The sequence below is a fragment of the Papaver somniferum genome, chromosome 6 (genome assembly GCF_003573695.1).
Source record: "Papaver somniferum cultivar HN1 chromosome 6, ASM357369v1, whole genome shotgun sequence".
Taxonomy (NCBI): Eukaryota; Viridiplantae; Streptophyta; class Magnoliopsida; order Ranunculales; family Papaveraceae; genus Papaver; species Papaver somniferum.
The window spans coordinates 33,558,031-33,630,119 of NC_039363.1; the positions used below are offsets into that span (position 1 = coordinate 33,558,031).

A 72,089-nucleotide genomic window follows, 5' to 3' on the forward strand; every position below is an offset into this window, starting at 1 on the left:
TTGAAACTCGAAAAGATTACTGCTTCAACAAAGAATTCGGAGTATATTGTAAGAAAAACATTACCTTTTATTCGAGAGATCGCAACAATGAAACCCTAATTCTTGAATGATATAGCAAAACGACTCTTCGTTACTTTCAACTTTGACTCTCTCTCTCTCTCTTTCTCTCTCTCTCTGCGAAGAAACGCTTTCTATCCACCTTCCTTCAGCGCATTAACAATTTTCAAATAATTCTACTATTAAATATTCGATTAATTGTAATCACATCCCTTGTATTTCCAAATAGCCCAGGGAAGTCCACACTCTACACCATTTAGGTGCTTCAAAGAAAAATCAGCAGAAACCTTGAAAATGAAGGCTATTATTGGGCTTCACATTTCATTAAACGGGCGTCACCTAATAGGACAAAAACGGGTCACCCATAAGTAATGTAAAAAATTCCTTATCTAAAATAATTTTGTAACGACTAAACAACCCTTATTTAGTTAATTTTAATTTAATTAGATAAAAATTAAATTAATGAATTTTGTTGTATACTTGGTGAATTTTGGGACAAAGTTTTTGTGGGAAGAAAAACTGGCCGTAAAATAAACTTCTACGATTGAAAATAATCCAAACATGGATGTAAAATCACTTCTACGGTTGGAAATAATCCAAATATGAACGTAAAATCACTTCTACGGTTGGAATTAAAAGAAAACTAGACATAAAATCAGATTCTACGGTTGGAATTAAAAAGAACCTGGACGTAAAATGAGCATCTACGGTTGGAACTAATTCAAACCTGGACGTAAAACTACATGCAAATAAACTTCTATGGTTGGGATTAATCCAAATTTGGACGTAAAATCACTTTTACAGTTAGAATTAAAAGAAAACTGGACGTAAAATCGGATTCTACGTTGGAATTAAAAGAAACCTGGACGTAAAATGAGCTTCTACGGTTGGAACTAATCCAAGCCTGGACGTAAAACCACATGCAAATAAAATTCTACAGTTGGAATTAATCCAAACCTGGACGTAAAATCACTTCTACGGTTTTTAAATTTTTATTTTAGTTAAAGAATAATCTAGACATTTTGTATATGTGTTGGGGTATCCATAACCATTTTTTCGGACATTAAGAATTCAAGTGAAGCCCCTTTATTGGAATGTGACGCCCCAATAATAGCGTTCTTAAAAATAGAAGGATTTGGAGTGCTTATAACTAAATAAAAAAAATGTTAAAGCGGTGGTATGGGCCGTGAGGGGTCTTAGTCAGTAAGTAGGTCAACCTAATATCTAGAATAAGTATCCTTGCCAAATGCTTTGCACTAAAGACAAAGATAAGAATTTCCCTCGTTTGGGGAACTCCAACTACAATTTTTTTTTTTTTCTTTGAATGTAATCAATTTTATTTATTTATTTTAAGATTAGGAATTGGTTACATTGTGGGGAGTGGGGGTGGGTGGGGGAAGTAGCTCCTATTCTATCAAGGAATACAATCTGCTGTAGAAAGTTGGGGCAAGTGTATTCTCAGTTTGTTGTCGTTGTTGGTGTTGTGTACCGTAGTAGGTCTTTCACTGCCCGGTTTGCCAAAGCATCCGCTGCTTGGTTCGGCTCTCTGTAGGTGTGTGTGATCTTGTATTCCGGAACTGTTGCTAGTAATTGTTGTATTTCTATTAGGAGCCCTATTAGATGCCATGGTTATGAGTGATGCATGTTGAGTAGCTCTACCAGGGCTTGTGAATCCACTTCAAACCATATTTTTCCCATTGATGTTGAGTTTTCATTCGTATTGCTATCAGTAACCATATCTCCGTCATCATTGAAGTGGTGATCCCTAATGGTGCCATGATCGCCTTCATTACATTTCCATTGTTGTCTCTACATATAATTCCTGCTCCTGCTGATCTCGGATTTTCTTTTGATGCTCCATCTGTATTTATTTTTATCCAGTTCGATGTAGGTGCTTGCCATCATATGTAGATAGTCGCTGATATAGTAGTTGCTTGCCGCTGTCGAGCTGATGTTGGTCCATTAAACATGATAGGTGTCGAATGTCGTTGAGCCCATTGGTATTCCTCATGCATTTCCAAAATGATCTGGAATGTCTGCCATAGTGTGTGTTGTTGTTGCTTGTAGACCTTTGAGTTCCTTGTTAGCTACATATGCCATAAGGTGAATCCATATATGGCTCGTATTTCCAGTGTGTTTGTAGAGCCAATCACTTCTTGAATGTTGTTGGGCCTTGTGATGTGATTTGTAGATAGTGGTAAAAGTGGTTCGATTCTCAGACTTGTGAAGGATATTAATTAGACTTAAATTCTAATATTAAAATAGAAAACTCACTAAAAATTATAGCAAACTCAATCAAAGTTGATATCAATATTAAAAGAACACTAAGGCTAAGATTCCACTATTTTCCAAATTCAAAGTGATTTAATCCAATATTTATACGCATGCAATTTTTTAGTTCAATTTGATTCTAAACTATTGCAACAAGTAGATTCTCAAAATAACAAGTGTAGATCCGAAGCATAGAACATCAAAAACCTAGGTCCAAGCATGCTCTATCAAAAGAAATAACAATTGCTTAACAAGAATCATTCAAACAATTTTCACTCAAGGCAAAACAATCATAAAAATAATTGCGATAAATAAATAAATAAGAATATACCACTTTTTGTTTGAAAAAATAGTTTCCTCTATCGCCTCATCAATGGGGTTTAGCTCCTCATATTAATCACTTTCTCAAAATACATGTTTGTTTCTCAAAAGTTGATTAAAAGAGTGAAAGGTGTAAAGCAGCTGATTTGCAACAGCATAAAAGTGTTACAGATCTCTGGTACAAAGAGGAACAATGATTACTGTTGTATATAAACGTTACTTATCTTCTGCTGTTGAACAACGACAGTTTTCTGCGACAGTTGCTTGTGCGTCAATGTTCTTCGTGTTCTTCCTTTTTTGCGACAGTTTTCCAAAAATGTTTATTGGCCAAAAATACCTACAAATAAATAAAACACCATAATAAGTACAAAAATGAGCCCTAATAATATATAGAATCGAGATAAATCGGACACAAAAATGTGTCTATCAAATACCCCCAAACCTATTATTTGCTAGTCCTCGAGCAAAAATAAAATAGAAATAAAATCATAACTCACTGTCGCAGGCATCGTCGATTGCATTTAGCGTATGCAATAAGCCTTTAAACCCCTAGGTGTCCCTAGTGGCGGAGTGTTGTCTCCGGAGGGCTTACCAGAGGTATACCCACAAAACCTTTATACTTCATACCCTAGCTATCTACACAGAACCTTGGAAGGCACTAAAGAATCTCCTTGGTTGGCATACTTATTGACTACAGGAGGAAGTACCCTGATGCGAAATTCCAATTGATGTACACGAGTTCGCACTCAAGCATACTAAAATTCATATGAAGTGACAGATCTCTACTCAGATAGTCGCACTATGGACATCAATATCCGGAGTCAAAACTAATCACATGGATAGATCAAGAAGATGGATATAGAAAAACATAGATGGTTTTGATGTAAACTAGGTGAACGGTGTTTCTCATATCTGTCTGAAGGCCTCCGCCAAAATGAACCTATCCTAATGGACTGAGATACTAGTCTGACTAATATCAACACACTGGCATATACAAGGGTACCAGTGGTCGATAATCCTAACTCTAGGTCAACACAACTGGCATATACAAGGGTTCCATTGGTCGACTTTATTGAATTTATTCCAGTTGGTCTGGTCTCAGTTTCTTTCTTCTTTTTTTTTTTTTTGTATCTCAATCACTCTAATTCACCCTAGCATTGGTAACAACTTGAATCGTGATCCCCACCTAATCACTTAGAGAAACATAGTTTAAAAACAAAACAAAATAAAAACATAAGTGAAAAGGACTCAACGAGATATGGTGAAACTATCATGTTATTTCTAACACCTGAGCTCTGTGCTTTTATGAATAGACTCTTTAGATGTTGCCATCTAGTCAGATTGGTTCCTCAACTCCTACAACCAAAATGCTTCCATCCACTTAGATTGGTTAGTGCCATCCTTAATAGGCATATATTTCTAGGCTTTAGAGTTTATTTATTGCAACGAAAAGGTAACAAAAAGTTCTACCCCACCCCCAAACTTAAATCTAACATCGTCCTCAATGTTTCTAATTAAAGAACAGTACCAAAAATATAAGTAACATGAGGAAATAGTAAAGAGAGAAGTCGGAAAGATAGTACCTGGGTGAAGTGTAACCAAAAACCTACAAAAATATTATACAACATACAAAATCGCCTCGATGGTCAATCAAGGTAAACAGGGTCCTCAAAAGGGACCTCCTCAACATCACCTGTAGGAAAAGTCTCTAAAAAGGGCTTCAATCGCTGACCGTTAACCTTCGAAGAACTACTACCATCAGGTGTCTCAATCTCAACAGCGCCATGAGGAAAAACAGTACGGACCACAAAAGGACCGGTCCACCGAGAGCGCAACTTCCGGGGAATAGATGCAAACGAGTGTCATACAGAAGAACTTTTTGACCTGGAGAAAATGACTTTCGTAAAATATTCCTATCATGCACAAGTTTCATTTTGTTCTTATACTCCTTAGCACTATCGTATGCATCTCTACGAATCTCGTCCAACTAATTGAGTTGGAGCTTTCTTTGAGCTCCTGCCTTGTCAAGTGAAAAGTTTAAGTTCTTAATAGCCCAATAGGCTCGATGCTCTAACTCAACAGGCAGGTGACATGCCTTGCCAAATACTAAACGATAAGGTGACATTCCAATGGGTGTCTTAAACGCAGTACGGTAAGCCCATAAGGCATCAGTAAGCCTCGATGACCAGTCTTTCCTATTAGGATTAATTGTTTTCTCTAAAATACGCTTAATTTCCCTATTGGAGACCTCTACCTGACCACTAGTTTCTGGGTGATATGGGGTTGCTACTTTATGGGTAATACCGTATTGTTTCATTAAAAGAGCAAACGGTCTATTACATAAGTGTGAACCTCCATCACTAATTATAGCTCGCGGCGTACCAAAACGTGTAAGTATATTCTCTTTCAAAAACTGGACTACGACCCTGTGGTCATTCGTTTTACACGGAACCGCCTCAACCCACTTAGACACATAGTCTACAGCGACAAGTATGTAAAGATAACCAAACGAAATAGGAAATGGACCCATAAAATCAATGCCCCACACATCAAAGACCTCAATCACTAAAATAGGGTTCAAAGGCATCATATTTCTACGGGAAATGGTTCCTAACTTCTGGAAACGCTCACAAGAAACACAATGACTATGGGAATCTGTAAACAACGAAGGCCAGTAAAATCCACACTGCAAAATCTTAGCAGCAGTCTTCTTAGCACTAAAATGACCCCCGCATGCATGTTCATGACAAAAGGAAATAATACTAGACTGGTCACTTTCAGATACACATCTCCTAATAATCTGGTCCGGACAATACTTAAACAGATAAGGATCGCCCCAAAAGAAATGCTTAACCTCGGCTAAAAACCTAGAACAATCTTGTTTATCCCAATGTTGAGGCATTCGACCAGTAACAAAATAATTCACTATATTTGCATACCAAGGTGATTGGGAAACAGAGTACAATTGTTCATCAGGAAAACTGTCCCTTATAGGAAGGGAATTATTAGGGGAACTAACAACTAGCCTAGACAAGTGGTCTGCTATTACATTCTCTGCACCCCTTTTGTCTCTAATGTATGGACAAAATTCTTGTAACAAAAGGATCCATCTAATAAATCTAGGTTTGGTATCCTTCTTAGACAAAAGGTATTTCAAAGCAGCATGATCAGTATAGATTACGATCTTAGAACCTAATAAATAGGATCTAAACTTATCCAAGGCAAACACGATGGCTAGAAATTCCTTCTCGGTAGTTGTATAGTTCATTTGGGCATCATTCAGAGTTTTGCTAGCATAGTAAATCACATGGAGTAATTTGTTTTCTCGCTGACCTAGCACAACGCCTATAGCATAATCTGAAGCATCACACATAATTTCAAAGGGTAGGTTCCAGTTAGGTGCCTGAACTATCGGGGCAGTAGTGAGTAAAGTTTTAAGCTTCTCAAAAGCCTTTAAACAAGCATCATCAAAGACAAACTTAACATCTTTTGAAAGCAAATTGCAATGAGGTCTAGAAATCAAGCTAAAATCCTTAATGAATCGACGGTAAAAACCTGCATGCCCTAGGAATGACCTAATATCTTTTACGATTTTTGGTACTTGTAAAGTCTTAATAAGGTCACTTTTGGCTTTGTCTACCTCTATACCCTTTGAAGAGACGATGTGCCCTAACACAATTCCTGATTTAACCATGAAATGACATTTTTCCCAATTAAGCACTAAATTTTTTTCCTTACACCTAGTCAACACTAATGTAAAATGATGCAAGCACTCATCGAAAGATGAACCAAACACTGAAAAATCATCCATAAAGACCTCTAAGAACCGTTCTACCATATCAGAAAATATGCTCATTATACAACGCTGAAAAGTTGCAGGGGCATTACATAACCCGAAAGGCATGCGTCTATACGCAAAGGGACAGGTAAAAGTGGTTTTCTCTTGGTCTTCTAGGGCAATAACGATCTGATTATAACCGGAGTATCCATCTAAGAAGCAATAGTGACTATGTCCAGCTAATCGCTCTAGCATTTGGTCGATAAAAGGAAGGGGAAGTGATCCTTCCTTGTGACCTTGTTCAATTTCCTATAGTCAATACACACACGCCATCCCGTGGTTACTCGGGTTGGGATTAATTCATTATTATCATTCTGGACTACAGTGATACCTGATTTCTTTGGGACAACCTGAACAGGGCTGACCCACTTACTGTCTGAAATTGGGTAAATAATACCCGCATCTAACAACTTAAGCACCTCTTTTCGAACTACCTCTTTCATGTTAGGGTTCAGTCGACGTTGCATCTCCCTAGAAGGTTTGGAGTCCTCCTCTAAATGAATCTGATGCATACACACATTAGGACTTATACCCTTAATGTCTGCTATAGTCCACCCTAAAGCTTCCTTATTGTCTCCGGCAGCGGCGCCAAAAATTGATGTGATTTGTAGATAGTGGTAAAAGTGGTTCGATTCTCAGACTTGTGAAGGATATTAATTAGACTTAAATTCTAATATTAAAATAGAAAACTCAATAAAAATTATATCAAACTCAGACAAAGTTGATATCAATATTAAAAGAACACTAAGGATAAGATTCCACTATTTTCCAAATTCAAAGTGATTTAATCCAATATTTATATTCATGCAATTTTTTCGTTCAATTTGATTCTAAACTATTGCAACAAGTAGATTCTCAAAATAACAAGTGTAAATCCGAAGCATAGAACATCAAAAACCTAGGTCCAACCATGCTCTTTCAAAAGAAACAACAATTGCTTAACAAGAATCATTCAAACAATTTTCACTCAAGGCAAAACAATCATAAAAATAATTTCGATAAATAAATAAATAAGAATATACCACTTTTTGTTTGAAAAATAGCTTCCTCTATCGCCTCAGCAATGGGGTTTAGCTCCTCATATTAATCACTTGCTCAAAATACATGTTTGTTGCTCAAAAGTTGATTAAAAGAGTGGAAGGTGTAAAGCAGCTGATTTGCAACAGCGTAAAAGTGTTACAGATCTCTGGTACAAAGAGGAACAATGATTACTGTTGTATATAAACGTTACTTATCTTCTGTTGTTGAACAACGACAGTTTTCTGCGACAGTTGCTTGTGCGTCAATGTTCTTCGTGTTCTTCCTCTTCAGCAGCAGCAGCAGCAGAAACAGTGTTTGATAAAACTCTGATTTCTTCTTCTCTGGCTCTCCTCAGGTCCCCAAACTCTCGACACCCCTTCTATATGACCCAAACAATCTATTTATATCAACAATACCTATTAAATCTCTCCCAAATCTTCCAAAATCTCTTCTCCTCTCTTCACGGCAAAGTTGCGGCAATTTCTTGTTTTAGAATTTCTACGTGTTTCTGAGCTTTCCTTTCTATTCTAAACTCTTCCTTAGATAGATACAAATCTTTGGGAAGGTTTACAGCACTTTAATCTCTCTAAAATTCCATAAAACAGGTCACACACGTAGGGCTGAACATGGTTACGGTTAACCGTTGGAAACCGAGCGAACCAGACCAATAAGCAAGAAACCGAACCAAACCATTTAAATTTGGATTGGTTTGGTAAAAAAAGTTGAAAAACCGACATTACTGGTTTGGTTTTGGTTTGACCTGAAAACCGACCCAAAAACCATTGGGGAACCGATTAATTTTTAAACTTAGTTTCTACCGTCGATTTAAAAGTATTAGATTCTACCCATTGATTTAGAGGATAAATAGAAACCCTAAATCTAATATTTCATAATGATACTCTCCCTCTTTCTCTTTCTCCTTCTCTCAGCCGCCTCCCTTCTCCACCCCCAACAACAGCTGCTGCTATTCGACTTTTTTCTTCCCGTCTTCCTTCTTTTTTATTTGTCAATAACTAAATTAAGATATATTATATATCTTCTTTTGATCTCTAGAATTAGAGTAAGCTTTAACTATTCTTGATTTTTTTTTTGTCTGTATATTTGTGTAAACCAATACTATCGGCAACTACGATTTTTTTATCTGTAAATTTGTGTATTTTTTTTTTGGTTTGACATAATTATTGGTTAACCAAAAACCACTGGGACAAACCGAAACCAACTGGAGCCATTTGGAAACCGAACCAATGGTTAATGGATTGGTTTGGTTTAGATTTTTAGAAACCAATAATATTGGTTTCGGTTTTGGTTTGGCTAGAAACCGAACCAAAACCGACCATGAACAGCCCTACACACATGTGATTTTCCATATTTCCTGTTGTGATAAAAATCCGTCGATTGAGCCTAGTCTAATCGATTTCAACACCCATATCAGATTCCTAGACCCATAAGGAGTCTATCCTATGAAAATCAGAGGTTTAATCGACCTCAAACTCCTCCAAATCAGGAACCCTAAATCTGCCAGAAACTGCCAAGATATTTCCCGCCAAAAATTGATTTTTGAAATGTTGAAGAGGGTTACCCCTTATCCAGGGTAAGGGTGCAATTAGCAGCTGCCTGGAAATGGGATGCCCCTTAGTAATTAGGTTACCCCTTATCCAAAGTGAGAGTCCGAATAGCAAATGTCCTCCGGGTGCTTTCCGACAACTTTTCGAGCCAATTTTTTCCAAAAATGTTTATTGGCCAAAAATACCTACAAATAAATAAAACACCATAATAAGTACAAAAATGAGCCCTAACAATATATAGAATCGAGACAAATCGTGCACAAAAATGTGTCTATCACCTTGTCGTCTGATTCGTCGAATGTTGTTGTTGTCTGCCATGCTGATCTTGTGTTCCGTTGTTGTTGCCTTGTTGATTTGGGCTTCTCGCCAGATGAGTGATGATTAGCTGCCAAATTGTTCGAGAATTGGTGCAGTTGAAAAACAAGTATTGCTCATCTTCTTCGTTGAGGTTGCATATATGACATGTGCTTACTGTTGTGATCTGAAGCCGGTGAAGTTTTTTGAAGGTTGGTAGACCTTTGTTAGTGACTTTCCAGAAGAAAAGTCTGATTTTTGGTGGACATTGAATCTTCCAAATTGATTTGTAGTCCACAAGATTTTGGTTTTGGTTTTATTGGGTTTGGTTTGGTTGGGTGGTAGTTGTTTGGGTGTTGAATTGGGTATAGCCCGATCTGGTTGTGTAGTTACCATCTTTGGAAAAAGGCCAAATTGTTTTGTCAGATCGAGGATTTCTGGGTAGATAGATGCTGGTGATGAGTTGAGCCAACTGGATAGGAAAGGTATTGAAGATTAGGTTATGGTTCCAGGTGTTGGTGTTTTGGTCGATGAAGTGGGAAACTTTGGTGAGCGGAGGAAGTTGGTGTATGATGTTTTGGTTGGGTGTTTGAGAGAGGTGTGGAATACAGTTTTGGGTGATCAAGGTATCATTCCCATCTTCAGTTTGTGAGAAAACTTTTTCCTGCAAAATAATAGACAAGTTAGCTAAATTTTTCCAAAGGGGACTGGCTGATGATTGAGGCTTTGGGACGCAAATTGAGGGATTAGGTGTTTCCATGTATTTAGGATTGCATATTGAAGTCCAAACCCAGTTTGGATTTTGTTGCAGTTGGCATACTCTTTTAGCTAGTAGAGCTTCATTGTTAACTCTACTTTTTCGGATTCCCAACCCTCTTGCTGAGATTGGTGTAGTGACTTTGTCCCATCCAATGGGGTGGAGTTTCCTTATTTGTCCATCATGGCCCCAAAAGAAGTTCCTTGTAATTCTGTCAATCTCATCGTGGATTTTGACTGGAAATTGTTGCACCTGCATGACATGTTTTGCTGTCGGGTAGGGACGTTTTGATGAGCACTAGTCTGCCAGCTTGGTTGACACATTGGCTATCCACCCCGCTGATTTTCTCCCAATTCTGTTTAGCAGTTCCCTATATAAGTGAGCCGAGATGCGTCAACTTTTAAACTGAATGTCGAGGTATGTTGGAGGTTCAGAGGTGGTATTGATGTTGAACGTTGCTTTGAGTCTTTGAATCTCTCCCGGATTTAGTTTAAGGTGATGTATCAGAGTTGACTTTTCATTGTTGATGGATTGTCCAGCTGATGTTGAGTACGAGTTGAGTAGTAGTTGTAGGTTCATGCATGAGGTGTTATCGGCAATGCATGTGACTAGCAAATCATCTGCGTACATAAGGTGCAAAATAGGCGGTGCCTTGTGTGATATTTTAAGACCTTGTATCGCTCCTTGTTGTTCGAGTACTCCTAAATTCATCGACAGAACTTCTGCATATAAAATGAAGATATATGGGGATAGTGGGTTGCCTTGGCGTAGCCCTCTAGTTGGATTTATGCATCCCTGTGCCGACCCATTAATGTTGATAGAGTATGACACCGATGATCTGCAGTTCATGATGTAATCGATGAAAAGGTTGGGAAAACCCATTTTTTCAAAAGTTAGTCTTATGAAGGCCCAATCAAGGTTGTTGTAGGCCTTCCTAACATCCAACTTAAGAGCTATTTTTGGTTTTTTTGATGGTGTATTTACCCTAATATGATGGAATAACTCTGTGGCTATGGCAATGTTATCATGGATAACACGGTTTGGGACAAAAGCACTTTCGAAAGGGATAATCATGAATTGGAGTAAAGGACGCAATTTAGTCACGAGAATTTTGGCAATGATCTTATATGTCACTCCACAGAGTCCGATGGGTCTAAAATCACTTAGTTTAGTCGGGTTTTGGTTTTTGGGGATCAAGGTGATGTTTGTATGGTTAAAGGGGTGCTCTATGGTAGCATGGGTGAAAAAATGAATGATCATGGATATAACTTGGGTTTTGATTGAAGACCAAAACGTGTTGAAAAACTCACTTGTAAACCCATCCGGTCCTGGTGCCTTTTCAGTACCAATTGATTTGACTGCGAGTTCAATTTCCAATAAGGTGACAGGTTGAATTAATTGTCGGCATTGTGTTGGAGATAACCTGTTAGAAATGCAATAAAACATAGTTAGATCAATTGTAGTTGGTGGCGCCACATATTGTTTGGTGAAGGAATTTAAGAGTATACTCCTAATTCTCCCTGGTTCGGTTTGCCACACTCCTTGCTCATCTTGAAGTTGCGAGATATGATTGATTCGTATATGAATTATCGCCTTAGTGTGGAAGAAAGTGGTGTTTAGATCTCCTTCCTGCATCCATTGAATTCTTGATCGCTGTTTCCAATAACTTTCATAACATTTAGAGAGCATCAAATGTGTGTGCCGCAGATCATGTTCATGATGTAAGCAGAAGTGTTGGGTCGGGCCAGATAAGGCAGCACATTGCGACTGGGCCTGTTGGATTTCATGTTCAGCTTGTTTGATAAGCGATGGGAGATGCCCGAAGGTTTCTTTGCTCCATCCTAGCAAAGCAGTAGCCGTGTTATCCATCCTTTGAAGTAGATCAGTCGATGGTGATGCCGAGAAGGATTGATTCCATGCATGAGTAACCACTTATGGCATCTGAGGATGAAGGAAGCATAGATGTTCGATTTGAAACTGTTTAACTCTTGTTTGTTGGATGTGTTTTTCACGCAACAGAAGACGTGTATGGTGGTGGACCCGGAAAAGTGTGAAAATTAAGCGAAATGAAAACGGGCCTACAGTAATACCGCAAGTGCACGGTCGTCAGTTGTAGCTCGTGCAACTACGGGTCGATCCACAGAGATTGGGAGTGTTTGGAGTTTCTAGCTATTTGGGCTCTAAATTTGCTATTGGGCTTCTAATTGGGCTTAATGGGTTTGTTGTAATGATGAAGTGCTTTAGGCCTTGGGCCTTTGAATGATTTTGGAATGAACTGTGAACTAGGCTTTGTACTTAAACTTAGGCTTGGGCTCAGTGTAGTGAACTGAGCTTGGGATTAAACCTGGGCTTTTGGTATGATTTGGGCCTTAGCTGGAGCTAGGCTTTTTAGCTATGAACCTGGGCTTGGTAACAGTGAACTGGGCTCAATGTAACAGTGAGCTTTGGAGCAGCAGCAGACAAGGCTGGGCTGGAGAAGAATCAGCAGCAGCAGTGGTGGCTTCAGCAGCAGCAGAAGCAGTGCACAGCAGCAGCACAACAACAGCAAGTAGTAGCAGCAGCAGAACAAGGCAGTGAATGCAGTAATAAGAACAGGAGAAACACAAGAGAAGAAAGAGCAAATAGTGGCAGTGAAACTGTGATATTTACAAAGCAATGAAGATGGTAGTGAAATAATGAGGCAATGGATGATAAAACAATAAACACAAGGTAACAGTGAAGTAAATGTGACAGTACAATGAAACTACAAGCAGAGAACAATGAAACCAAGGCCTAAGCCAAGGCAGTGGAGATGGTGAAGGTTAACAGTGGCAAAGTGCCAACGAAGCAAAGTAAGTTACAAAAGAAAGTGGTAAAAGAAAGGTGGCAGTGAAGATGATGTGAAGCAATGGTATTGAAGTAAACTAAGGTTATGAGCCAAGGGCAGAGAGGAGGTTGCAGTTGTGGCTAAGCTAAGGCTTAGAATCCACCTTGTGTCCTAGCTAAACAATGCAAAAACTTAAGCATCCAACTAGAATGGGAAGAGAATAAGCTTGCTCACTGATTTGCCCCTAGCATTGACTGTCTTTTAAAAGCACAGTCAATCACAGGCATATCAGAGCACCAACTTCTTCCCATTACTCAAGCAAAACAGGCCTTCCTAGCAATTCATCATTCATTAGTGCACTAAGGTTTCATCTGAGCCTCAACAGTGAACTCAGAACATAATTAACACTACAATGGAACTAAACATGATTAACAGGAACAACACACATTTAAACAACACACATTTAACAGGAACAACACATTTAACAGGAACACATTTAGAATGGCAAAAAAGTAACACACATGTAAACAACACACATTAACAGGAACAACACACATTTAACATGAACAACACAACATTTAAACTACTAAACAGTGAATGAAAATTGCAAAACAAGAACCCTAAAAATTAACAGTGAAATTAAATTAACCCAATTAGGGGGTATCTCGGCTAACCAAGAACACCCTTTAACATCCTACATCAGTTCCTACTTATAGTTTACAACAAAATCCCTAATTTTTGAGAAACCCTAAAATTTGAAAACCCTAAATTGATTTGGGGAAAATCAAATTCTCTCACCCATGTGTGAATTCTGCTCGACCCATGCCCTGTTGATGTTCCCTCTGCTCCTCCTCAGCTCGAACTGCTCCCAATTGCGTCTACTGATGCCCTAGCTTTTCTCTTTCTTATCTGTAGCACCTAGGGTTGATGCTAAGAACAAGAAAGGGAAATACTAGGGAGCTGGATGATGGTGATGGCTCTGATTTGGTCCAAGAATGGAGATGGTGAAGCTCGAGGTGGTGATGGAAGAGATGGTGGAGGTGATGGAGTTGCAGAGCAGCTCTCTGTTGTTTGGGAAGAAGAGAGGAAGAACCCGATGGAGAAGAAGGGTCCGTTTGGTTGGGTAATAGGGTTCGGTGACTAGGGTGTGAAGCAGGGATAAAGAACTTTGATGAACAGCAAGTAAAGAGCGTTGGATGATCCCATATAGATTGAATCGAACGTCTACGATGGAGAGGTATGTGGCGACCGTTGGATTATGAGATACAACAAAATTGACGACACCAGATGGAGTTAGGTGTTGTAGTGTTAAGCGGAAATATCGAGGTTTGATGCGCAGGCAAAGAAGCTACCGTAGGATCTAAATGTGATCTAATCTGAAGGCTTGGAATTTAGGTACTATGGTGTTTTGCAGGGACTTCAGATTTTGATGAACAATGAAGAAGCGACCATTGGATGATGAGATGGATCCGATCTAACGGCTGAGAATGGAGGCGGGTATGGATATAGAAAATGGGTTTGGGTAAGGGTTTTGGGCCTTGGGTATGCCCAGCCCATATCTTCTTTAAGAACAATTCTTCCTTCTTGAGCCCATTCCTAGCTTTTTGGACGTGCGCTCCATTCTTTGCGTCTTCCTTGTGTAATTCCTCCCGGCTTTTCACTACTTTTCTGCTTTTTTCCGCTCTGCTATTCATCCAAACTTTATTTATTACCTAAAAATGCAAAATTAAGTAAGAAAAATATTTATTCTTGAAAACAATGAAAATACAGAATATGGGATAAAATGTAGAATTAATGCACAAAAGATGAGTTAAATGCCAAGAAAAATATATAGAAATATGCACTTTTTAGCACTCATCATATGGTCGGAAGCTAATCTTGGGAGATGTTGAATTGTCATTTGAGGGTACATGTCTAGCCATTGTTGGTTGCTTAGACCGCGGCCCAGTCTTTCCATGATGTTTTGAGAGTCCAATTGGTTATTAGACCATGTAAAAAGATCCCCGTGAAACCCTAAATCAATAAGCCCATTTATATCAATGACTTCTTTGAAAAAAATTGCTTGATTGTTTCCTACAGGTCTTCCTCCTTTTTTTTTTTCTTGTTGGTTCCGTACTTCATTGAAATCACCCAACAGTAGCCATGGTAGTTGATGTTATGGAATGATTGAGTTAAAATATTTCCAAAAATCCCATCTAGCTTGTGGTTGTGGTGGTCCGTAAATACCGGTGAACATCCAGGGATGAGTCGAGCTTGTGGGAATAATATAACCGTGAATTAAAATTTGATTAGCGACTCAGATAGTTACAGTCAGGTTGGATTTCCAGAGCACACAATCCACCTTTGCCGCCATTACAAGAAACTGTGAAACTCATATCAAACCCTAACAAGTTTTCCAAAAAACTAATATGTGACGCAGATGATAAAGTTTCTGACATAAATATGAGACTTGGGTTAAACTTGCGGACAAACTCCCGTAATTTATGGCACCTCGATAATTCCAAGCTAGGTAATTCATGCTGAAGGCGAGTGTTGGTCCTGGCCAACAACTCGCAGAGGTGTAACTTGAGCCATGGTATCAGTCTCATCATCGAGAGATAGGTGCCATGATGGTACTGTTGATGAAAGTGGTGTTGGTGGGGGTGAAGTTTCCTTGTGTTGATCATCTTGAGGCTCATTAGGTATGGTTCCTTGATGTAAATCTCTTCCCACGTACAAGGTAGATCTTGGTTTCCTGATCCTTTGTGTTGGTATCTCAAATTGTGGTGTTGGTGGCATGTGAGATTCATTCCTTAGTTCTGATGAGGCCTTGATTTTTTGGACTTTCGGTGGAGGCGGTTGAGCGGCAAAATCTGGAGTGGGAGCAATTTGCATATGAGTAGGTGTGTTCAATCTTTCCTTCGGTGCCTTCCTTCTATATGTCTTTAGCTGTGTAATGGTCTCAGGTTCCACATCAGGTCTCGGAATGTGTGCATCAGATGGTTGATCTTGTGTAGTCACTGGTTTATTTGCTGGTTGTGCTGGTTGTGCAGGTTGTGCATTTGGTTGTTCATCAATTGTAGTGGTCACTTTCACACGCGGTGTTCCATTCACTTTAGTAACCCTGATGTCGATTTCGGCCCCATCTGCCTGCAAGAAACTGGTCACCAAACGAGCGTAGTTATCATTAAAAAAGCAGGTGAGAGGTAAAGGTTGAATTCGTGTCGGCCCAGTTGACGGTTGAACAGTTTGTTGGTCCAAGTTGCTGACACCGGGATTCGGGTTGTGGGTGTGGTAAGGACTCTGACCCATATTCGCAGGGATCCGACCTATAGTTGCCATTGTTTTTTTTTTTTTTGATCGGTAAAGAAAGGATTTTATTGATCAAAAAAGAAGAGGGTATAAAAGGTTTATACCACCCTACAAATCCAAAGAAAAGATAGCTGGTAACAGACTACCAAGCTAACAAGAAAAAGAAAGAAAGAAAGTTGACAACTAAACTAACAACTAGCTAGAGATCAAAGTAAATTTTGCTCCAGTGCTTCATTACCTCAGCTGAATTAACATCTTCAAACTCTTTTACAGATAAATCCCAATTGAAAAGAACATAAATTGTTTTGTTGATAACAGCTCTGACAGTGCAGCTCTTGTCAGAAAAGATCCTAGCATTCCTTTCCTTCCATAAACTCCACATTATTGCAGCAGGAATGAGATTCCAAATAGCTGTAATTGCTTTGTTACTGTGAGCCAAACTCCAGGCATGGCGTAAATGATCAATATTATCTGGCATAGTAAAGAACCAATTCATCTGACACATAAAATCTTCCCACACCTTCCTAGCAAAACTGCAATGTAATAAGAGATGAGAAGAAGTCTCAACTTCATTGCAAAAGAGACAGTTTGCAGGAACCTTCAATCTTCTCCTTCTTAGAAAGTCTCTAGTTGGAAGTCTGTTATAAGCAAACAACCAAAGGAAAAACCCAATCTTGGGAGGACATTTCAATCTCCAGATTAAAGAGAAAATGGGAACTGACAAAAGAGAAGTATCCTCAAGATTCAATTTTTCATACACTGACCTGACTGAGAATTGATGATCTTTAGTAAGGGACCATTGAAGCTCATCTTCCTCATTGAGATTGAAATTGAAAGAATTAAGATCAACATTTAGTAGTGCAAGCTCAGTTCTTAAAGCATAATTGTGTCTTCTTGGAAGTTTAAGATCCCAAACAACAGCATTGCCATAAACCTTTCTAACTTCAGCAACAAATAAGCTTTTTGTTTTGGAGGCAACATAAAGATTTGGAAAGCATAATTTGATTGGAGACTCATAAATCCAGTTGTCTTCCCAGAATCTGCAAAGATTTCCATTGTTAACCTTGAATCTGACATACTTTAAGAATGTAAAATGGTATTTCATGATTGCTCTCCAGACTGATCTTCCATATGTACAAGTTGGAATTTTTGAAACCCAAAGAGTGTCACCAACACCATATTTTTCATCCACAATAGCTCTCCAAAAAGCTTTATCTTCAACAACATATCTTCAGGACCACTTAGTAAGAAGGGCATGATTCACTTGCTTGTGCTTGAGATTTTTGATACCTAAGCCACCTGACAATTTTTTTCTGCATAAAGCAGCCCACTTGACCAAGTGAATTTTCCTCCTACCTTTATTGTCATGCCACAGAAAATCTTTCATTATTTTTCTGCATAGTCGCCATTGTTGCACTGTCAGAAATGGGTACTCCAAACTTACCCGGTCCACCAAAATGGATTTGGGTTGGCGGGTTTTGGTTTGTTTGTCCTCTCTGGGCTCTGGTGATGAGAATGTCAGTAGGGACATTCTTTTGGTATGCAGGTTGTCCCCAGTGGGATGCAGGGATAGATGGTTATTGGCACTGTGTGTCTACCACTTTTCCTTTCTCAGAGCTTCTCCAAGAGAATGGCGTCGGAGTTGTGGGTTTTTTTTGCCGCCGGGTTTTGAGGGACTGGGGTCCATCTGAGCCCTTCATGAGTCATCTCCTCAGCTAATCGGTTTGGACTCGGTGTTACACTTGGTTCGGCCGTCGAGCTTGGTTGTGGTGGTTGCTAGTGGTGGTGAGGTTGATTAAGGTGAAGTGAGGTGTTGATAGTTCTCGGAGGTGTTGGTTGAATGCGTTTTTGGTGGTATAGTGGTGATTCTCTAAGGTTGGTGGAGAAGGATCGTTGTGTTGATGGGGATGCTTTGGGTTGAGGAGATGATGGGGATGTGGTGGTACTGGTGTATTTAGGTTTTGTGCTCGCTCTCATTTTGTTGTTTAGATGATGATACGGAAATCCAGGAAACTCATCGTCTTGGAGAGCATGATCTGTGCTCGAGAACTTTGGACATTCTTTAGCTATGTGACCAACAAAACCACATCTGAAGCAAATCATAAGGAGGAACTCATAGGCATATTGTACCCAAGTTGGATCTTTAAGGTCAAGTAGCATTCCAGGTAAAAAAGATTTCTTTAGGTCCATCTTTAGTTTAGCTCGAGGAAGAGTGGATTTAATATCAACATCGAGAACAGTACCAACGTTACTCAGTAGTTGTTCCACCGTGAGTTTATCCACAAGAAAGGAAGGGAAATGAATAACCTGTAACCAAAACACTGTTGTTCGAAAACAGCCACTAGGGTTAACAAGAAAGTTATTGTAATCTTCAAATAGAACTACATGCTCAACAATAATCCATGGCTCATGAGCAAGGATTGTTTTTTTGTCCTGTTCATGTGTCATGGAGACTTTAAACACTTCTAAGTTGTCAGGCGAATCAACTTGGTCCACAGTGATTGGGCTCCATTGATCTTTGTGTGCATGGAATAGTCCTGATTCGCTAAACTTTCCAGAGATAACAAAATCTGACAGGCAACGACTGTGATGATTTTGCATGAGATCATTCATCTTGGAGGTGAGTTGAAAAATTACAGTATCTTTACCTGTTGTGGACGCTGTAAAGTAGATGATAAAGTTGGATGGGTTTGAGGATGAAGTTGTGATGCGGGTTGTACTCCTTTTTGGAGATTCTGTTCTAGAAGATCCTAATGATTGTAGATTTTCTCTAAAGGAGGGGGGGAGGGGTGATAGACACATTTTTGTGTCTGATTTGGTCTCAATTCTATGTATTTTTAATGCTCAATTTTGTATTTATTATGGTTTTTTATGTCTTTGTAGGTGTTTTTGAAGGAATAAGCATTTGCGGTGAAATTGGCTCGAAAAGTGGTATTTGCGCTCGTGGGAGAAAATCACTAAAGGCACCACTCATTTGGATAAGGGGCACTTACTTACTAAGGGGAAACCACTTGCTATTTACACCCAGGACACCCCAAGTCTTAAAGGCACCCTGGATTTGGATATGGGCACTTCATTTTTTCCCATTTGAAATTTGGCGGGAAAATATAACTTCACCTGCATAAACCATACAGTCATTGTGTGTTACTTTGGAAGGATTTTGGGTCGATATTTTCTTGGATTTGGACCCGGATATGGACTGGTATTAACACTAGACCTCAAAGCATGTTTGGTAACTCTCTTGGATTCGGAAAAACAGGGATACGTTCACCGATTTGATAAAACAGGGAAGAAACGAAGTTGACGGGATTTTATTTGTATTTTTGGAAGTTACATGAAAAGACATGAAAGATTACTCTATGTTTATTTAGTTTTATCCTTGAGAGATTCAGGACGTCAGATTGGACTAAAAGACTCGTAAAGAAAACTTGGAGAGGATTATTCGCAACTTGGAAGCGAAGAAAAGAAGAAACAAAATATTTCCGGGAGGTTTTATTGGTCTTGAGGTGTATATAAGAGCGTCTGGAAGTTCAGAGAAAGGGTCGAGTAGTTTGGGGCCTTTACGTAGTTTAGGGGAAGCTCTGGTACGAAGAAATCACGCTGCAGAGAAAGTTGCAGCAGCAGGAGGAAGAAGACTAAGCTGAAGAACATTAGACGACCCAAGTCAGTCGCAGAAAAGTGTGGTTTATCCACGACACACATAGTATCGTTCCCAGCAGTCTTACATCTTCTGTATCGTTAGTAACGGTCGATCTGCCACGCATATAAACGTTGCAATTGATCTGTTTTATCTTTTTCTTGTATTTTCACTCTCTTCAAACACTTTGGAGCCATGAATAAATATTTTGAGCATGTTTTTGATATGAGGAGCTAAACCCCAACACTGGGACGACGGAGGAAGCCCTTTTTCATCATTGTGGTAATTCTATTAATTCTTTATATGACTTTTTTGCACTAAAATTGAATTGATTTATGATTTCTCTTGAATGGTTGTGATTTCAATTGACGGGTCATGTTTAGCTTAAGTGTTTTGATGTCCCATTCTTTAGATTTACAGTCATTACTTTCGGAATCTACTTTGGCAAAAAATAAGAGTCAATAATCTTTATCATATGAGCTACAATTGTGTAGAATTGATTTTTGAACCACATGAATATGAAAATTGGTGAAATCCCGAGTCTCAGTACCTCTCCTTATTGTGACAACTTTTTCTTTATTCTTATTGTTTTCTATTATTAAGTCTGAAATCGAGTCTACACAAGTCCGAGTTGAACGAACTTTATTTACCACTATCTACAAATCACACCAATTTTTGGCGCCGCTGCCGGGGATTTGTATTTAGATTTGTTTTAGGTTTATTTTTATTTTTATTATATTGTTTTGTTCCTTTTTACGTGTTTTGGTATTTTTTTTTATTCTTTTCAGATTTGGAGCGAAGCTACAAGGAAAGAAAAATTGCTATAAAAGGAAAGTATCGCCAAAGAAGGAAAGAAAAGAGGAATCCGAAAGGAGTAAAGAAGAAGATTTTGTATATAGTTATTTTGTTTACTTTTAGAAACTGTAAATAGGATTTTATTTTTGTAATTTTTCTTTTCCTTTTTGGACATTTTTATTTTTGGACTTTATTATTATTTTGAAACCCTAAGGAAGGGTTAAAAATTAAATATAAACTATTGCAGGGAAGGACGACAGTTACGATACTGTCTCGGCCCCTCGGGTTCGTACACTGACATTGGAGTCGGTGGCCTGAGTCGACTTTAACGGTTCATCGCCCGTCTGGTACGGGAGGTAAGACTCTATCCACCCACGAATCCCTTGTCAGTGGATTTTATTTTGTGTGACAACGCACACCCCTGCAGTAGAATGTCGAACTGGTATTACAATAGCCAATACAACGAATATCCGACTGAGTTTCAAAATGGACGTTACTACTTTGACCATAGTGTGAATAGTGGTTGGGAACATCAGCCTTTTCAATATTATGGTCCATACCATGGTGATCCCAATTACTATCCACATACGCACCGGTCATATGAGCAAAATTCTTATATTTCTCCTTTAGAAGAATCTCTCAAGAAATTAGAAGAGTCGACATGTAGGATAGCTGAGATGAATAACTTAGTTTATGACGAAAGAAAACTTTCTATTGAGGAATCCCTCAAGCTGATAGCTGAGACGAACGAAAGAATTGCTCGAAATAATCTTAATTTTCAATACAGTGTCTCCAATAATACCCTTGAAAATGAGGATAGTTATTTGCATAAACAGGATGACGAGGATAAAATTGGTAACACTACTTGTTGTTTAGATGAGGTTCAACCATTTTCATGTTATTATAATGATTATGATGAGGATAGTGTTGATGAAGAATTTGAAATAAATAGGCATAGTGATCAGGAATTTGCTACTCCAACCGAGCTTAATAATAATATTATTTCTAGTTCAAATCCAAATAAATTTAATAATTATTCACCTATTCAAAAGTACGAGGATTTGACTAGAGATACCCCCGTTTTAGACGATGTAGTATTTCCTTTTGATTACGAAGCTAATAATGGTTTAGAGGAACGAGAATATTTTGAGTCTAGCGATTTAGAAACAATAGACTTAGAAAAAGAAAATGAACTCATCGAGATGAGTGATGATGTACCTGACTTATAAGAATCAATTGACCATTTTCATGCATTAGATGACCTTGAAATTAGGGAAGTTGTGACTAATCTTTCTAGAGACACTGAAAACTCCAAGTTTGGGGGTGATTATCATTCTCCATGTGATTTAACTCTTAGAAAGGTCCCTCACTTGGGACTTGACATATGTGCTTCAACCATTTTACAAGATTATCTTCATACACGTTTTCCTGAACCTAGTGATGTCCACAAGAAATTTCAGTTAATAGAAACCCATCCTCTGGTTGATGTGGTTTACCCGATACCCAGATTGACTTTATTTTCCCACCAAATATATTTCTTCCAAATGTGGGAATGTTTGATTTTCAAATGTGTCGAATATTAAGTTTTGAGACTAAACCTAATTACTTTAGGAGATTAGGGTCGACATACTTGCTTAAGGAAGATCACCACTCTCATTGTGGTCAGCTGTGTAAGTCAAATATGATTGACGTAGAGGATCCTCAATTATTCAGGTTATTATTATGTGCTTCTAAGTTTTTATTTGAGTTTTTCCAGACTCTAGAATCTGAACATTTGGATCTAATCTATGAGGAAATGCAACCCATGAAAATATTTTATTTGGACCCAGTTATAGAACCTGAACCTGAACCACAGCTAGACGTAGTTATCTTAAACAGGAAACTAGACAAGGGTTTGCTTTATTTGTTTATTTTCTTGACAGGTTGCAGATTCCTTTTACTTGTGATAGCTATATTTAGTTTTAATGACCCACAGATATTTCCGCTATTACTTTATGATTTTATAAGGTAACTAATCCTTTCTTAGTATGGCTGAAGACATTAAACTTAGCACTTCTTGGGAGGTAACCCAATATTCATGTGACACGGTAATATCTTTCCTTATCTCTTTTGCTTCAAATGGTAACAGTTTCTCCTTGTTCATGCTTTTAATTTCACCTTTGGAACATTGAGGACAATGTTAGATTTAAGTTTGGGGGTATAGGAGAAACTTTTTAGTTGCATAATTAAACTCCAGAGCCTAGAAATTTATGCCTATTAAGGATGGCACTAACCAATCTAAGTGGATGGAAGCATTTTGGTTGTAGCAGTTGAGGAACCAATCTGACTAGATGGAAACATCTAAAGATTCTATTCATAAAAGCACAGAGCTCAGGTGTTAGAAATAAAATGATAGTTTCACCATATCTCGTTGAGTCCTTTTCACTTCTGTTTTTATTTTGTTTTGTTTTTGAACTATGTTTCTCTAAGTGATTAGGTGGGGCTCACGATTCAAGTTGTTACCAATGCTAGGGTGAATTGCAGTGATTGAGATACAAAAAAAAAAAAAAAATTGAGACCAGACCATCAGACCAACTGGAATAAATTCAATAAAGTCGACCACTGGAACCCTTGTATATGCCAGTTGTGTTGACCTAGAGTCAGGATTATCGACCACTGGTACCCTTGTATATGCCAGTGTGTTGATATTAGTCAGACTAGTATCTCAGTCCATTAGGATAGGTTCATTTTGGCGGAGGCCTTCAAACAGATATGAGAAACACCGTTCACCTAGTAAACATCAAAACCATCTATGTTTTTCTCTATATCTATCTTCTTGATCTATCCATGTGATTAGTTTCGACTCCGGATATTGATGTCCATAGTGCGACTATCTGAGTAGAGCTCTGTCACTTATATATGAATTTTAGTATGCTTGAGTGGAAACTCGTGTACAACAATTGGAATTTCGCATCAGGGTACTTCCTCTTGTAGTCAATAAGTATGCCAACCAAGGAGATTCTTTAGTGCCTTCCAAGGTTCTGTGTAGATATCTAGGGTCTGGAGTAAAGATTTTGTGGGTATATCTCTGGTAAGCCCTCCGGAGACAACACTCCGCCACTAGAGACACCTAGGGGTTTAAAGGCTTATTGCATACGCTAAATGCAATCGACGATGCCTGCGACAGTGAGTTAGGATTTTATTTTTGATTTACTCGAGGACGAGAAAATAATAAGTTTGGGGGTATTTGATAGACACATTTTCGTGTCTGATATGATCTCAATTCCATGTATTTTTAATGCTCAATTTTGTATTTATTATGGTTTTTTATGTCTTTGTAGGTGTTTTTGAAGGAATAAGCATTTGCGGTGAAATTGGCTCGAAAAGTGGTATTTCCGCTCGTGGGAGAAAATCACTAAAGGCATCCCTCATTTGGATAAGGGGAACTTACTTACTAAGGGGAAACCACTTGCTATTTACACCATGGAATGGACCATAACCTTCAAAAGGATGATGTTCCCAAACAGTATTCACACTATGGTCAAAGTAGTAACGTCCATTTTGAAACTCAGTCGGATATTCGTTGTTTTGGGTATTGTAATACCAGTTCGGCATTCTATTGCAGGGGTGTGAGTTGTCACACAAAATAAAACCCACTGACAGGGGATTCATGGGTGGATAGAGTCTTACCTCCTGTACCAGACGGGCGATGAACCGTTGAAGTCGACTCAGGCCACCGACTCCAATATCAGTGTACGAACCCGAGGGGCCGAGACAGTATCGTAACTGTCGTCCTTCCCTGCAAACAGTTTATATTTAACTTAACCCTTCCTTAGGGTTTAAAAATAAAAATGTCCAAGTCCAAAAAGGAAAAAAAAATTACAAAAATAAAACCCTAGTTACAGTTTCTAAAAATAAAACAAAATAACTATATACAAAATCTTCTTATTCACTCCTTTCAGATTCCTCTTTTCTTTCCTTTTCTGGCGATGCTTTCCTTTTATAGCACCTTTTCTTTCCTTGTAGCTTCACTCCAAATCTGAAAAGAATCGAAAAATACCAAAACGCGTAAAAAAGAACAAAAATAATAAAAAGAAAAAGAAACCTAAAACAAAATACAAGTCCCCGGCAGCGGTGCCAAAAATTGATGTAGTTTTTCAAGTGGTAAATAAAAGTTCGTTTCTCAGACTTGTAGAGATTTGGTTTAAGACTTAAAAATAGAAAAGAATAAAAATAGAGAAATGTGTACACAAAAATAGTCACAATATCGAGAGGTTACTGAGACTCCGGATTTCACCACTAATCACATTCAATTGGTTCATATAATGATTTATAACAATTCTAGCTATTTTGTTGACTCTTTTCTTTTCCAAAAGTAGATTTTATAAAGCGTTATGTAAATCACAAGCATGACACATCAAAAGTACTTAGACCCAGCATACATCATCAAACAAAATCACAACTAATCAAGAAAAGTCATAAATCAATTAAAGCAGTTGCAAAAGTCATAAAGAATCAATTATAGTTACCAAACGATTGTGAAATAGGGTTTCCTCCATCGTCCCAGCGTTGGGGTTTAGCTCATGTTGTCAAACATTCGCTCAAAATAATAATCCATGGCTCAATAGGTGTTTTATTAAAGAAAATATAATAGACTGAAATTCGTAACGTTGTATTACTGTTACATACGTCACTGTTACAATTTATAAGACTGTGGAAAAACGATAGTTTATTGGTGTAGCAGAATGCGACTGTCTTTGTTGGTCCAATGTTCTTCGTCTTCTTCTTCTTCAGCAGCAACAAGGTACTTTCCTGTAACCCTGATTTTCGCCTCTGCAGCCTCCGTATCGACCCCCAACTCCTCGATCCCTCCTCCTGGAACTCATACAACTCATATATATACACATAAACCACGATATTTCGAGTAATATTTCAATTATCTTTCCGTATTCTTCTCTGCAAGTCACAACCTCTTCTCCCTTCCTTTTTTTATCTTTACGCAGCTTCTGTTTTGTTGAAACTTCCTAAAGTAGATAAGAGTCGAAACATAGGGTAATATTTCTTCTCCATCTTCCGACGTAACTGCCAAATATAAGCCACCATATCCCGAGAAACTTTCATCCTATGTTTTATGGATAACTGATGAGAACCTTCCTTTCTTCTCGATTGTAAGAACCCTACCAATCCTGCTTTCCGTTAACAGGTCCAATAATCCCAAATATGAGACAAAAATCCAGGGAAAACTCGTCTAAATTCAACCCTGTTTCAAACATGAAACCAGAGAACACTATCCAATTTCATGTCTCTTCCCAATTGATGATATAACCCAATTTGATTGATTAAACCACTTATACCAGGCATGGTTTGCTCTTATGAGTCCATGCAAACTATTTCCAGCGATTGAGTCTCTTTAGAAATCCCCCAAAAATCAAGTCCAAAACTGAACTTAGCTGCAACAAGTTTCCTGCCAAAAAGCAAAAATTCAAATGTAGAAGATGACGCCCCTTATCCTGCTGCTGGGTTCCTTTAACACTTAGGGTGTCCTGGGGTGTAAATAGCAAGTGGGTGCCCTTAGTAATTTAGGTGCCCCTTATCCAAATGAGGGGTGTCTTTAGTGATTTTCTCCCAGGAGCGCAATACCACTTTTTGAGCCAATTTTGCCGCAAAAGTTTATTTCTCCAAAAACACCTACAAAAACATAAAATAATCAAATAAGTACAAAATCGAGCACTAACAATACACATAATTGAGAACAAAGTAGACACATAAAAGCGTCTATCATAGGCCATACCATGGATACTGTAACTCTACCAGTAACAAGCATTACTCCAAGATATTTATCAGGAAATTTAGCTACATCCATTTTGAGTCTTCCACTAATGATCTGCTTTTGTTCATTGCTTACACCATCAATGAAACACTTACTTTTTACTCTATTGATACATTTCCCTGAACTAGATTGGTATTGGTCAAGTAACTCCATTAGATTTTGTAGACTTTTTTTAGCTCAATTACAAGATATAAATACATCATCAGCAAAGAACAAGTGAGTTGGATGAATACCTTTTTTGACCACCATAGGAATGATTTTTTCTTCATGAACCAATTATGAGATGTTTATGCTCAGCACATCTTCCATTAGAATGTATAATAAAGGTGAAAGTGGATCACCTTGCCTTAAGCCCCTTCCAACTGGAAAATCCACAAGGTCCACCATTGACCATTACAGAAATTCTTGCAGAATTAAGAATAATTAGTAGTCGTTGGCACCAAGAAGAAGAAAAACCATATTTAAGTAAAACTTTTGTGAGAAATTCCCAGCTGACTGCATCATATGCCTGTGAAATATCTAGCTTTAAGCCTACATTTTCTCCTCTCCACTTTTTCTTCATTGCATTCACCATCTCATATGCTAACAAAACTTGTTCTTGTATGTTTCTCCCTTTAATGTAGGCAGTTTGTTGAGGAGATACAAGCTTCCCAATTAAAGTACTCATTCTTGAAGTAATTAGCTTGGTGATAATCTTGAAGATGACATTGCTTAAACCAATGGGCCTGAATTGAGCAGCAGTTTTTGCACCTTGACACTTTAGCAGAAGAACTAAAAAGCCGGAATTTAAACCTTTAGGTATAAATTTTCTGTTCCAGCAAAATTGAATTGCAGCTACAAGATCTTTATGAATGATGTCCTAACAAGTTTTGTAAAAGATTCCAGAATAGCCATCTGGACCAGGAGAGCTATCTGAATCTATTGAAAAACTGTTTCTTTTATTTCTTCAATTGTTGGAGTAGAGTCAAGCATATGTTGATCTTCAGAAGTGATTAACCGAGGAATAACATCAAGTATTTTCTCCACTATGTTCACTTCCTTGAATTGGAATCTTTTCTCAAAAAAGCTTACAAGTTCGGATGAGATTTTTTCTTGATCAACAATGATATTGCCATTTATATCTTCTAATTCACTTATTTGATTGATGGATTATCTTATCTTCATGTTTGTGTGAAAAAAATTGTATTGACTGATCATTCTTTAACCCATTTAATTCTTGATTTTTTCTTCAGTATTGTATTGTGTTGAACTTCCCTACTTGATAATTCATTCTGATCTTCCACCAATGACTTTAGAGCATCTTCATTAAAAGGATCATCATCTGATTTTTGTATTGCAACTTTGACTTTAACTTCAACTTCTTTTATTTTAACAGTAACATTACCAAAAACATTCCAATTCCGGTCATTCAAAACTTGTTTAAGATTTTTCAATTTTATCATGAATACAAAAGCAGGATCACCCTTAACTTCAGTAAACCAACTATCATTAATTACTTGTAGAAAATTTGGATGTTGTATCTGCATTTTTTGAAACTTTTTAGGTGCATTTTTTGGCTTTGGAACACTAGCACAAACTCCAAATAAAGGTGCATGATCTGAAACCATTCTTAACCCTACTTTGTATCCCCAATCACCATAAATCTGTAGCCATGTTGACATGATCTGAAACCATTACTCTATCTATATTGCACAATATTTTCTTTTTTCCATGTTGACAATTAGACCGAGAATGTTCTAAACCTGTCTTAGGAGCTTGAATAAGTTCACAATTATTCAGACAATTTTTAAAATCCAACATAGCATTTTTATTTGGAGCCATGCCACCAACTTTCTCTGTTATAGCAGTTATAGCATTAAAATCACCAAGAACAATCCATGGCTTCTGCAGATCACTAATCATTTCCATCTCAGACCAAAGAAATTTCCTTTGTGTAACTCCAACATGTGCATGAACTCCAGAAACCAGAACATCCTCCACACGTACTGTGATCATTTGACTTGAAATTGAGATAACTTGAGGAGTTGAAATATTTTTTTTTCCAAAATAACCATATGTTTCCTTTTGAATTTGAAGAAGTAGAATTATGAATCACCATACTCTGCATACCTGGTAGATTTAACTTTTTGCAAAATGAAGCATTACAAAAAACTTTTGTACAACTATCCATACTAGTGCAGGACTAAATTGTTTTACAAAAGACCATAACTTATCTTTGGCCCTTGGTCTTCTAAGGCCCCTTATGTTCCAATATATGATTTTCATTGATTGGATTGGGGGTTTTTTGTAACCCCTTTTCCTGGATTTTTCCTAAAATTGTATTTAACAGGGACAATTTTTCTAACCTTTTGTTGCTCAGGAGTTTTGACAGTAGAAGTACTTGATATATTATTCTTCCCTGGTGCATTAGTAACTACCATTTCTTTCTCCACTATGTTGGCCCAAGATATAACTGGAATAATTTCTTCTGTCACCTTCTCATTGCTTGCATTAACAAATTTGACAGTACTATTTTACACAGAATTCTATTCTGCCACTTCCATAATAACTGATTCTTCCATAATAACTGATTCTTCTTCTAAATGGTCATTTACTAGAGAATCAAACCTGCCAGAAGTAGGAGGAGTAACTTCCATAATAACTGATTCTTGGTACTATTTTTGGTACTTCCTTAATAACTGATTCTCCTTCTAAATGGTCATTTACTAGAGAATCAAACCTGCCAGAAGTAGGAGGAGTAACTTCCACAGAATAATTAATAAGTGTTGTTGTATCAATTGAATTTACTACTGAATCCTCCTCCCTGGCAGAAGGATCACAAATATCAAAAGGAGCATTATCTGGTTTAGTATGTTGTGACACTGCTCTGTAAGCATTGACATTAGGAGTAGGAGTCTTGTTCTTGTTTCTTTCCACATAACATTCAGTAACTAAATGTCCAACTATTTTGCAAGTGGGACAAAACTTTGGAAACTCATGAACCAATACATCCTGAAAGAAACCTCCAAATTTTGTGTTAATCCAAATTTTGCTAGGTATTGACTGAGCAAAATCCACCTCAACCAACACATTAGCATAATACCCAATTTCACATTTTGTAGTAGCTACATCAATTTTAATTATAGTACCTATTTCCTTACAAATTTCAAATGAAATTTTTTATTTCCAGAACTCAAGACCTATACCTGGAAATCGGATCCATACTTGAGCTTTAGAACTTCTTACATTTGCAGGACGAAAATTCGATACCCAATTTCTAACTCTGAGTACTTGATAATTGACTTCCCATTGACCAGATTTGATATATTTTTGATCAACCTCATTATCCAATTTTATGGTGAAGAACCCGTTTCCCAACGGAATAAGTTTACAATCTACAAAAAGTTTCCACTACTGCTTGAGATTTGTAGAAACATCAATAAACTTTGTATTTTGTAAATTTAATCTTCCAATGAATGAGAATTTCCACAGATTTAAAGCTTCTTCAAATAAATCATCAGGTAATTCAATGGATAGAACATTTTTTTTTCAACTGAGAAGCCTAATTTTTCACCATGATATTCATTAATTGGAGTGGTTTTATGACCAAAAACCATTGGAAAACCACCTTATTAAATGCTACTAATCATGGAGAATCAGAAACCAAGAAAGATAACGAAATCAACACCTGAATTAATGAGCTCTGAAGAACGGAAAAAAAAATTCTCCGAGTTGCTCTCCCGATCCTTAGACAGTCTCTCTCCTCAACTCACTCTGAGTTATGAAAAATCAGTTGCGATATACATTACTAAATCAAATAAGTATGGTCGCCCATTTAAGATTACAGTTAATAGACCCGATGGACCCAGTGGTAAGGTATACAATCTCTATAAAGTGATGAATGGTTGTCATAATCATGATGATCCGGAATCTCTTATTGGACATGCGTCCGTTTGTGGGTTGAAACCACATCAATTGGAAACGGTAAGGTCGATGAAAGCGTGTAAACCAAGTGACATCCTTAGGAAGATTAAGGAGGATGATAAGAATAACTTGTCCACTCTGAGGCAAATTTACACGACAAGAGAAGCCTTTAGGAAGAGGGAATGGGATGGTAGAGCGGTTATGAAACAATCTCAGTGGTTAGCCGATCAACACGGATACACAATGAGGAAGCACGTATTGGAAGGAAAAGTGAATCGTATTTTCTTGGCGCATCCGTAGATGATCAAGTTGGCCCAATGCTTCTATAACATTTTGTTAATAGATTGTACGTACAAGACCAACAAGTACCACATGTCGTTGTTAAATATTGCTTTCCATACTTCCGACAAGCAAACTTTCACGGTAGCATGAGGGTTTATGGATCGGGAGAATGATGTGAGTTTTACTTGGATGCTAGAGACCTTGAAGGAGATATACTGTGGCGATCAAACTCCTAGGATCATAGTAACGGATAAGGACCAAGCACCAATAAATGTCATAGGAGTGGTTTTTCCGGACGCTAAGCATTTTCTTTGCACATGGCACATACAATGCAATATTAGAAGTAATTGTAGGGGTCATATCCAAAAGCCAAAGCCACAAAAAGGTACCGCTCGTGAAAAGGCCGAAGATGAGCGTCTTCAAAAACTAACTCCGGAACAACGACAGAAGGACAAGAAGAAAATCAAACCAGAGTATGAAGCGAATGGGTTACTATGGAAGGATTTTCAACATCATTGGGATTTAATGGTACACACAATGTATGTGGTCGAGTTCGAATCCTATTTGGAGAGTTTTATTGGGCTATGGAAGAAGGATTACGAGAAATGTGTGGTTTATTGCTTAAAGGAATTGTTGGATCCGTACAAGGAAAAATTTGTATATGCTTACACCTACCAACACATGCATTACAAGAATGAGGCGACAAGTATCGCGGAAGGATCTCATGGACGTTTGAAGAGCTTGCTCCGAGGGAGCCAAAACAATGTGGTTACGATACAACAAGCCATCCACGAATACACCAAGTCTGATATCGTCAAGATAACAACTCAAATGGAAGAGAGTAGGATGAAAATCATCACAAGCTACAAGGATTACCATTGGTTGATTAGACGTTTAAGATATAGAGTGTCTCACTGGGAAATCATTTATATGATGAAGGATTACAAATATTATGTGGAAAACGAGATGGGGAGAAGGAGAATTGTATGTTCATGTATGACGATGATAGCCTTGGGATTTCCTTGTCGTCACATGATTGCGAGGTACCAACAAGAAATTCCTTTTGAAATTATTGATCCGTTTTGGAAGCAATTAACTTTCAAACCACCCCCAACCGAAGAACCACTCGAATCCTTTGTGGACACGAATATTGGATGAGAAATCATTGAGAAATTCTCAAAGAATGATGGTTTGGGACGAAAAGTTTTGATGTACGAATTAAAAATAGCCGCTAACCCCCATATGTTACCGCTCGGAGAACCAACGGTTCTACCACCGACGGGTAGACCACCTACCAATATGGATAGGAAGGAAGAAAGGAAAGAGTTTAAGTTTGCAATGAGTACCGGAAAAAACCCTTTATTGAGTCATAAAATAAACTTTTCTCAACATGAGTATGAAGACGCTAAATATGAAGAGGCACGGGTTCCAAATAAAAGGGGTCGACCAAAGAAGTGGGAAAGCGGGACAAGTAGCGCACAGGTCAAGACAAATGTTCCAAACGTTCCTTCACAAATTGAGCATGAAGAGGCACTGTCTAAGAGGAAAAGGGGTCGACCAAAGAAGGGAGAAAGCGGGACAAGTAGCGGACATATGGTCCTTTCAAATGATCCAATCGTTCCTTCGCAACATGAGGATCCAATAGATCCTTCTCAAGAAAGTCAAGCGCCAACAATAAACGATGAGCCAAACGATCTAAACGTTCCTTCTCAAGAGAGCCAAGCGAGTACAACACGAGTATCAAGGGTACATGCATGGAAGGGACAAGCAAGACAAATGGGTTATATGATGACTCTAAGGACCGCTCTTGGTGATGGAAGCACGCCTAGGGATGAACGACGTAGATCCCATCGAACGTGCTACACCATATTCGAGGAGTATTATTCGAAAGACCTATGTGTTAATCCCTATGTGTTATCTACCGACGATGTGGATGCATATGGGAATTGTGGTTACCACGTTGCATCGGAACAAATAGGTCATATAAGTTTGGCTGACGATGAGACCCAATGTCAATATTTTAGAAAGACGATGGCCTTACGCCTACAAGAAGACAAGGATTTTTACATTTCGATGATGAAGGAAGAATCAAGAAAGGATAAAGAAGTGATATTTGATGAAATGGTTGCTAGTGTTCAAGGGACAAAGGGGAATGGACCAATTACCCCAGAGTATTGGATGAGCATGCCTCTTTGTGGTCATCTTCTGGCGGAAACGTGGAGTTGCGTTGTTCATTTATTTGGTCAGGGAACATATTATACATACGCCCCCAAGTACACCATTTGGGATGAATCGCTTAAGGATCAGAGAATTTTTTTATTCAACCCTAACAACATACATTATATCGGTATCAGGCTACGTGAAGATTTCTATTACCACCGCTGTGTAGGTTTCATTATGACTCAGAGCTCACCAAGAAATTGCTAAAAAAATACGAGCCCAACATGAGGCGTTGAGAAGAGTTAATCGAGCCGGATCAAGTGAAGGGTCTCCAAGTGCTGGAATGATTATTTTCCTTTTGTTAAGAACTTGAACTATCGAATGCTTATATTTTGTCGCTTTCATATATTGTATGTTGCAAATCGAACCAAGCTTAATGAATGAAAGTGATTTGTCTTTTTTGGGCACGTTGGACTCATGAAGTTTGTAACATAATTGGTCTTCTAATACGTTTTTAAAGTCCGATTTTAGAGGTAGTTTGCTGCAGCTTTTTCAGAATCGGTTTATACTACAACTGTTATAAACCGATTCTGAATTCAAACAAGAATCGGTTTACGAAAGAACTACCGATTCTGAACAAAACTTGTCTGGGATTCTTTCAGAATCGGTCTTTATGGACGATAATGTAATTCGATTTTGGAGAGAAAAAGTTACAGAAGAACAGACAATTTTTAACTCAATAATCGGATTACATATGGTCCAACATGATCCGATTGTGGATCATTTCAAGAATCTCATTGTACTTGAGGCATAATTTCCTAACGTGATTCGTCCTTGAACAAATGTGTGATGGTTCATAATTATAGCGTGGTTTCTTGCTTGTTTGTTTAACGAAAGGACCCCAACCAACTTTAATCCAAAATATACTCTCATGTTATTGTTCTTTGGGAAGATCCTTGACAATGTAAATTTTTTTAACCCATTCAGTCTCTTCCTCAACATCCTTCATTCTTTCCCTTAGTTGGAATTGCTCTTGACCTCGTTTCTTTGCCTTGAGTTTCTCTTCATATTTTGTCGCAGCCGATGACGATGATATGGTTTTTTTTGTAGTTATTTGTTTGCTTAACACTTCATCCTTTACATTAATATATTTGTTAGGTGGTGAAGACTAAGTCGCGTTTGTAGTTGTTTGTTCGTTTCTTTTGCGTATCTCTTCTTTCATTGCCGCAAATGATTTAGTTGTTCGCTTGCATCTTCTAAGTATGTGTTCGATTGAATTGTAGTTGATGATGATGGACTTGATATCTTCAAATGAAAGAAAATTAACAATGGAGAAAGATTTCTTTGGATTAGGTAGTGTATGATAGAGAATAGGTATCCTCTTTATATACACAAAGTACCAACGGCTATAATTTCAAAAAAATAAATAGTCGTTAACAGTCACAATCGGATTATATAGATGCACTAATAATCCGATTCTTGATTTCTCTACAAATCCGAACTTGAACCCAAAATCGGTTGATATGTGCATTATATTAAACCGACTGTGGATGATGTTCATCACATCAACCCAGCTCGGGTTATGTAGGTGCACAATAAAAACCGATTGCTTGTAACATCAACCACAATCGGACTAATACGGTGCACACATAAACCGACTCTGGGCAGATTTTCAGAAAATTTGATGAGTGAATTTCAAAGATTTAGAGGTAAATCATTGTAGAGTACCTCTTAGAAGGAATGTATTAAAGGGATTTAACTCAATCACTTGAATTGTTTGTTTTTGGTTTTTTTTTTCAAAACCCAAAAAGAAATTAGATTTCAATTCTTGTTTGTGATTGATTAAGTTTTAGTTTTGATTTTGATGGAAATTGAAAATAAAATTGAGTTTTGATTAATGATTTTTGTATTTGTTCATTAAGTGATTATGATTTTGTATTTGTATTAGAATAACTAAGGTTTCTTTCAAGGTTAATTTAGTATTTTTACCATCATTTAGACACCCCATATCATTCTCTTTAGGCTGGTTGAAGTAATTCATAGACCCCAATTTAGCCAGGTAGATTTATCTTGTTTTATTGTAGCTGTTGAAAATGGGGCACCAAAATGACTTTATGGAAATTATTGAGACAAACGGGTACATGCCAGTAGGAATGGAACTAGTGCTACGGTTGTACTCTCGGTTATGGATTCAAATGAGTCAATACAAGAGTAGCCCTCAAACAAATGCCAAGAATGCACAAATTGTATTTCTCAGTGCATATGTATGTTCTAACGCATATCCGTGTTTTTAGCTTTTCAACGGATGCACAACTGCCAACCCCTTGTCATTATTCTGCTAGTGGAAAAAGTTTTTGGATCCGGATCCTGTCTGTTGTGATTACCAATACATTTTTCCGGTACAATAAGAACTAACAAGGAGTTACTTGCGGGAGAGTTTAAATGTTTTTATTGTATTTCAGGAGTCTCGGTAAATCAAGCATTAGACGTGACAGTTTGTGAAGATCCTTAAAATTTTCTGTGAAAGGGAGGACGATTAATCATGATAAACCTCTTTATCGGATGGGAGCTTTTCTTATTCCCAAATATATGTGTAGGAAAATTGACTCCCATCTTTGTAAGTTTTGGTGGGAGGAAACTTTAGACCCAGAGGATAGAAAATTGCATATGCTAGGTTGGGATATCCTCTGCTCCCCCAAGTCTGAGGGAGGCTTAGGGTTTAGGAAATCTGAGATGGATAACTTAGCTATGCTTGCTAGAAATGCCTGGTAAATTATTGAAAATCATGACTGCCTTTTAGCTCCTCAAAGCTAAGTATTTCCCTAATACTGATTTCCTGAATGCTAAGTGTCCCCCCACTTTTTCTTGGACCTGGAAATGCTTACATGCTATTAAATAAATTATTAAACCTTTTATTTCCTGGATTGTTGGAAATGGTAAATTTATAGACCCTTGGTGTGACAAATGGATCTCATCGTTAGGATCTACCACACCCAACCCTCTTATCCCTCCTGACCTTAGCATTAAAGATTCTTATTTTATTAATCATACCTCTAGGTTTTGGGATATTAGTAGACTCAATACCCATTTTGATGATGCTTCTGTTGAGAATATTATCACTATTCCCTTAAGCCAGCTTTGCACTCCTGACAGAAGGGCTTGAGATCTTTCAAAGAATGGCAAAATTTCCTCTAAATATGCTTACTTAGGAATCAGAGGATTTAGGTCCCCCCCTTGTAAAAAACTTTAGAAGAACATTAGGAAACTTAGAGTTCGTCATAGAATTCAGATTTTTGTTTGGAAAGCTGCTAAGAATGATATACCAACTAGGATTGTTCTTAATATTAGATGCCTATGAATGTTGTTGATTGTACTAGATGTTGTCACCCTAATGAATCTGTTATGTATGCTTTGGTCTTATGTCCCTTTGCTGGTTATGTTTGGTTTCTCTCCTCTCTGTGTGTTAACGCTCATGCTTTTAGTAACAAGACTTTTATTGATTGGTTAATGTTCTGGTTAATTGATCCTAGTTCTAAGTTGCCTGGTGAATATCAATGTTTGTTTGTAATTATCCGTTGGTCTATATGGAGTAGCAGAAACAACTTAGTCTTTCAAAACACTAAAGAATCCCGCTTAGCTGTCCTAAATAGAGCCAAAGCCATACTTCTTACTAGAAAACCAAAATTTAACATTAACACCTTTGTTCCTATTGGTTTGTTGGTTAAATGGATGCCTCCTCCTCTTGGTTGGATAAAATGCAATATTGATGGTTCTTTTGGTGAAACTTATTTGCACAATGATGCAGGCTATGTGATGAGAAACTTTACAAGGAAAGCTTCTTTTTGTGTTGTTGTGGTTTTTGAAGTCCAATCTGCTGTTGAAACTAAATCCAAATCTATTTGGGTTGTGTTAAAGAAAGCAGTGGGGAAGAAACTTACTCACATCATTATAGAAAGTGATGCTCAAGACCTCATCAATCTTTTCTCCTTTGGGCAGTTTGATGGTGATACTAGGACATATGCTATTTTTTAAGACATTCAGTTATTTTTTTCAAAGTTAGAAGCTTGTATTTTTTTTCTTTTCAACCTAGATTATATAATTTTTTGGCTCGTAAGCTAGCTCAATGGGCAAAAAAACATAAGTCTACCATGTACTGGTTTGTGCCTCCGATCTGGCTCTTGCCAGTTGTTGGGGGGGATCATTAGCTTGTTGAAGGCCTTCGTCTAAAAAAAATATGATGATAAATAATGTACTCTCAAGTCTTCCAATATATTTCTTGACAATGTTTCAAATGTCAATGTTTGTGGTAAAGGAGTTGGATAATATAATGAGATATTTCTTTTGGGGGTCAACAAATACTGAAAAGAAGAATAGTTGGGTCAGTTGGGCTAGAGCGAATGTTCCTAAATGCAGGGGTGGAACTGGGATTAGGAAGCTGAAGTTGGTTAACAAGGCCTTGCACGCCAAGTGTATCTGGAGATATGGCAGTGAGAAAAAGGCTTTATGGAGGAAGAAATTCTAGTGCTCTTTTCCCAAATAATAGTATAATAATAATTGGCTCTAGTTTGTGAGGTGGTACCCTTAACTCCAAAGAGGTATTGACTAACACTACTTCTTTTCAAGTTAAAGATGGTGCAGGGGCTTATTTCTGGCTCGACACATGGATTGGTGAAAATTCTCTTAAGCTTGCTTTTCCTTTTTTGTTTAAGTTGTATAAAAACAAGAATACAGTTATAAAAGATATGATTTCTACTGATTCAACATGGGAGTTCAGTTTTAGTAGGAATTTGAATGAGATGGAGCTCGGGGAGGTAGTAAGACTACAACAACTGTTGGAGATCCTTCTATGGTAATGGAAGGAGAATATTTTAGGATTTAGAAATCATGTAAGAATTTTTCTGTAGCCAATGTTCATGAATTCTTACATACTAATGGCTATTTGAGGTTCCCTCATAAAGATATTTGAAACCAAAAAATACCTCTAAAAGTCTCGTTTCTAGTCTGGACCTTATGCTTTCAAGATGCTCCAACTTTGGATTACCTTTACAAAATTGGTAAAATTCAAGACACTGGGTGTTTGCAATGCCAGTCTGAGAGTGAATCTAATGAACACCTTTTACTTCATTGCACTTAGACAAAGAAAGTACGGGATTACTTTCTAGATACTTTTGGTGTTAGGTGGCTGCATCCGAATAGTGTAAATGTCATATAGAAATTGGGTCCAAAGAAGTATAGTAAAAGAGATAGAAGATTATGGAGTATGGTGTCATTTGCAATCTGGTTGATTGTGTGGAAGGGGAGGAATGATAGGGTTTTTAACAACAGAGCTAGGTCTGCAATAGGGCTGCACATGGGACGGGACGGTACGGGTTTTTTCCTAGCTCAATACCTGTACCTCCCTATGGCCGATACCTGTACCCGTGTAGTACGGGATGGGACGGGACTTGTACCTGTTTAACTTGGTACGGGACAGGACGGGACCGGTTCTTTACCTGTACCATATGTTAAAAAAAATCCACTTTTTCCTAATAAGCTAGAAATTGAACGCATTGCAAGAATTTGAATTCACATTTTACCTCAAAAACATTGGAAAGCTTGCGAAGAAATAAATTGCGTAAGACAAGCATCCCACTTTGTACATTGACGCCCGGTTGACAAACTCATAGTACGGGAACTGCACATATTTTGAAAAAGAAACACTAAAATTAGTTAGCTGGAGACAACGAAGGCATTGCAAAGCTACATTAACAAAATACTAATATTCACAAGAAACAAAGTAACAACGGTAAAAGGATACTTAAGCAACCACGTACACTGGCGATGGCTATAGTCTCGTGATATGCTATGAAATAAGAAAGAGCTAGAATCCAAACAAGCTCAGTAACCCGTCGAATTGGGTCTGGTAGGTCAGCAATAGAATGTCGTAGTCAACGAAGCGTCATAATTGACACCACATAGTAAAACAAGAAGCAAACGTGAGTGAGGAGGAAAGTTGTGTGCGTTACCTGAGACATGATCTTGAATATCAATCAGTATAAGAAAATTTTAATTAACCAGAAGACATGCATATATACTACACCAAAGTTCATGCAGAAGGATCATAATTTGTAGCCTGCGTTGTTCATCTTCCATGAAGGAAAGGTATATGAAGCTCCCAAAACAGTCCAAAAGTAGTGTTGCACCTAAAAGAAGTATGAATAAAAATCCTCGGTACTACGGGACGGGAATATCCTAGAACCGTTACTTGTACCTACTTTAGGCACGGTACCAGTTTTTGGTACTTGTACCTGTCCCATCTGACCGCGGTTCCGGGATGGTACCGTTACGGTTCCCGTGGTTCCGATACGGTTCCATGGGACGGGACGGTTCCTGTGCATCCCTAGTCTGCAAAGCAAATCATAATTGCAGTGAAGTGTTTTCTCCTCAATATTTCGCTTTAAACTATCATTTGTAACTGGGATGTTGTCTTATGCAGTTAACCCATTGTTTTCTTTCGTTCTTTTCTTGTATGTTTTTGTCACTATTTTAGTAACTCATTGATCTATTAATAAATTTTTCCTTTGTTTGTCAAAAAAAAAATAGTGAAGTATCTTTTTTCCGTTCGTTTTTTTAATAGAAAAGAAAATTTCATTCTACTAATGATTGTTTCAATTGGACCTGCAAGTTGTGATGGCCAATTATTACACCGTGCTTTAGCTACTGATAAAGTTTTGGGTAAGATGTGCAGCATTGTTTCCTAATCTGGGAATATAAGAACATTTTCAGCTATCTAACGAACTAAGAAAATAAACTGTAATCGTTATGTTCAGGCAACCAAGTCAAACCCACCGTTGATGTGGTGCTGACTTGACTTTGACTTTTAATTTTTTTGGTATTCTATAAGTTTTTCCTATTTCCCACCTCCACTTTCTCTATTTTCTATCCCTTCAGAATTTCTAAAATTAATCTACTTTTTAATTTAGTTTTTCCTATTTACCACCTACAAAAGTCAAATCAAGCATGATCATGAGTTTTGTTTGTCTTTTCTTCCTTACTAATAAAAAAACCATTAAAAGTCCAACAAGTTAGAAACTCGACTTCAGATTTTGTTCAATTTTATAGTACATCTATATAAATTAATCGGTGATTAATCGGTTAATCATCACAAGGAAGATTTCCATTATTGAAAATCTAGTTTTGATGCAAATACTTTTTTTTTTGTTTCCTTCGGTATGAAAAGACTTTTCCTCTCAAAAAAGAAGAATGCTACAATTGGTGAATGTATCTCAAATAATGGTGCCTGGAATTTAAAATTTTCAAGAAATTTGAATGCTGAAGAACTGGGAGATGTTGTTCTCATGCTGCAAGACTTGGGTGATCCAGCCTCTCTTATTGATGTTTCTAGAGGAGAGGACCAAAGAAAGTGGAATGCCGAAGGAGGTGAATTCTGTGTGAGTAATTGTTACAAATCTTTAGATATAATTGGTTTTTTGAGGTTCCCTCACAAACAACTTTGGAATTCAAAGATCCCTATAAAGGTCTCTTTTTTTCTATGGACTTTATGCTATGGTGGAGCTCCTACTCTTGACTACCTTTATAGAGCTGGTAAAGTTGGTCATGACACTTGCCTTTTCTGCAACTCTGCTCAAGAAACAAACAATCACCTGTTTATGCAATGTTCAGAAACTTTGAAGTTGTGGAATTACTTTCTTAACTGTTTTGGCATTGATTGGGTCTTCTCTGATTCAGTTAAAGATACTTTATGGGAATGGCCTTCAAAAAAAAGGTAACTCAATGCATAGGATGTTATGGGGACTAATTCAGTTTGCTATTTGATGGACTATTTGGACAGAAAGGAATAATAGATCCTATGGTGGCACGAAGAGAAATAACAGCCAGCTTGTCATTGCTGTGAAGTGTACCATTTATAATTGGTCCAGAAACACAAAGATTTTTGAGAATTTTCCACTTAGTACTCTTATTTGTAACTGGAATGTTGTATTGGCATGAGCTATCTATAGCCATGTTTCCTTTGTACTAGTTGCAGTCATGCTCTTATGACTGTCTCTTTTTTTCAATTAATTTGCCATTTCGTCAAAAAAAAAAAAAGCCTTTGCACAGCATAGCAACATGTATGGTCAGTTACTTGCGTCCCCCATATAAGATTCTTCTTTGATCAGATGGTGTATGTCAAGCATAACCCTGATCCATTTATACAGCTCTTTAGGTGTATTGCACCAAAAAGATCATAATACGAACACTTGAAAAAACAAAATTCTTAGGGCATGCCGAGGTATCCAACTAGCCTGTATTTAGGCTTAGCAGAAAGAAAAATAAAGGCATAATTAAAGTTCATAAGTTGTGAAAGAGGAGTTGGCGTATGTGTATAGAACGTTTAAATGCTTTATGCATTTACTTGGTCACGAGGGTGTAAATACGTTGCATAGATTTTCGAACCTAGAATTGATACTTGATATTGCATCATTTATATGCATCTTAATTGTGATAACATTAAGCGCCGTAAAATACTTGAATTATCAATTCAATAGTCTAAGGAAAAGTGGTGTGTATGTATCTAGGTCAAAGAACGGTTGAGATCGTCTTGAATTCTGGACGGTAGAGATTATATTGTGGTCCGAACAAAACTAACCCTAACCAAGCTAACCTTGGCTTGGTCCAGCTAACCAAAATTGCCTGGGTTTATGCCGCGGCTTAAGCTGCTCTTGGGTTTATGCCGTCCCTAGCTAACATTGTGTCTGCTTATATCCTAGCTCATACCGATTGGTCACTTTGTTCATTTCTTCTTCATCATTTCTTCTAAACCGGGTGACCGTGGCCATTAACGCTACCAATGGAAAAGCGAAATCAGGATGCGTACTTTCCACGTTTATCCAACTCTACATTAAACTGCATTCTCAAAAACATCAATGTATTATTGCGTTTTTCTGTTCTTCTTTCAAGGTCTATTTGGTTTTTGTTTTTCGGAATGTTATTCATGCTGTGATCTATAATTAGAGAAACAAGATAAAAATGTTAACTTTATCTTCATGGTGTCTAGATCTTATTCTCAACTTGCCCTAACTTTCTCTCTAAGAAACTACTGATGAGGTAGGATGGAAACGATATCAATAGCCCGTCATCAAAATTCCAATATAACTTGGAATTTGTTCAACAACCCCTGTATTATCCCATCATTTTCATGATAAAGGTTTCATTAGCTCTCCCTTTGTGTATTTGTAGCTTCACAGAAAGCCTACGTTATCTTCATAACCGGTAGCAAATAAAAAAATTGTAGTAGTAGTTGCGGACGTCATGCAACAGTAGCTACGGACCTACGGTCGTCATGCAAAGACGAAAAATAAACAGGGAAAATAGGTTCACTGACACCATTGCTTCCATTTTTAAAATTAAGGGAGGCAATCATCATGTATCACCCCCGTACATGATGACACGTACACGATGACCCCAAGCAAGTCGTAATGCGTATCGGTATAATTGATGCCCCTTCAAAAATATTACGGACGTCCAGGATCAATCGGGTTTGCTAAGAGCATCCACAGTGGGCGAGTATAACCAAAAATTTGGGATGAGATTGTGACGCAGTGGGACGGAGTAAAGATCAAATCCCAGCCAAAGATCAAATTCCAGACCATATTTGGTCGTGACCAAATACCAAATCCTAATATAGTCGGGCGTAAATTTAAAGTACGCTTGTTGCTGGGCGTAAATTTAAAGTACGCGCGTTAACGGCGGAGATTTAAATTACGCCCGATGAAAATTCAAATTAAAAAAAAAAAAAATTGAGGCGTAAACTTAAAGTACGCCTGTTGACAGGCGTAAATTTAAAGTACGCCTGGTGATTGATTGGGCGGACATTTGAGATACGCCCGATGAAATTTTTTTGGGGCGGAGATTTAAATTACGCGCGACCAAATTTTAATCGGGACCGTTACGTGACAACACGGACTAAACCCAAAATTTGATCTTTTTTTTTATCTTTGATCTTTGGTTTTGATCGCACCACTGCAGTTGCTCTAAACACTTATTATTCACGGTTCAATTCCGTGGTGTGAACCTTAGCATAGTTTTTCTTGCTATAAGATAACCACGTAGACTTGATAGGACCCTGTTTACACATGTAACCAGGTGAGAATATTATCATCTGTGTGACGCTACGCTTTGGTTTCTCTTGCACAACAATTTTTATATATCACATGTCAAGTCTCATATCTTTTTCTATAAATGCAAAAATACCCGTAAATGATACGGAAAGAACGAGACAGATTTGTAAGAATGGAAGTAGAAATCGCCGATTCTAGCATACGAACAGAGGCAAGAATGAAGGCCACATATGAAAAAACTGCAAAGAATTTATTGAAACAATGGAAGAAACTAAACTTCAAATCATCGTATAATAACAAACTGAATTAACAAATCATATACTGAACGGGAAATATACAGTTTAGTCCAAAATCCCATCTAAATATACTAGCTAGTCCACATCCATTTGACTAGGTTCAAGTTAGTCATTTATTTATTTAAAATATGGAAAGTACATTATTAACTCTTAATATTTATAATTTAGTCCAAATATTTTTAGTTTAGTCCAAAGTGATTTCTGATGTCGTCACCAATTTTAAATAATATAAAAATAATTTTAAAACCATTTATCTTTCGTCTAAAATTCACAAACTTTATATATTCAGAAAGCTCTTTTCGATAGCTACAAAAAGAATACCCATATGACTATATAATTTTCACTTTTTAAAATTTTTAATTTTCACTTCATTATTTGACGTGTGCACTTGATTTTTTTCAAGTATGCACCACTTTGTACACATCTACAAAACATGCATGAAATTGGTCATTCATATCCATACCTATATTATCATCGAAATTATAGCGGTCCACCAATATGACACCCCTGCAAAACATGCATGAAACAATTTATTCATAATCACACAATTTCTTTTTTTGTTATGGAAACTACACCAGTGCAGCCCTGCAAACACATGCATAAAATCAATTATTCACAAGCACACCCTAACCTCCCTTTTCATGGGAATTACATGGGTCTACCAATATGTAAACTCCTCCAAACATGCATAAAATTGATCATTCATAACTCCACACAAATCTACTTTTTCATGGGAACTATACAGATGTACCTATACACCCCTATCTATATAAAATCAACCATTTATACCCACACACAAATCAATACTTCATGGGAAATACATTGGGGCATATAAATGTACATCCCATACAAAACATGGAACAAATCAACCATATTCGCCTACAAACAAATCTATTTCATTGGATTTACACAGGTGCACAAGTATGTACACACCTACCTATATTATATAAACATAAAATGAAAATTCATATGGATTTGAACCATCAACCTCCACAAACCTTGCAATAGGCTTAGGCGCTCTACCATTTTGAGCTTGTGAGTCCCAAATTAGATGCATAAAGCGAAAAAATTGATGTCAAAGGTGCATCAGGGTATGATATAATCAGCATGTGTATCATCATACCTTAACAATCAACAGGTGTACAACTATGTACACATGAACAATCAACAGGTGTATAACTATGTGCACACTAAAAATCAACATGTGTATAGGTATATATACATTAAGAATAAACATGTGTATAACTATGTGACCTAGGTTACTCTCACCAACAAGGCAACAACAAAATAATATGAGCGAGAACACTATAAGGAATCTCCATAACCAACTTTGTCATGTTTTCACACGTGCACTACTTCGTACACCCTAGTTACGATAACAAATAAGAAGAAGATAAACTCACCTAAGTCGATGATTTTCCATGTCATTCGCCGCACATCTTGAGTAATGCATGCAGCTTTTTCTTTACCAATCCCTAGCTGCAATCATGCACCCAGATTAAAAACTTCAGCATCACACTTGGAAACAAAATCATGTAAGCATTATTCAAACTCTTACAAAAGTAGAAAGAACATCGATTGTTACAGCGTATGGTTTGAGTTCTAAATTATTATGTAAATAAATTGGGCTTAAAACAAGATAAAAAAAAGTGAAGCATAAGAACACAATGCAACTTCTCGAATTGTTGCTCAAGTGCGAGCGAGTAGGGCAGTTCCAGGTCCACCCGCCCGAAAGCCCATCAACTCACAGTTACTAGATTCCGAATACTGAGGCAAATTGATATCAAAGTCTTCTTTTCCTGTTGGATTCTAAGTCAAATCCTATTCACTGCTCATACACCCCTTTACACAGCAATCAAACCATGGCTAATAGCCGCACAAGACATTAATTTCGGTACCACTAATAATCAGCATGTGTAAAACTACGTACACATTAATAATCATCATGTGTACAAATCAAAAATAAACTCAAAACAAGTAATTACAGAACATATTGGTGTACAAATATGTACACCTCTCTATAAACCTAACAAATTCTAGCATACACGCCCACAAGACTCATTAAGTATTACCAATCAACATGTGTACAATTTTGTACATATTGACGACCAACGAGTGTACACCTATGTGCACATTAACGATTGGTGTATAGTTATGTACACATCAAGAATGAAAGGTGTACAACTATGTATACATTAAAAACTCGAGAACAAAAGGTGATTCTTGAAATTCAACTGCTATATAATTTTAGAAAATGAAAAAACAGAGAAAAGGGAAACAATTATGCAGGATTTAGTTCCAAAGCTTTGTCGCACTCCTTAATAGTCTCCACATATCTACCATGAGAAGATCAAATAATATAACAAATTATGACCAGATGAAACATCCACTCCGATGCATGAAAAGAAAATAACGGTCGGAATGACACACATATTTCAAAACAGATAGTGTAACATGACTTCAAAGTAGTCAAAAGAGACATATTTGGTTATTTGGTCATTTGGCACATTGCTTAATTTGAATCATAAACATCATGTTATGTACTCGTACCAAGTTAGAGAAGTTAGCAGCTCTATTTGCATGACATATAGAGCGGATCTCAATGTATATAAGTTCTCATACTTTTCTTAATTAACATCACAAACCTATTAAATCAAGAAAAAAAAAAAGAACAAAAGAAACAAAAATTCAAAGAGAAAAATATGATTATTCTTAATACCACAAGACTGTTGTATGTATACCGCAAAACTAGCATTTGTTAGTAGTGAAGTGTTCAAATTCTCGATATTAGAAACATGCCATTGAGGGAGCCGGCTCGTCAATTTCTTTTCCCTTAAACGAAAAATCAGAACTAAAAATAACATCATCCAAAAAAAAAAGTTATGATAATGAAAACAAACTACAGAACGGTGATGCTTAATTAAAGAAAGACTTACATATCTTGAATATCCCTGGGAATTCCTAGATGTCTACGCCAGGGTAGATTAATTGAGTTTAATGCTTACTAGATGCAGGGCATGCGCACCAGTTCACCAACGAAAATTACATTTCAAACATCACGAAATTCATTATCCAATTAGCACACAACGCGCTACTATTGTATAATTAAGAGTGAATTAACTATTATATATTCAGTGATTAACTACAACATCAAAAATCCTATTTGAAAACCTCATAATCATAATAAACCAAGATCTAAAAATACTAGCATTTCAATACCATAATACTAATAGTTTCACAATACTAGCCGAAACCTAACTCCATTCATTAATGCAAATAACATTTCAAAATCACATCTAATAGGCACACTATAATCACTGGTGTATTACTTATCGAAACCTAAATCAATTCGTCAATGCAATTAACACAAACCACAACCACCGCTCAAGTATAAATTGGGCATAGAAGGGATCTGTATCTATCTGTCCTGCTATAAATTTGGCTCTCACTTGAGAGAATTCCATTAATATATGCTAGTAGTATAAACATGTTGAATTGTTATCTATTTAGGATGCACAAACCCTATTTAGTATTTCAATTATGAACAAGCAGGTACAAAAGTTTTAATTAATACTTGAAACATTCTAATACCTACTCAATAACTACTCAATTTTGTAACAACAGTAACTATATGAAACTTCAAAATGGAAACCGTTTTATAATCAACCATTGTATACCTCAACATCTCCAATTTTGGTTGTAGCTTTAAAACTTCCTGAAGAAAAAAATCCATATCACCCAATTCAATTTCCTAAAATTTCAAATACTCAATCATAACTTTACCAGAAAATTCATCCAACACATATAAAAAATAAAAAATAAACGATTCGTATTTGCCGATCAAGAACAGGCATTAAGAACGAAAATATATTGTATGATTTGAGAAAGAAAAAAAAACCTTCTAATACTTCTTCTCAATCTCCTTCACCTCTATGTTTTGTTTAATTTCTCCTTCAATTAATCGAAAGGCCACTCCAACAGTTCATTGTCGCGAAATCTCCAATGAAATTGCTGAACTGAAAAAATAAGAAGGCGAAATATATTTGGCTACACTATCTTTGGCGATTGGATCATATTTTAATTGAAGCAGATGAAAGGAAGGAGGTAGAAGAAGAAGAAGAAACCTAGAACTATTTTCTCTGCAACTAATTTGTTTCCTCTCTCTACAAAACCATTAAAAGGTTATTTAGGATAATAAATTTTTCTGGATGGTAATATTTTGGACTAACTCGTATAGAAATGGATTAAAATGTCGCCGTATTTAGAAATTTGGATTAACGAGTATTAGACCTGAGAGATAGGACTAAACCATCCAAAGCCCAACATTTATGGGACTAATCGTTAATTTCTACGTACTGAATTAACCACAGGAAGGATGGTCAACAGAGATTATGTCATGTCATGTCCCGACCAAACTAAATATTATCCAAAATACGCAGTAACGGGGACCATAAATCTCAGCCAAACTACACATTACATAGCTGCACTGGCCCAAGCTATCTCTCTCGCCTAAGCAAACCCTCCTTCTGGAAGTGTAGTTATGGGTCGTCTGGGTTTTAAAGGATTAAACGACCAAGATTATTTGATTGGTTTTCAACCAAGTGCGGAGCCAAATAAATTTGGACAAAAGTCATTCTTCTCCAAATTTTACCCCAAATAGTTTCTAACGACTATCCTAGGGTTCTTCAGCTCTATTATGGATGTATTTAATGGAGGAGTAGTTCTGTTATGGATGAACGTAAAAGTTTTGGACCCTCAGTTGTTTAAAATATATAAATATAATATTCATGGAGTCTACGTTGATTTTGGGAACAAATCATCTATAAATTTGTAGGTACCATAGTTTTCTTGAGATAGCTAATGGGGTCGTTTGATGCAAACAATGATGGTGAAGTTAAGCTCAAAAATATTAGTTTTGGTCCTTCTGGAGGTGACTGTTGGGAATATTGATGTTGGTATGAATTTGGCCAAGCAAAGCAAAGACGTGATGGAAGAGGAGGTCATGGTGCTGCATGGTTTTTGTTCCTTTAAGCTGGCCGTACATTCGTATACTTTGATTTGATTTTATAAGATGACATACTGTAGTCATTATGAAATCATTAGTGAGCCTACTAAAGTGCATAAACTTCGAGTTAATATCATTTCGCATTAACACGAAAAATATATAGAAACTACCTAAAACAAGACATATGTATCCTCCTTAATATACAATGTGTCCATCAATATTTATAAGTTATGAGTAAGAAGTTAAGTGTTTTCGCTACTTAAAATGTAAGAAAGAGTTTAGTTTGATTGGGATTTTTAATTTCGTTTCACTGACAAGTGAGATAAGTGCAGCCGCCCATACTTGGCTAGAGTTAAGTAAAAGTTAGTAGATTTCTATTGCATTGTATGTGTGTGCTTTAAGCCTAATCATTTCACAAGTGAAGTATATGGTTGAGCCCGGCCGTAGGCCGGGTGATACCTAGTGATATTATATATTGTGTTGGTATCTCCACTGTTGTCTTGCGCCTATGATGGTTGTCGTGGGTTGTCGTGGGCACAATCAAATTAGTAATCTTATTTTCACTCAATTAAAAATAATATAATGAAAGTAATGTTCGTTCCCACAAAGAACATGGAGATTTGAGTTGTGAGCAATAGAGAGAGATGATCGAGGAGTCCTTCTTCGTAACTAAATATTCATCAAAGTATTATATTAATCCCTTCGCCATTAATGATAGATTATCACCAACCGTAAGATAACAGGTACGCTTAGCTATCTTCAAAATTCCTTAAGTCACTAGACAACAAGTACGCTTAGTCGCCAGATTATATTCGTCTGAACCACCTTGAGTTACGGTTACAAGATGTAATTCACTCGAATGCTTTATGGATTGTGAATTTAGGTTTAATCCTAGTAGTTAGACTCAATACGCTCGGTCTACTTGCTAGTGTTATGTTTACACGCGATTGCTTTACAAAATCCTTCTGCAAGGTCTCATGTTCTCTACTTGTGCAAGAAATTATTCAACAATTACAGATATCCTAACCCTTACTAGCATTAGATTAAATCAACAAATATACTTCGTTGGCCACCTAAACGATCTATCAATCAATCATAATCTCTCTTAATAGTAAACACAAACGATATTCATATAAAGAAATCAAAACAGAGTCATATACTAAATCAAATCATATATAGTACTAGAATTCATCCTCAATCCATATGTGTTTAGATACTCATGGATGTTGTAGCATCTATGTTATATAATTGGTAAACTAGAGAAGAAATCGTTACGATTGATGAAACTGCTTCGAAACCCTAGCTTTTGCTCCGTTATGATGCTCCTCCTCTCCAAGACTTGCAAAGTTATGTAAAAGATGCCTTCTTAATGTTTAGGAGGTCTTCTTATATTGTTCTCATGACATTAGGTCTTCAAAATCATTCTGGGCCCGTTTTTTCTTCGATTTATAGTCTCACACACGTGCCAAATACCTTAGTTACGGTTTGGTTTGTTAACATCAATCCAACCATAAGTATGACCATCAAAAATTCGCCAAAAATACCCATCGTTACGGTTGGGTTCAACCCAACCGGAACTCTGACCAGAAAATTATGTTGAACATCCCAGAATTACGGTTGGGTCCGAGTCTCTTGGACCTGGCCGTAATTATTCGTGTACAATGTTTGTTCTTCGCCACTTAGGTCATAACTTTCTCATACGATGTCCGATTGACCTCGCTCTTTTTAGGTTGCATTTGTATCGTCGTCCTCTACAATATAGCAATCACCAAATATTCATATCATTTAATTTTATTTTACGGTTGGGTTGGACCTAGCCGTAACTCCTTTTAAAAATTATGTTGGAAATTCATCTCTTTTACGGTTAGGTTTTGAGAAGCTTTTCCCAATCGTAAATTCTTCTGTAACTTGTATCCAAGAGTTGTGTTTGCACCTTACAACTTCTTATTTTGATGCCAGTATGAACTCCTTTCTTCTTATCAACTCTTTTTAACACAATTTCCATTGATTTTCGGATGATTCACCTAAAGAAACAAAACATGAGTAAATACAACATAGGATGCAAGAATTATAGCTAAAACAAGTATGAAATGGAAGCTAAAATCATGTAAATTAATCACTTATCAAATTCCCCTAAACTTGCCTTTTGTAAGTCCTCGAGCAAACTAACCTAAATAAATATTAAAGACAACAACTCCCTTTCATTGAGGATACGGTTGCACTTAGAAAATTCAACAAGACTTTAAACCCCTAGGTTCCCTAGTGGAAAGTTATAGTCTCATGAGTGATTACAAGAGGTATACCCACAAAACCTGCTCCAACTTCAAAGCCTTCCAGCGTCCCAAGCATCCAAAGAGCTAGGAAGACATAAGGGTTCTCAACCTATTGTCAATAAGTCAGAAGTACAAGAGAAAATTAACATGTAAAATGTGATTAATCGAAGAAAGTGTGACCAGTCAACCTATGCCCTTATGAAAGAATTCAGGTTCGAGAGCGGCCAATAAGCATTTCTCCTTGACTTCTGCCTCACTAAAAAGGGTTTTATGATAATTACAATCAACAAGACGACTTTTTTATGGGTCTCACATGTGTGCAGGTAGGGATGAAGAGAGAAATTCTACACATATTGAATGGTGGGAAGGAAACCTTCCGAAATAATTTCTGGAGACCCCACAAGATCGTGGAAAATAAAAATATTTTTTCTGATGATCTCCAAGAAAGGAAATCAACCATTGTTTCAAGGATGAGGTACTCACTCACCTTCACATCGGATTGGAAGTAATGATAGCACCACTCTCACAGGATCCAATAGAAATGTCTTCAACTCGTCTTCTTCATCTTCGGTATTCAACGGTTGATGTTAAACTCTTGAACTCGTAGATACTTGTCAATTTGTAACTCTTTTTATTCTATTTCCTTGTTGCTTGAAACTTCTTTATATATTTTTCTTCCTCATAGCCTTATTGATGAAATAACAACCTAAATGCAATTTTTTTTACTTTTTTTCTTTCTTTTTTTTGAAGAAAAAGATTGCAACTACAAAAATAATGAAATTAATTACATGGCCATAAGAGAAGGACTTTACCACTTTGATATTCACAACTTGTGTTGTCTGCGTATCATAAACTTCAATAACTCTCATCTTTTTATTTTCTTTGCTCTTGTAAATAAGTCTTCATACTTGGATATAGAAATATGCTCATTGTATTGTAAGTCTTCAGCATATATGTAAAAATTTGCTCGTTGTATGTTGCTTTACTTGGATATGAAATTTGATCTTTCTTGTATTGTTACTGTAAACCTTAAACGTCTTCAACTTTCCTTGTATATTTTGATCTCGCTCCACTTTTGATGATGATGGTATGTTTCTATGGACCTGTTGTTGGCGAGAGAGACAATGGTGCTAACTGCAAATTAAACTACAAGAAGGTGGTTCTCATCTATAGACGTCACCCTCATGATTGATAAAACTAACACTCAAGAGATCAAAAATAGTGCTGAAATTGGTACGAAGTTGGGTAGATCACCATTCTTCCATGAATTAACGTATGGTGACACACACTCTAAAAAGCTTTATTAGTCAACTACAAAGAATTGAAGGTTTGGTGCTTCTGTTGCTATAAAAATAGGTAGTCTCCACTAAATCAACAACTCTAATACTAAATATCTTTCTGCACCTAATTTGCGACTGGCATGGTTAAGTTGAGCCACAAACAGTAAATGACTTCTCTCAAAGATTAATAACACCTAATGTGTAGTATTCTCTAACAATTCTAAGTTTCAATATTTCGATGAGAATTTCGTATGTAAACATAGATAGAAGTATACTAGTGACACCAAAATCTCTACAAGTTTGAGGTTTTTATGCAAATATTTACAAAAATTTTGAAAAATTCGACTAAAAAAGGCTAAAAACCTCTATATGCAAAATATCCAAACACTCCCCCATACTTGAACTTTACATTGTCCTCAATGTAATTGACTTATCCAAGTAAAATCAAGGTGGGAAATTACAATATGATATGCAAAACTAAGAAAAACAAAAGATGTAGATAGAAATACAAAACCGATGAGTTGCCTTCTCATATCGTGCTTAGTTTAACATCCTCAGCCCGACTTGGCATTCTCCAAACTACTTCTCTAGTCTCTAGAGGGAGTAAATCCAGAAGTCCAATCACATGTACATTCTCCGTAGAGAAGTTTTCGTAATAAGGCTTCAATATATGTCCGTTGACTTTCGAAACTATTCCATTTTTCATAATAGTAATCCCAACTGTACCATAAGGAAAAACATTAGTAACAACATATGGTCCAATCCATCTAAACCTTAGCTTATCAGGAAATAATCGAAGACGAGTATTAAATAAAAGAACTTTTTGTCCCACAACAAAACTTGTAATACCCGTCCTAATTTTAAGGGTAATTTTTTAATATTCATAAGAAATGCAGCTAGGTAACTTACTATTTTGTTTCCAAAATTATCATACTCTTGAGACTATCAATAATTTTCCTTTTGGATCAATTTATTAAGTAGCAGTAATACTTGGTGCATTGATTGTTAGTGACATTTGCATGTAATTAAAATTCGATATTTTTCTTAATGTTAGGAAAAAGATTAATTATTTTTAGTTAGCTCATGTATTTTAAATACATAAATAAATCAAAAATGGAAGGTTAAACTATTTTGGCAAATTAATGATTTGGCTCTTATGAAAATATGAGTGCATATCTCTCACATTAATTAGCAGGTATATATATATATATATTTGTATTTTTAAGTTTATAAATATGAATTAGAAAATTTATTGATTAATACTAATTGCATGTATATGATATTGCAAAATTAGAGGAATTTTTCTTATTGGCGCGTCTAATCAATGATAGCAAAAGAGATACAAATTCCCTTAATATATATTGTAAGCCACGTATATCATGTTTGTATTGGTTATTTCATTAAGTGATAAATAAAGTTTAAGTTTGGTGCACTAATGATAGATTTACAGCTGCTTTTAAGGCTTGTAGGTATAAGAATGCCTCTATCTCTGAAATGATTTGCAACTGAAGACTGCAATGCAATACTAGAAGGACTATTAGTGGGGTGGAGCAACTATAATGGAATCTTATTTGCAATGAGCTTGGTCCATTACCAGAGTTTGTGGAAAAGGAGGATGTAATTTCCTTTCAAGGAGATTTTAGTATGAAGAAAATGTATGAAGCACAATTGGAGGATGACAGTCTTTGTGATTTTCAGAAGCATGTATGGAAGCAACAGATCCCTCCTAAGGTTAGTTTTTTTTACTTTGGGCTACTTTTCAAAACTCTCTTCCAACTCTATCTATGCTTAGACACAGGAGAGTTAATGTGGCTTCAAAATCGTGTTATTTATGTCAACAAGAGGTTGAAACGACCGATCATTTTTCTTTTTTCTACATTATAAGTTTTTTTATGATGTTTGAATTGATTTCAAGAAATCTTTAAGAGTGGATTGGGTTATGCCGGCTACCCTTCTTGGATTATTTGAGTTTTGGTATCACTGTAAGCTCAGATGCGGATGTAAAGATGTTTGGGAGAAGTTACATTATGTGATTGTTTGACTTATTTGGAACGAAAGAAATGGTAGAGCTTTTGGGGATATGCATAGAACAGTAGCAGAGATAGTTTTGCTTGCAAAGAAACTATTGTGCTTTGGTTGCAGGAAAAAGAAACTTTTAAAGATGTTGATATAAACTCTATTCTATTTAATTGGAAAACGGTTTTGCACTTGTGATGTAAGTGTTAGAATCCTTCCTGAGATGTGAATATTTTTTATTTTTAATACTCCCTCCGTCCCAAATTAGTTGAGCTATTTATAGTTTGCATAATTATTAAGGCAAGGAGAAAATGAAAGTATGTTTAAGTATGTTTTACAATTATAACCTTATCGATAATAACTAGTAAAACTTAGAAATAATTTATCTCTCAAATTATACCACGGTTTTTCGTAAACTTTATACCATTGAAAAGCATTTTAAAACACCTACTTAACGTATATAAACATGACTTTCAAATTATACATATTTTTTATAGTAACAATAATCAATTAAAAAGGTATATTTAGGTATCCCCCTTGATTAGTGAGATAGCTCATTTATTTGTGGGAAAAAATTTAAAGAGTCTTGTTATTAGGAGGAAAAGAATGGATTTGAGGAGGGAAAAAAATCCACCAATTTTAGGTCAATGTTTGGTCAAAGGGAAAGGTAATCAAAATGAATTTCTTTTTCGGATTAGCAATCCTAACCTTACTAAATTAGGGTTCTAATCACCTCACATACCCGGCTTATCTTCTTCTTCCAATAGCCGTAACTTTTTTTTTAATGAAAAATCAGCTTATTTTGTTTATGGAAGTTCACCCAATTGTGATTACCATCTTAATAAAATCTCCAATTCTTAACTTCGTCCTAATCCCAACTTTTAGCTTTTCCTAATTCATCATTGTGGTCAGTGGATGATAAAATTCTCAATCCCCAATTTTTCCAGCACAAGTGTATGTACACCCTTCATCATCCACCACGTGACAGAAAGAGACACGTGGAAGGCATGCGAAGAGAGACATCAAAACATGATAGCAAGCATCTCATCAGAAGATGTCATCGGTCAGCAGATCTGACGGTCAGGGACAGAGGACCACAGAGGTATGATGGCTCAGAGGAGCACCAGATAATACCCCTTGGGTATTAACATACCCAATCCCGAGGAAGATCCCAGATCAGCGGCAGAGAGGAAGTTAGGCTGATACAGATATGACCAGACAAAGAGACACTTGTCTGACACGAGCAGACATCCATCTACCCGCATTAAATACCCAAGAGATATACACGTGTCGATCAGCTCGTGGAAGAAGCGAGGATAACCCTTCGTATTCAAGCTCAGGCCACGGCATATGCCGAAGACCTATGCGTAATAGGCACAAAGCACAAGAAGATAAGATTACAACGACACCTCAGAGATGGGACCCACGTTCCATCCCTATAAATACCCCTCTCCACTAAGAGAGGAGGGGCGGACCATTTTTGGGAGAGCAATTAGAGGAGAACATAGGAGAGAGAAATAGGAAGAGTAAGTAATCCCCCTACTTCCGCAGACCTATGTATATTATAAAGTCATTCGACTATCTTTGTAACCATTCAATACATAGTGAAACACCAAACCCCGTGGATGTAGGCCTTAGTGCCGAACCACGTAAATCTGTCTCATTTACATTTCAGCACCTTACATTCAGCATTAAACTTCATATGCTTTATATTATACTTGATTCTCGATTTATTCCTTTATACAAACATTATTTATGATAATATTCGACTAGACAATGACAAGCCCGAAGGCTTCGAGTCGATGAATCGATATAATCATCCCGTTACGCATACGATGTACAATTCTAGAATTAGGATGTATGCGAATATTGTTTGTGAACACGTGGATGGCTTCGTGATTTACGTGTTCACAATTTGGTGCTAGAAACAGGGACTTTGTCCCGGTAAAAGATTTATCTTATCCTGTGATTTCACCTTAAAACGCGCATTGTGGTTGTGCCCTATTCTGGATTCAGCGTGCTTTCAAAACCTTTTTTATTCTGGGTTCATGGTCTTCATTTTTACAAACACCATTTCAAAGCAGACAAACCCGCGGCTATCTATCACAGATTTGCACGTGAGGTGTTTTCCTCAACTAAGACTTAATAATCCAGATTCATGAGTCCTCGCGACGGATCTGCCTTTTCAAGAGTTCTTTTTCAAAAGTAGTCTGAAAACAAGATTCATGATCGTTTATTAGAGGATTTGTATTGCAAAAACTAGACCGATGAAGTCTTTACATTTCTCTTCTATTAAGGCCCTTGGGAAGCTCATTTCCTTCTATTCTAATGGTCTTGCGGGTACGAATGGCGCTAACCCGATCCTCGTGGATATCTTTGGTTCTCCTTATTTATTTCCCTATGCAGAAAAGGATTAAAAATGGAGAAGATACTAGAGGCAGGAAAAACCAAAGCCTCATCAAAGGAAACACCGAGGGTTACCTCGGTCATGACCCGAAACAAGCAGAAAGGAGACAAGGCTAAAACAACTACTCAGAGGCAGGATGCTGCGGAGATCACTTCACCTATGAACACTAACTTCATTGCAGCCGCGGCTCTCAAAGCAGCATCCACGAAGACTGTTGCGGCCCTCCAGGCTACAGAAGCTAACAAGACTTCGGTTTCAAGCCAAATCCATCAACAAAAAGAGGGGGTAGCAGAATCTATGACACATCAGCCCACACATCCACCAATCTTCGGAATGCCGTCAACCAACGGTCAGAATCAAACCATACCAGTGGTTTTAGTACCACGGGTGGAAGCTCAACCGAGGGGACCAAACTTGGAGATACCAACGATTGAAGCTGATCCTCGGCCACCCTTAATACACACAGTAGACGAAGGGGGAACTATGGCCGTAGGGGTACCAGCCGGAACTCCCAAACAAGGATCAAACCAGTCCCACCGACTGATGGTAGAACTCGAAGAATTGAAAAAGAGCCAGCAGGTCTACGCAGATGCCGTAGCTCTTCTGGACAGGGAGAACCAAGACTTGAAAGATAGGATTTTCCAAAGCACGAAGACTAGCCAACAAATGGACGAAGCAAATTCTAAAGCACCAGAGCCTAATCGAGACCGAAGAATCATCCTAGCAAATGACGCCAGGGAAGCAGTGCATCCGATCCGGAATATGCCACCGAAGAGTTAGACTATTATGACAGTGAAGATCGAAGAAAGAAACGCTCAACTGAGCATGAGAACGTGGGATATTACCGCGCAATGGAGGAGCTGCGTGATGAGATGATGGCTGAGATCAAACAGTTAAAAGCCAGACAAGGCGGAGGAAGGCTTGAAGAGGTGATGAAAGAAGCTAACTCCACGCTCCTAACTCATCGCCTGGCAAATACCCCCATTCCGTTAAAGTGCCATGTCCCAACTTTTGAATGCTACGACGGATCCAGTGATCCTGCGGCGCATATCCGGTATTATAACTGTATCTTAGCCCGATGGAGTCAGAACGACGCCGTCCTCTGTATATATTTCCCATCAAGTCTGAAGGGATCGACTTTGTCTTGGATTGACAACCTGCCACCTGATTCCATCAACTCCTACGATCAACTCGCAGAGAAATTTCTGAGGACATACATGTACAACAAAGCTGTCAACACTGGAATGGATAAACTTTTTTCTCTGGAAATTGGCTACAAGGAGAACACGAGGGAATACACCAACAGATGGCACAAGATCTGCCAAGCCACAGGGAGTGTGGACCCCGTAGTAAGTATCAACTGCTACAAGTGGGGATTAGACCGAATGAGTCCACTATTTGTTGAGATTCATGGAAGCGTGCCTAAGACAGAAGGAGATCTTCGAATAATTATTGAAAAGTACGCTCGTCTTGAAGAAATCTAGCGTGAGAACCCGAGGGCACACACACAGGGGTCTCACCGTACCAATTCCGCATAACAAACCAGCGGGGCCAAAAGAAATAGCTCAGTGGAACGGCCTCACAAAGATAGGAAGGAACGAAGGGATGAACGAAGAAAAGACGATTGAAAATTCGAAGATCAGGTTTACACGAAGCTCAATGCTAGCTACGCTCGGATCTTGCGAGAGATCAAAGGAAGGGAAAATTTGGAGTGGCCATGGTCTAAGGGAAAACAGCCTCCAAGAACCGAGAAGTCTAAAGATTACTGTGAGTATCATTGCTTCAATGGACACCAGACCGAGAAATGCAAAAACCTCAAAATAATGATCCAAAAATTGATTGATGCTGGCGAACTCAAACATTACATACGAAAGGAGGTCACCGAGGATAGATCCAAACGGACCAAGCAAGTCCAACTTCCAGAGGGAAACCGCACAATCAACACCATCTCGTGTTCCGAAGCCGCAGGGCCCTCCCTTACAGCGCAGATAGGAAAGAGGCTACGGAAGCAGTTCGAAGACCACTGCGAATTATATAAGATTGATGGCGTAGAGGTGGACGAGCACGAAGAGTTGATGGACGCACCTATTATCTTCGACACTGAAGATATCGAAGAAGATATAGAAGATCATAACGATCCCTTGGTCCTCACACTACCAGTGGCCGGATGTAACCTCAAAAAGATACTCATAGACGGTGGGAAGCTCAGTGAACGTTCTATTCTACGACGCATTCAAACGGATGAAGCTCCATGATGAACAACTAATGACCTCTTATTACACCATCCACGGGTTCAATGGATCACCCACAAAGCCATTGGGAGACATCGTGTTGTAGGTGAACGCCGGACCCATGAAAGTAGAAACACGATTCAACGTGGTTGACGCCCCATCCCCCTATAACGCCATTATTGGACGAAAGTGGTTACATAAACTCAAGGGAGTGGCTGGAACTTACTACCAATATCTCAGGTTCCCTACACCCGAGGGAGTGATGGAAATCAAGGGAGATCGGGTCTCTGCAAAATAGTTCCAGAACACTCAGGATCATATCAACAACGAACAAGAAGAGCAGCGAAAAACCCGAAGGATTAAAAATAAAGAAGCTGCGAAAGAAAAGGCCATAGACTTGTTCCTCAAGGAAACCACAGGGAGGGGTTTGACAAAAGATGATAATGTCCTAAACACATAGACAGGTACTTCAGCAACCAACGAAGGACAGAAACATACCAAATAGCAATTAAAGAACGTCCCAGTCCTCGGGGACCCGAAGCCGGTGTTCACACCAGTAGAGCCCGTAAAAGAAATCAACATAGGAACGGAAGAAAACTCGAAGATGATCAAAGTAGGGACCATAATGGACGAAAGAAGAGAGGATTCCTTAACCAAATTACTTAAAGAATACGCGGATGTATTCGCCTGGAAGTTAGGAGATATGCCGGGGATTGATCCGAAAATAATCCAACACGAGCTGCGCATCAAACCAGGCACGCCACCTTTCAGGCAGAAAATAAGAAAAGTTACACCGGAGTATCATAAGGCAGTAGAAAAAGAACTTCGGAAACTACTAGAAGCAGGCTTCATCAAGGAAGTCAAATACCCTACATGGATCTCCAACATGGTCGTCGTTCCTAAGAAAAATGGAGGGGTTAGGATATGCATCGACTTTACTAACCTCAACAAGGCATGTCCAAAGGACAGCTATCCCCTGCCAAGCATATATCAGCTGGTTGAAGCAGTGGAAGGATACGAAGAGCTGTCATTTATGGATGGATATTCTGGTTACAACCAAGTATCCCTGGCAGAAGAAGATCAACTACACACAGCATTCTACACCCTGCATGGCCTTTATTGCTACACTAGAATGCCTTTTGGACTTCGAAACACAGGGGCAACGTACCAAAGAATGGTCGATGCTATCTTCAGGCCATGGATTGGTAGTACCTTAGAAGTCTACGTTGATGACATGCTCGTCAAAAGTAAGCTGCGCAAAGATCACCACCAGGACCTGAGAGATATTTTCGAAGCAATGAGGATACATCACATGAAAGTAAATCCAGAAAAATGCACTTTCGGTGTCACTTCAGGGAAATTCCTCGGATATCTGGTAACAAAAAGGGGCATTGAGGTAGACCCAGCGAAGATTCAGGCCATAGTATAAATGCCATCTCCGAAGAATTTAAAAGAAGTGCAGAAGCTCAATGGGTCCATAGCAGCCTTGGGCAGATTTATTGCCCGATCCTCGGACAAATGCAAACATTTTTTCAATATTCTCAAAAAAGGGAGTAAGTTTGAATGAACAGCAGAATGCGAAGAAGCCTTCCAAAGAATCAAGGAACACCTGGCTTCAATTCCAGTCCTGCAGAAGCCTGATCCTGATGAGGTTTTGGCATTGTAGATAGCGGCGACAGAAGACGCAGTTAGCGCAGTGTTAGTCAAAACCAATACGAAGATAGAACAGCCTATCTATTATGTCAGTAAGACCCTCAATTCTGCGAAAAGGAACTACACGAAGATAGAACAACTTATCCTGGCATTGGTATGGGCTACTCAAAGTTGAGAACCTATTTCCTAACTCACTTCATCCACGTCCCATGCAAAGCACCACTGGAAGCAGTCCTCAAAAGCGCGGGAAAAGTAGGCAGAATAGCCAAGTGGAACACCCACCTGGACCAATTCAACATCATTCATGAAATTCAACATTCCCAAAAATCCCAAGTTTTGGCGGATTTCTTAGCAGACCTCCCCCTGGACAACGACGAAGAGATTAGGGGAATACCAGAAGCCGATGAAGAAAGCAAGGATCCAGTTGATGTCCTCGAACCCGCGAGTCAAAGACAATGGGAAGTCTTCGTTGATGGTTCCAAAAATAAGGAAGGGGCAGGAATAGGCATTGTCATCACCACCCCAACTGGAGAAAGGATCGTACAGGCACTCAGGTTAGAATTCAAAGATCATACTAATAACATCGTCGAATACGAGGCAGTCGTACATGCCCTCCGCTTAATAATAGAGATGGGGGTAACTGATGTGATACTGACAAGTGATTCGCAGCTTGTCATACGTCAAATAGGGCTCGAATACAATGTGTACGACGACACCCTCTCAACTTACATGGCCTTGGTCCAAACATTGGCATCACAAATTCCGAACATCAAGTTCCGGCACTTATGCAGAAGGGATCTCAGGCACGCGGATGCCCTAGCATATATATCATCCATGCTGAAGGACAAGAGTATCAAAGCTATCAAAATAACAAGGGTATACGAGCCCTCGATTGCAACACAATTTTTCTTTGCTACAAATCAAGATACAGTGGAAGAAAATATCGAAAATCAGGTGGGAGAAGACATCCGTGACGATTTTGACGAAGAAGATATCCTGTCAAGAGAAAATCAAGACGAAGATTTCAGCAACGAAGATGATTGGAGAATGATGATCCATGCGTTTCTCAAGGATGGAACCTTTCCCGCGGATCACAAACAAAACAGGAAAATACTCTCCAAAGTAGGAAGATATGACCTTCGGGATGGAATCCTGTACAAGAAATCTTTCCCCGGACCGTTACTACGTTGCTTATCCAGGAAAGAGGGGAATCGAATTCTAAATGACATCCATTATGGTGACGCAGGAAATCATAGCGGCATGAGATCACTAGCCGACAATGAAAAAATGCAAGGATATTACTGGCCCACAATGATACAAGATGCCGCAAGAATGTCCCGACGATGTGAAGAATGTCAGCGTTTCACCAAAAAGATACATGCACCAGCAACAACGTTGAATTCTGTGGATAGCCCGTGGCCATTCGCAAAATGGGGAATAGATATCATTGGGCCTTTCATCGAAGGATCAGGGAAAAGACGATTTTTGATAGTAGCCACGGACTACTTCAGTAAATGGGTGGAAGCCAAAGCCTTAGCCAGGATCAGAGACGTGGACGTGTTTACTTTCATATTCCAAAACATTATTTGCAGGTTCGGCATACCAGCGGAAATCGTGTCCGATAATGGTAAACAATTACAGGGGAAAAACATAGACATGCTCTTCGACACTTTCAAAATAAGGAAAAACAAGTCCACCCCCATATACCCTCAAAGCAACAAAAAAGCGGAAGCTACCAACAAGACCCTCGCCCTTATACTCAAAAAGCAATTAGACGAACACAAGGGGCGATGGTGTGAACAGCTACACAATGTATTATGGGCATACAAGACAACACGAAGATCTGCCACTGGGGAGTCCCCATTTCTCCTCACTTATGGAGCTGAAGCAGTCATCCCAACAAAGATCCTCATGCCAACCACAAAGACCGAAGCATGGGAGAAAAATCTCACAACAGACATGATGTTAGAGAGACTGGACGACCTGGAAGGAAGGAGGGAAGCAGCATTGCAGAAGATGGAAAACTATCAACGGAGACTAGTGAGGGAGTACAAAAAAAAGGTAAAGCTTCGAAATTTTGTAGAGGGGAAGTATGTGCTAAGAACAATCCCGCAGCATCAACGAGAGAAGAAATGGGGAAAGTTAGCACCTACATGGGAGGACCTTTTATAATACACGACATTGCGGGAAACGGTTCCTACTATCTTCGCAATATGAAAGGCGAGGTCCTCTGGCACCCTTGGAATGCTAAATGGCTCAAACCGTACTACCCATAGGAGCAGCGCAGCTTTGCATCTGCGTGGAGAATACCATAAGAAGAAGGCAGCGAAACCGCTTTACATATTTCTATATCTGGACGAGGAGTAGCAGGCCTCAACCTATCAATCAAACAAGCTTTTTGGGGAATCTTCAAGTAAACGAAATGGTCAAAAGGCCCGCTGGATGAACGCATGTACATTACATTATATATTAACAATATTGGGGAAAGTAGTTAATCTACAATCTCTCAGGGCTCCCCTATCAGTGTCTATGAGTGTAAGACCAGGGAGAAGGCACCCAGCAGAAAGAGATACCAAACCAATTTTAAGGCAGTGGGTCGACGGAATGGGTGCATGTAAATATTTTCAAATAAGCATTCCATATCCTAGAACGCTGCCTCGGGCCCCACCGTTTGGGAATCCTCTGGCCCAGGATTCGCCAGCGGGGTGACAGGTCTCAAGACGATCACGAAGGTATTTACCTTCGGTGTCGCACTCAAACACTCTCAACTTTTTACAAAACTAGTTATTTCTAGTTTAACACTTCACAATACTTTAAAATAAAAAGATGAATTGATAACGCAGGTACGCCAAAAGGATGATCCATTTCATAAAGAGTTGATTACAAGATTCAGCAAATAAGATAAAACAGGAAACACATCAAAAAATGATCCGAAATTATATAATCAACGAGGATCAACTTTCTATGACTAATAAAAGAAATCTACTTGGACGATACAGCTCCATCAACGGGGTTGTCTCTGCGAGATGAAGGTACGCTACCACCTGAAGAGGGCCCAGAAGAACCAGGCAAAGGCGCGGGAAGGGGACGGCGCGGATAATTCTTGACAAGACCATGTTCGACTTTAAGGCCAAGTTCAATCTTATCCAGGACTTTGTTGGTCTCTTCAGCCAGCTGACATCGAGCCTTATAAGTGATAACAGCGGTCCGCTGGTGGGCTTGAGACAACAATACAGATAGGCGTTCCGCCTCTTTGGAGGCAATCTCCGCTGATTCCTCACGAGACGCAGCCAACCCTTTGAAATAATTGGTTTGTCCTTCCTGCTGCACTAAGGCAGATTGAGTCTTTTTAAGCTCATCATTTGCTGCGTGAAGCTGTCCCTCGAGTGCTGAAAACAAAAAATACCAAGGGGTTAAAACGAAGAAATAACAGAATCACACTCGATAAAACGAGGTTATACCTTCGACATTAGCCGAAGCCTCCTCATACTCATTGACAACTGCGTCCCGAGCCTCATCAAGAAAGTCATATTCGGTGGATAGTTCCTTATAATCCGTTTGAAGGTTCGTAAGAGAAAATTGACTGGCGTCTAAATCTACCTTCTTCATCGAATCCAAGTGACGAAGATGGTTGACTTCATCATTCACCTCCCCCATCATTTTATGAAGTCGATACACATTCATCTGAAGATCTCTTTCAGACTCCACTTGGCGAGCAACATCCGCTCAGGACGCTGCTAGGGCTTTACTAAGGGCACCAACCTCGGCCCTATCATTATCTCTTTCCTCGGAAAGACGCAGCATACTATCCCTAACCCCGGGGCCTAAGAAAGAACGAGTCTGTTGTAACTCTCCTTCTAAAAAGCGCACTCTAGCCTCTAAGTCTGAAGCATGTTCTCGAGCATCACGCAGGTTGTCACGCGTCCATAGCAGCGACCATTAAACAAACAACGGTCATGATTGTACTTATTTTTCATATCAACCATCAGTGTTCGCTTTTCACGCCACTCAGTTGTTAAGGCGTTGTGCTCATCAGCACGAGCATTCCACTTTACGGCTTCGCTCTTCAACTTACCCACCAAATCTGCAATACGGGATTTCTGTCGTTCCCTTTCTTTCCGAAGCCATATCAACTCGGGGACTCCACCCACTGAAGATAGGGTGGGGAGACTCAGAAAGAACACCAAAATACAGATAGGGAATCACAAGGAGTGAAAAATCCGTAAAATACAAACCTGTGAAGGAGGAGACACTTCTACGAGTCTGCTCCAATTCGTTGCGGACTATAGCGAGTTCTGAACGAATATTCTCCTCAGCGTTACCCATCTGTTCTTTTTCCTTCAGACGGCCCCTCAGTTCATTTATTTCCTCTTCAGCCGCAGACAGTTCCTCTTCCCTATGACGAAGCTTGGCCTCCAACTTTAAAGACTTTGCTTTAAAGAATTGGTATAAAACATGGTTACAATGTTCGCTCCTCATCATCTACGTCACAAACAACAAACATTATTATACCAAAGGGATCAGATATCACGAAGAACACAATGCGCGGATATCATAAAAAGAGTACAAGGATTTACCTCTAAAAGACGCTGCTGGGGAAAACCGTACTGGTACCCATCAACTATGGCCATCATATCAGCAACATAGGAGGGAGGGTCAACCACTAAATTAGCTTCCGAAGCTCTAAGATTCTTCTCCCACATCTCAGCAACGTGGGCTTCAGAAGACAGTTGCATCATTCGACGAGTATAAGCGTCGGAATTCTTCTCACCAGTGACCACGGGGGCAGGGTTAGGGACGAACATCAGGTTCTTATTCTTTAGCCAAGCCAAAATGGCATCTTCACCTTCAGGCATTAGCGAGAAAGGAAAATACTCGGAAGGAGACTCAACCGCAGACTTCGCCTTGGCGGTTATCTCCTCACCCGCGCAAGTCTCGACATTACCACCCTCAGCATGACCACCTGCGTTCTCAGCTTGATGATCAGTGGTACCTTCTTTGCCAAGGTCCCCAAGCACATCCCAATCATCATGTGGGGAGAGCAATGAGAAGTCCTTGGCAAGACCCATGGCAGCAGTCACATCGAAGGATTCCCCCTCGGAATATATCCTACCGAAAGAGAATTCTGGGGAAATTAGGGAAAAGTACCCACACCAACAAGGTCATCGCCAACAGGGGAAGATCCACTCCCACCAGTACCACCGACGCTAATATTACCCTCAACCTCACTATCACCACCACGACAACTTCTTCTTCACCATCACCACCTGCGGAAACTTCTTCTTCAAGATCACCACCCGCGACAACTTCAGCCTCACCATCACGACCTGCGACAACTTCTTCTTCACCATTACCACCTTCGTCATCAGGGTAAGAAGTGTCGGTACGCTCTTCTCCGTTGGACATTTATTCATCCTCATCATACCCTTGGTTTACGGGACTGGTAACCTCCTCATAACCCTCAGCCTCACCGATAACCGCAGTAGAAGATTGTTTGGGTCCAAGTTTCTTCTTCTTCGACACCTACAAACCAGTATACATCCCACAAAGGCTCATTTTTTCCCTCACTTCAAAAATGAAAATTATTTCAAGCAAGGAAAAAGGGGCAAAAAGATAGAGAATATAAGAAGAAACTATACCTTGGCAGCAACAGCACTCTTTGATGGATGGATAGCACCAGAACCCTCCTCCTCATCTCCATCAACGACATCAAGAGCATAAGGAAAATTCATGCCCGCGAAATTAGGACGCCAAGGACAGAAATATCCACTAACGAGCAGGAGGAGTTTCACGAGGCTTGCTATTTTCAGAAGGACGCCAACCACGTGGACCCGGAATCCATCCGTAAGCCCAAGGACCAACTACCTCAATAACAGTAGCATGCCATTCATAATCATGGTCACGCTTAATCCTTTCACGAGCAGGAAAGAGTTTCCGTTTAGCAGATCCCTCAGTACCAGGAACATACTTCATCTTGGCATCACTCACCTCACTCAAAAGACGAATTTCACCACGGGGAGCAGCAATATTACGAAGACTAACACTCCACGGCTTACGGTTTCTGCTGTTGACATAATCCCCAAAAGAACTATTAAATTTCTGTGGAGTGTACCACTCTCTCTCAGCAGGATTTGGAACATAGCAGGTCATCATAGTCTCTCCCTTGCTCCGCAGATAACATTCCTTCAGTGAACGAAGATAATTCCCAGATAGTTGTGACACGGAACGATTATGAGTGTTCGTGGAAGAGCCTTCGCGACTAGCCAACACGTCATAATAAAAGGAGTCACCCGACTTATATAAGGGCAACATAAGACCCGCCTCGAAGGCTCCAACCATAGTCAACAGATGAAACTCGTCAAACTGATAATTAGCATGGAGCTCGTAGGTGATATCATCGTCAGGAGCATAGAAGCGAACCTCAAAAGCTTGGAGTTCATGTTTTTCCTTGAACATCTCAAGATCGATATGCTTGAAAGTGACCTTCTTCTTACCAACTGAAATGCTGCGTATCACGGGGACAGTTTCTTCTTCGTCTGCGGAATCAGAAGTAGGACCCAATTCCGAAGCTTTCCTTTTAGAATGAAGATTTGTATATGAATCAGCTCTCGACATAGTACCCTTGGAGTACTTCCCTTTGAAAGAAACCGCGGGAGGAGGCGGCAAATATTTCTGCGGAGGCACCGAAGGAGGAGCCATTGAACGAAGGGGCGGAGCATCCACTATTTCAGTACGAGGAGGAGGAGCCCGCGTACTCCTAGAGTCATCACGAGGAGGAGCCTGCGTACTCCTAAAATCTTTACGAGGACGAGAAGGGGCGCGGTTAACAGCATACCTAGACCCAGAAGGACCCTTCGGCATATCCCCTTTCTTAGAAGGCATAATCTTCGCACCGGAGGAAGATGAAACCCTATGACCCCGAGGATCCGATTGCGAAGACTTGTAAGGACCTTCCCCAAGTGGAGATCTGTCAGGATCTCTACGTAGAGGGGATCTTGGCAGACTAGACGGCGGAGTTTGGTAAGGAGCCCGCGGACGATCAGACATATCTACAAGGAAACACAGAAACAGTTTAGAGAAGAATACGAGGAGATCATTAAAGATCAAAAAACCCATAATTGATGGTTCATCCGGATAAACATGAAAAACCCTAAGAAACTAAAAAAATACTCCATCCGACTTCAGGGATAATACTCAGATACAGACTCACAGACGCTGTAACAAAGAACAGGGGCAAGCATATATGCTTCGACATGTATGATCTTCATCGCAAAACCAAGAACACAGAAGCATGAGACAAACGAATAGATACATAGATAAATCAATGATGAACAACCAATGAAAAACCCCATACCTGTATAGAAGAGGACGACAAGCACCAGCCGCAGTCGAAGAAAGGAGGATCGGAGATATCAAAAGATACAGGGGCAGCAACAAGCAAAAACGAAAGAAGCAGAAGAAAGAAACAGAAAATTGAATGCTATATTCCTCACAAGAACGGTGATAGTAAATGACTAAAGAACAAGAATAAGAAAACAAGAAGAGAATGAACACTGACAAGAAAAGGATAAAAGTTTTTCACATTCTCTTTCCTATTTATGAAGCTAGAGAAGACAATAACTGCTCCTCGTACCAAGGAGCAGTTATGGGAGAAGTTAATGCAAAGTGGGAAACGTGTAGGACTACCTTTCTTCTTCAAAATTGCAAAATACTCCCAAGTTAGAAGAAGAAGGGAAAATTGTATTACACCCTTCATCATTCACCACGTGTACAGAAAGAGACACGTGGAAGGCATGCGAAGCGAGACATCAAAACATGATAGCAAGCATCTCATCAGAAGACGACATCGGTCAGCAGATCTGACGGTCAGGGACAGAGGACCACAGAGGCATGATGGCTCAGAGGAGCACCAGATAATACCCCTTGGGTATTAACACACCAAATCCCGAGGAAGATCCCAGATCAGCGGCCGAGAGGAAGTTAGGCTGACACAGATATGACCAGATAAAGAGACACTTATCTGACACGAGCAGACATCCATATACCCGCATTAAATACCCAAGAGATATACATGTGTCGATCAGCTCGTGGAAGAAGCGAGGATAAACCTTCGTATTCAAGCTCAGGCCGCGACATATGCCGAAGACCTCTGCGTAATAGGCACAAAGCACAAGAAGATAAGATTACAACGACACCTCAGAGATGGGACCCACGTTCCATACCTATAAATACCCCTCTCCACTAAGAGAGGAGGGGCAGACCATTTTTGGGAGAGCAATTAGAGGAGAACATAGGAGAGAGAAATAGGAAGAGTAAGTAATCCCCCTATTTCCGCAGACCTATGTATATTCTAAAGTCATTCGACTATCTTTGTAACCATTCAATACATAGTGAAATACCAAACCCCGTGGATGTAGGCCTTAGTGCCGAACCACGTAAATCTGTCTCATTTACATTTCAGCACCTTACATTCAGCGTTAAACTTCATATGCTTTATATTATACTTGATTCTCGATTTATTCCTTTATACGAACATTATTTATGATAATATTCGACTAGACAATGACAAGCCCGGAGACTTCGAGTCGATGAATCGATATAATCATCCTATTACGCATACGATATACAATTATAGAATTAGGATGTATGCGAATATTGTTTGTGAACACATGGATGGATTCGTAATTTACGTGTTCACAACAAGCATGCATGTAATCATATCATTATGATTTGACTAATTTTATAGAGATCTTTATGTTAAGACAACGAACGAATTTATGATTCCATTTCATCAATGGTCTTCTTCTTTATTAAAAAGGTTCAATAAATATGCGACTTGCACAGTACATTTGCTCTTGCAAATTCCATCTTTTTACTCCAAATTAAGTCTTTACAGGCATTCAACGTTCTTACTCCAAATTAAGTCTTTACAGGCATTCAACGTTATTAGGCTAAGTGTTGGTCTTGGAAGAAGATGCGTTCATAAGATTTTGCAAGTGTTTATTAGGTTTTTATTTGTTACTATGCTCAACCATAAGGATGCTTTAGACATTTTATTCTTTTCTTCCAGAGTCAATCCCTCTCCCGAAAAATCAATTCCCTTCCCTTAATCCTTCCCTCCTCAAATTCATTCCTTCCCTCCTGTTAACATGATTCAATTTAAAACCAATAAGTTCAACTAATTTGGAACATAGGAAGTATAACCTTTCCTCTTCGGAAAGAAAAACAAAAGTTTAAGTTAAAAGATTACTTCTTGTATGGTTCGACTGAGGAAGAGAAAATTGATAAGGTATTTTTTTTAACTCTTTTGTTAACTCATGCCACATATCTTAATAATATTGGTTGTCCTTAATTAAAGAAGATAATAATAAATTTTAATTGCACGTATCTATAATACAAAAAAGAAAGGGTTTTTAAGCATTGGACGGACGGATAACATTTTGAAAGACAAATGTGCATCCTACCATATCAGTTTCATGCCAGACAAAGACATATGACGGTCATATGATTTGTAGCCTCCCTTTATTGTGATATTACATTGACTAACCTTTGATGGATTTCATCAACACAACAATAGCTAGGGTAATTATGTACTTTGCTATCAGATCATAACTCAAGAGATTTAATACCAATTAATCGAGTCTTAAACATATATGGGTCCCAAATTAATAAAAATAATGACAATAATAATAAAAATCTGAAGTTATTTATTTATTATCTGGGCTAATCTCAACATTTCCCAAGTATTGGGTCTCGGTCAACTGGTTCCTGGTCAATCCATATAAATTATTTATTTATTTTGTAAGAAAAATCTGATTTGTTAAGAAAAAATTTAAAGCATTTGAAAGTAGTTTCATTTTTTTGTTAACATCTGATATTTATTCCTCCCATTTTCTTTATATGTAAGTTTTTTTTGCTTCTTTTTAGAAAAATCTTTTAAATTGGAATAACGACGATTATTGTTCTAAAATTTAAAAATAAATGATTTTTTTTTAATTTTAATTAGAAAATAGATCTGCTACCAATTAGTTAATTTAATTTATATTTAGTTATGCATTTTCCAATATATGACTATTAAATATAATATTTATTAATATCAGGTTTATCCTTCTTATCATTACAAAAGTAAAGGAAAACCCGATAGAGATGATGTGAAAATTATATAAATATCCTTGCTTTTATTGGGCCTTCATAAAAGCCCTTTTCAACTATAATTACACCCTTCCGGTTTAAACTATTGAATATAACGAATATTAATTTTGATATCTAATCAATTACCTGAAACTGAGATGGAGAATTAAATTAAACTACTGAATATAACGAAGAAATCAATTATTTATTCAGGTAATTGATTTCTTCCGGTTTTTAGAAGAAAAATATTTTTCTCTTCCTTTTTTGACTTGTTAGTTTAGTATGTTTAACATATTTTTTGCTCTATGTGATATCTCTAAAGATCTCTACTGTCTACAATTGCAACAAACTCTTCTGTCGTGATTTTGTGAAATTGTTGTTTTTTTGTAAAATGTGCAAGCTCCTAGTGAAGCTTGACAAGGCAGATCGCTGGCCACTTACTTTTGCTGGTATGTATGGCACTATTTGTTAGCTAATTTTAGTTCTTGTAATTTTGTGTTTCGAGGTGGTTATCGTTGTTTTTCTGGTGGTTTGTGGTTGTGGAGGGAGGTGGTGGTTATGATCGGTTTTGTGGTGGTTTGTAGTAAGGATATAAATATTATGAAAGTTGCTTGAGAGATCATAATTCAAACAGACCACCAGACATGGTTAGGTGGGTTATAAAGCAGACATGGTTCTGGGGTGGTTTGTGGTAAGGATATGAATATTATGAAGGGTAGATTAATTATATACCCTTAATTTTGACACCCAACAAATATACCCTTATATACCAATAAATATACCCCTATTATTTAAAAACCTTATGCATTCAAAATTAGATTACCTTAATACCTTCGCTCATATAATATTTTTCTTTATTTAAAAATACAACAAATTTCTTTCTCTAACACCTTACGACCGCCACGACCACCATATATCCACCACCACCACCAGCATCCCACCACCATATATCCGCGACCACCAACATTCAACTACCATTCCACCAACACCAATAACATTCAACTACCATTCCACCACCACCGCTCAACAAACACCACCTACTAACCCACCACCACTCCACCACCACCACCACCGCCAGTCTATCATCGTCGCCGCCAATCCACCACCGCCGCCCCCGGTTGTGTCAACAACCAAAATTGATCCCCAAAATAAAAATCAGATAATAAGAAGAAAAAAAATACGGTGTCGACAACCGAAGTTGATCCCCAAAATATGACGTCAACAACCAATGTTGATCCCAAAAACAAAAATTAAAATAATAATATGGTATCAACAACCGAAGTTGATCCCAAAAGCGAAAATCAGAAAATAAGAAGAAAAAAATGGTGTCAACAACCGAAGTTGACCCCAATATATGGTGTCAACAACCGAAATTGATTCCCAAAACAAAAATCAGATAATAATATAAATAAATAATATGGTGTCAACAACCGAAGTTGATCCCCAAAATTAAAAATTTAGAAAATGTTCAAGTTATTTATGGTGTCAACAACCGAAGTTGATCCCAAAATTAAAAATTCAGATTATTTATAGTATCAACAACCAAAGTTGATCCCAAAATATGGTATCCCAAAATTCATATTATCTTTGGTTGTTGATACCATAAATAATCTGAATTTTTAATTTTGGGGATCAACTTCGGTTGTTGACACCATAAATAACTTGAACATTTTCTAAATCTTTAATTTTGAGGATCAACTTCGGTTGTTGACACCATATTATTTATTTATATTATTATCTGATTTTTGTTTTGGGGATCAATTTCGGTTGTTGACACCATATATTGGGGTCAACTTCGGTTGTTGACACCATTTATTTTCTTATTATTTTATGATTTTCGCTTTTCGGATCAACTTCGGCTGTTGACACCACATTATTATTATTATTATTT

At 38.1% G+C, this 72,089-nt stretch overlaps 2 protein-coding genes and 1 long non-coding RNA gene across 5 annotated transcripts in view; all 3 read right to left on the bottom strand.

Annotated features, from left to right (window-relative positions):
• LOC113287271 (serine/threonine-protein kinase tricorner-like) overlaps positions 1–222 on the bottom strand; it is a 10,691-nt gene extending 10,469 nt beyond the window's left edge. For 2 of the 3 annotated variants that reach the window (XM_026535963.1, XM_026535965.1), the window contains exon 1: positions 65–222. The gene's annotated coding sequence lies outside the window, so the exon portion shown is untranslated. The remainder of the gene's footprint in view (positions 1–64) is intronic. The other variant, XM_026535964.1, reaches the window with a different exon arrangement.
• Positions 223–26,798: 26,576 nt separating this feature from the next.
• On the bottom strand, positions 26,799–28,068 carry LOC113290717. Its single transcript, XM_026540301.1, has 2 exons — positions 27,667–28,068; positions 26,799–27,320 (listed from the first exon to the last, which is right to left on the bottom strand). The coding sequence occupies exons 1-2, from the start codon at positions 28,066–28,068 to the stop codon at positions 26,799–26,801; spliced, it is 924 nt and encodes a 307-aa protein (XP_026396086.1).
• A 15,393-nt stretch (positions 28,069–43,461) lies between these two features.
• Positions 43,462–47,500, bottom strand: LOC113287272. The gene is made up of 4 exons (XR_003329919.1): positions 47,101–47,500; positions 46,880–46,917; positions 44,606–44,681; positions 43,462–43,709 (listed from the first exon to the last, which is right to left on the bottom strand). It is a non-coding gene; the product is annotated as an uncharacterized LOC113287272 (long non-coding RNA).
• Between the last annotated feature and the right edge of the window lie 24,589 nt (positions 47,501–72,089).

Coding starts and splice junctions, on each gene's coding strand:
- LOC113290717 (XM_026540301.1), bottom strand. CDS start 28,068: ATGGTTTCAGATCATGCACCTTTATTTGGAGTTTGTGCTAGTGTTCCA. Junction 27,321..27,666: donor AAAAATCAAGAATTAAATGG/GTTAAAGAATGA, acceptor AAAACTTGTTAG/GACATCATTCATAAAGATCT.